Below are 71,563 nucleotides of genomic sequence, written 5' to 3'. Positions count from 1 at the left end.
CATTTTCATGAAAAGATTTTGGCTTCAAAAAGGTTGAAAACTTTCATGAAATATTTCGACTTCAAAAAAGTCGAAGATTTTCATGAAAAGATTTCGGCTTTAAAAAAGTTGAAAATTTTCATGAAGTATTTCGACTACAAAAAAATGGAACATTTTCATGAAAAGATTTCGGCTTCAAAAAAGTTGAAAATTTACATGAAAAGATTTCGACTTCAAAAAAGTTGAAAATTTTCATGAAGTATTTCGGCTTCAAAAAAATGGAACATTTTCATGAAAAGATTTCGGCTTCAAAAAAGTTGAAAATTTTCATGAAAAGATTTCGACTTCAAAAAAGTTGAAGATTTTCATGAAAAGATTTCTGCTTCAAAAAAGTTGAACATTTTCATGAAAAGATTTCTGTTTCAAAAAAGTTGACCATTTTCATGAAAAGATTTCGGCTTCAAAAAAGTTGAAAATTTTCATGAAAAGATTTCGACTTCAAAAAAGTTGAAGATTTTCATGAAAAGATTTCTGCTTAAAAAAAGTTGAAAATTTTCATGAAAAGATTTCGGCTTCAAAAAGTTGAAAATTTTCATGAAAATAATTTGGCTTCAAAAAGTTGACCATTTTCATGAAAAGATTTCGGCTTCAAAAAAGTTGAACATCTTCATGAAAAGATTGCGGCTTCAAAAAAGTTGAAAATTTTCATGAAAAGAATTTGGTTTCAAAAAGTTGAAAATTTTCATGAAAAGATTTCGGCTTCAAAAAAGTTGAACATTTTCATGAAAAGATTTCGGCTTCAAAAAACTTGAACATTTTCATGAAAAGATTTTGGCTTCAAAAATCTTGAACATTTTCATGAAAAGATTTCTGCTTCAAAAAAGTTGAAAATTTACATGAAAAGATTTCGACTTCAAAAAAGTCTAAGATTTTCATGAAAAGATTTCTGCTTCAAAAAAGTTGAAAATTTTCATGAAGTATTTCGGCTTCAAAAAAATGGAACATTTTCATGAAAAGATTTCGGCTTCAAAAAAGTTGAACATTTTCATGAAAAGATTTCGGGTTCAAAAAAGTTGAAAATTTACATGAAAAGATTTCTGTTTCAAAAAAGTTGACCATTTTCATGAAAAGATTTCGGCTTCAAAAAAGTTGAAAATTTTCATGAAAAGATTTCGACTTCAAAAAATTTCAAGATTTTCATGAAAAGATTTCTGCTTAAAAAAAGTTGAAAATTTTCATGAAAAGTTTTCGGCTTCAAAAAGTTGAAAATTTTCATGAAAATAATTTGGCTTCAAAAAGTTGACCATTTTCATGAAAAGATTTCGGCTTCAAAAAAGTTGAACATCTTCATGAAAAGATTTCGGCTTCAAAAAAGTTGAAAATTTTCATGAAAAGAATTTGGTTTCAAAAAGTTGAAAATTTTCATGAAAAGATTTCGGCGTCAAAAAAGTTGAACATTTTCATGAAAAGATTTCGGCTTCAAAAAACTTGAACATTTTCATGAAAAGATTTCTGCTTCAAAAAAGATGAAAATTTACATGAAAAGATTTCGACTTCAAAAAAGTCTAAGATTTTCATGAAAAGATTTCGACTTCAAAAAAGTTGAAGATTTTCATGAAAAGATTTCTGCTTAAAAAAAGTTGAAAATTTTCATGAAAAGATTTCGGCTTCAAAAAGTTGAAAATTTTCATGAAAATAATTTGGCTTCAAAAAGTTGACCATTTTCATGAAAAGATTTCGGCTTCAAAAAAGTTGAACATCTTCATGAAAAGATTTCGGCTTCAAAAAAGTTGAAAATTTTCATGAAAAGAATTTGGATTCAAAAAGTTAAAAATTTTCATGAAAAGATTTCGGCTTCAAAAAACTTGAACATTTTCATGAAAAGATTTCGGCTTCAAAAAAGTTGAACATTTTCATGAAAAGATTTCGGCTTCAAAAAAGTTGAAAATTTTCATGAAAAGATTTCGGTTTCAAAAAGTTGAAAATTTTTATGAAAAGATCTCGGTTTCAAAAAAGTTGAACATTTTCATGAAAAGATATCTGTTTCAAAAAATTTGACCATTTTCATGAAAAGATTTCGGCTTCAAAAAAGTTGAAAATTTTCATGAAAAGATTTCGACTTCAAAAAAGTTGAAGATTTTCATGAAAAGATTTCTGCTTCAAAAAAGTTGAACATTTTCATGAAAAGATTTCTGTTTCAAAAAAGTTGACCATTTTCATGAAAAGATTTCGGCTTCAAAAAAGTTGAAAATTTTCATGAAAAGATTTCGACTTCAAAAAAGTTGAAGATTTTCATGAAAAGATTTCTGCTTAAAAAAAGTTGAAAATTTTCATGAAAAGATTTCGGCTTCAAAAAGTTGAAAATTTTCATGAAAATAATTTGGCTTCAAAAAGTTGAACATTTTCATGAAAAGATTTCGGGTTCAAAAAAGTTGAAAATTTACATGAAAAGATTTCTTTTTCAAAAAAGTTGACCATTTTCATAAAAAGATTTCGGCTTCAAAAAAGTTGAAAATTTTCATGAAAAGATTTCGACTTCAAAAAAGTTGAAGATTTTCATGAAAAGATTTCTGCTTAAAAAAAGTTGAAAATTTTCATGAAAAGATTTCGGCTTCAAAAAGTTGAAAATTTTCATGAAAATAATTTGGCTTCAAAAAGTTGACCATTTTCATGAAAAGATTTCGGCTTCAAAAAAGTTGAACATCTTCATGAAAAGATTTCGGCTTCAAAAAAGTTGAAAATTTTCATGAAAAGAATTTGGTTTCAAAAAGTTGAAAATTTTCATGAAAAGATTTCGGCTTCAAAAAAGTTGAACATTTTCATGAAAAGATTTCGGCTTCAAAAAACTTGAACATTTTCATGAAAAGATTTTGGCTTCAAAAAGGTTGAAAACTTTCATGAACTATTTCGACTTCAAAAAAGTCGAAGATTTTCATGAAAAGATTTCGGCTTTAAAAAAGTTGAAAATTTTCATGAAGTATTTCGACTACAAAAAAGTCTAATATTTTCATGAAAAGATTTATGTATCAAAAAAGATGAAAATTTTCATGAAATGAATTGGCCTTCAAAAAGTTGAAAATTTTCATGAAAAGATTTCGGCATCAAAAAAGTTGAACATTTTCATGAAAAGATTTCGGCTTCAAAAAAGTTGAAAATTTTCATGAACTGTTTCGGCTTCAAAAAAATGGAACATTTTCATGAAAAGATTTCTGCTTCAAAAAAGTTTAAAATTTTCATGAAAAGATTTCGGCTTCAAAAAGTTGAAAATTTTCATGAAAAGATTTCGGCTTCAAAAAGTTGACCAATTTCATGAAAAGATTTCGGCTTCAAAAAAGTTGAAAATTTTCATGAAAAGATTTCGGTTTCAAAAAGTTGAAAATTTCCATGAAAAGATCTCGGCTTCAAAAAAGTTGAACATTTTCATGAAAAGATTTCGGCTTCAAAAAACTTGAACATTTTCATGAACAGATTTCGGCTTCAAAAAAGTTGACCATTTTCATGAAAAGATTTCGGCTTCAAAAAAGTTGAAAATTTTCATGAAAAGATTTCGGTTTCAAAAAGTTGAAAATTTTTATGAAAAGATCTCGGTTTCAAAAAAGTTGAACATTTTCATGAAAAGATATCTGTTTCAAAAAATTTGACCATTTTCATGAAAAGATTTCGGCTTCAAAAAAGTTCAAAATTTTCATGAAAAGATTTCGACTTCAAAAAAGTTGAAGATTTTCATGAAAAGATTTCTGCTTAAAAAAAGTTGAAAATTTTCATGAAAAGATTTCGGCTTCAAAAAGTTGAAAATTTTCATGAAAATAATTTGGCTTCAAAAAGTTGACCATTTTCATGAAAAGATTTCGGCTTCAAAAAAGTTGAACATCTTCATGAAAAGATTTCGGCTTCAAAAAAGTTGAAAATTTTCATGAAAAGAATTTGGTTTCAAAAAGTTGAAAATTTTCATGAAAAGATTTCGGCTTCAAAAAAGTTGAACATTTTCATGAAAAGATTTCGGCTTCAAAAAACTTGAACATTTTCATGAAAAGATTTTGGCTTCAAAAATCTTGAACATTTTCATGAAAAGATTTCTGCTTCAAAAAAGTTGAAAATTTACATGAAAAGATTTCGACTTCAAAAAAGTCTAAGATTTTCATGAAAAGATTTCTGCTTCAAAAAAGTTGAAAATTTTCATGAAGTATTTCGGCTTCAAAAAAATGGAACATTTTCATGAAAAGATTTCGGCTTCAAAAAAGTTGAACATTTTCATGAAAAGATTTCTGTTTCAAAAAAGTTGAACGTTTTCATGAAAAGATTTCGGCTTCAAAAAAGTTGAACATTTTCATGAAAAGATTTCGGGTTCAAAAAAGTTGAACATTTTCATGAAAAGATTTCTGCTTCAAAAAAGTTGAAAATTTTCATGAAAAGATTTCGGTTTCAAAAAGTTGAAAATTTTCATGAAAAGATTTTGGTTTCAAAAAGTTGAAAATTTTCATGAAAATAATTTGGCTTCAAAAAGTTGACCATTTTCATGAAAAGATTTCGGCTTCAAAAAAGTTGAACATTTTCATGAAAAGATTTCTGCTTCAAAAAAGTTGAAAATTTACATGAAGTATTTCGGCTTCAAAAAAATGGAACATTTTCATGAAAAGATTTCGGCTTCAAAAAAGTTGAACATTTTCATGAAAAGATTTATGCTTAAAAAAAGATGAAAATTTTCATGAAAAGATTTCGGCTTTAAAAAAGTTGAACATTTTCATGAAAAGATTTCGGCTTCAAAAAAGTTGAACATTTTCATGAAAAGATTTATGTTTCAAAAAAGATGAAAATTTTCATGAAAAGATTTGGGCTTCAAAAAGTTGAAAATTTTCATGAAAAGATTTCGGCATCAAAAAAGTTGAACATTTTCATGAAAAGATTTCGGCTTAAAAAAAGTTGAAAATTTTCATGAAAATATTTTGGTTTCAAAAAGTTGAAAATTTTCATGAAGTATTTCGGCTTCAAAAAAGTCGAAAATTTTCATGAACTATTTCGGCATCAAAAAAGTTGAAAATTTTCATGAAAAGATTTAGGTTTCAAAAAAGTTGAAAATTTTCATGAAGTATTTCGGCTTCAAAAAAGTCTAAAATTTTCATGAACTACTTCGGCATCAAAAAAGTTGAAAATTTTCATGAAAAGATTTCTGTTTCAAAAAAGTTGAAAATTTTCATGAAAAGATTTCGGCTTCAAAAAAGTTGAAAATTTTCATGAAAAGATTTAGACTTCAAAAAAGTTGAATATTTTCATCAAGTATTTCGGCTTCAAAAAAGTCGAACATTTTCATGAAAAGATTTCGGCTTGAAAAAAGTTGAATATTTTCATGAACAGAATTCTGCTTCAAAAAAGTTGAATATTTATATGAAAAGATTTCTGCTTCAAAAAAGTTGAAAATTTTCATGAAAAGAATTCGGCTTCATAAAGTTGAAAATTTTCATGAACTACTTCGGCTGCAAAAAAGTTGAAAATTTTCATGAAAAGATTTCTGTTTCAAAAAAGTTGAAAATTTTCATGAAAAGATTTCGGCTTCAAAAAAGTTGAAAATTTTCATGAAAAGATTTAGACTTCAAAAAAGTTGAATATTTTCATCAAGTTTTTCGGCTGCAAAAAAGTCTAAAATTTTCATGAAAAGATTTATGCTTCAAAAAAGATGAAAATTTTCATGAAAAGATTTCGGCTTTAAAAAAGTTGAAAATTTTCATGAAAAGATTTCGGCTTTAAAAAAGTTGAAAATTTTCATGAACTATTTCGGGTTCAAAAAAGTTGAAAATTTTCATGAAAAGATTTCGGCTTCAAAAAAGTTGAACATTTTCATGAAAAGATTTCTGCTTCAAAAAAGTTTAAAATTTACATGAAAAGATTTCTGCTTCAAAAAAGTCTCAGGTTTTCATGAAAAGATTTCTGCTTCAAAAAAGTTGAAAATTTTCATGAACTATTCCGACTTCAAAAAAGTCGAAAATTTTCATGAAAAAATTTCGGCTTCAAAAAAGTTGAAAATTTTCATGAAAAGATTTCGGCTTCAAAAAGTTGAAAATTTTCATGAAAAAATTTCGGCTTCAAAAAAGTTGACCATTTTCATGAAAAGATTTCGGCTTTAAAAAAGTTGAAAATTTACATGAAAAGATTTCGACTTCAAAAAAGTCTAAGATTTTCATGAAAAGATTTCTGCTTCAAAAAAGTTGAAAATTTTCATGAAAAGATTTCGGTTTCAAAAAGTTGAAAATTTTCATGAAAAGATTTCAGCTTCAAAAAGGTTGAAAACTTTCATGAACTATTTCAACTTCATAAAAGTCGAAGATTTTCATGAAAAGATTTCGGCTTGAAAAAAGTTGAAAATTTTCATGAACTATTTCGGCTTCAAAAAAATGGAACATTTTCATGAAAAGATTTATGCTTCAAAAAAGTTGAAAATTTTCATGAAAAGATTTTGGCTTTAAAAAAGTTGAAAATTTTCATGAAAAGATTTAGGTTTCAAAAAAGTTGAAAATTTTCATGAAAAGATTTCGGCTTTAAAAAAGTTGAAAATTTTCATGAAAAGATTTAGGTTTCAAAAAAGTTGAAAATTTTCATGAAGTATTTCGGCTTCAAAAAAGTCTAAAATTTTCATGAACTATTTCTGCTTCAAAAAAGTTGAAAATTTTCATGAAAAGATTTCTGCTTCAAAAAAGTCGAAAATTTTCATGAAAAGATTTCGGCTTCAAAAAAGTTGAAAATTTTCATGAAGTATTTCGGCTTCAAAAAAATGGAACATTTTCATGAAAAGATTTCGGCTTCAAAAAAGTTGAACATTTTCATGAAAAGATTTCTGCTTCAAAAAAGTTTAAAATTTACATGAAAAGATTTCTGCTTCAAAAAAGTCTCAGGTTTTCATGAAAAGATTTCTGCTTCAAAAAAGTTGAAAATTTTCATGAACTATTCCGACTTCAAAAAAGTCGAAGATTTTCATGAAAAGATTTAGGCTTCTTTTCATGAAGATTTTCATGAAAAGATTTAGGCTTCAAAAAAGTTGAAAATTTTCATGAAAAGATTTCGGCTTCAAAAAGTTGAAAATTTTCATGAAAAAATTTCGGCTTCAAAAAAGTTGAAAATTTTCATGAAAAGATTTCTGCTTCAAAAAGTTGAAAATTTTCATGAAAAAATTTCGGCTTCAAAAAAGTTGACCATTTTCATGAAAAGATTTCGGCTTCAAAAAAGTTGAAAATTTACATGAAAAGATTTCTGCTTCAAAAAAGTTGAACATTTTCATGAAAAGATTTCGGCTTCAAAAAGTTGAAAATTTTCATGAAAAGATTTAGACTTCAAAAAAGTTGAATATTTTCATCAAGTATTTCGGCTTCAAAAAAGTTGAATATTTTCATGAAGTATTTCGGCTTCAAAAAAGTCGAAGATTTTCATGAAAAGATTTTGGCTTCAAAAAAGTTGAACATTTTCATGAAAAGATTTCGGCTTCAAAAAAGTTGAAAATTTTCATGAAAAGATTTAGACTTCAAAAAAGTTGAATATTTTCATCAAGTATTTCGGCTTCAAAAAAGTTGAACATTTTCATGAAAAGATTTCGGCTTCAAAAAAGTTGAACATTTTCATGAAAAGATTTCGGCTTCAAAAAGTTGAAAATTTTCATGAAAAGATTTCGGCTTCAAAAAGTTGAAAATTTTCATGAAAAGATTTCGGCTTCAAAAAAGTTGAACATTTTCATGAAAAGAATTCGGCTTCAAAAAAGTTGAAAATTTTCATGAAAAGATTTAGACTTCAAAAAAGTTGAATATTTTCATCAAGTATTTCGGCTTCAAAAAAGTTGAAGATTTTCATGAAAAGATTTCTGCTTCAAAAAAGTTGAAAATTTTCATGAAAAGAATTTGGTTTCAAAAAGTTGAAAATTTTCAGGAAAAGATTTCGGCTTGAAAAAACTTGAACATTTTCATGAAAAGATTTCGGCTTGAAAAAAGTTGAAGATTTTCATGAAAAGATTTCTGCTTCAAAAAAGTTGAATATTTATATGAAAAGATTTCTGCTTCAAAAAAGTCGAAGATTTTCATGAAAAGATTTCTGCTTCAAAAAAGTTGAATATTTATATGAAAAGATTTCTGCTTCAAAAAAGTTTAAGATTTTCATGAAAAGATTTCTGCTTCAAAAAAGTTGAAAGTTTTCATGAAAAGATTTCGGTTTCAAAAAGTTGAAAATTTTCATGAAAAGATTTCGGCTTCAAAAAAGTTGAAAATTTTCATGAAGTATTTCGGCTTCAAAAAAATGGAACATTTTCATGAAAAGATTTCGGCTTCAAAAAACTTGAACATTTTCATGAAAAGATTTCGGCTTCAAAAAAGTTGAACATTTTCATGAAAAGATTTCTGCTTCAAAAAAGTTGAAAATTTACATGAAAAGATTTCGACTTCAAAAAAGTCTCAGGTTTTCATGAAAAGATTTCTGCTTCAAAAAAGTTGAAAATTTTTATGAACTATTTCGATTTCAAAAAAGTCGAAGATTTTCATGAAAAGATTTAGGATTCAAAAAAGTTGAAAATTTTCATGAAGTATTTCGGTTGCAAAAAATGGAACATTTTCATGAAAAGATTTCGGCTTCAAAAAAGTTGAACATTTTCATGAAAAGATTTCTGCTTCAAAAAAGTTGAAAATTTTCATGAAAAGATTTCGGCTTCAAAAAGTTGAACATTTTCATGAAAAGATTTCTGCTTCAAAAAAGTTGAAAATTTACATGAAAAGATTTCGACTTCAAAAAAGTCTAAGATTTTCATGAAAAGATTTCTGCTTCAAAAAAGTTGAAAATTTTCATGAAAAGATTTCGGCTTCAAAAAGTTGAAAATTTTAATGAAAAGATTTCGGCTTCAAAAAAGTTGACCATTTTCATGAAAAGATTTCGGCTTCAAAAAAGTTGAAAATTTTCATGAAAAGATTTCGACTTCAAAAAAGTCTAAGATTTTCATGAAAAGATTTCTGCTTCAAAAAAGTTGAAAATTTTCATGAAAAGATTTCGGCTTCAAAAAGTTGAAAATTTTCATGAAAAGATTTCGGCTTCAAAAAAGTTGACCATTTTCATGAAAAGATTTCGGCTTCAAAAAAGTTGAAAATTTTCATGAAAAGATTTCGGTTTCAAAAAGTTGAAAATTTTCATGTAAAGATTTCAGCTTCAAAAAGGTTGAAAACTTTCATGAACTATTTCGACTTCAAAAAAGTTGAACATTTTCATGAAAAGATTTCAGCTCCAAAAAAGTTGAACATTTTCATGAAGTATTTCGGCTTCAAAAAAAATGGAACATTTTCATGAAAAGATTTCGGCTTCAAAAAAGTTAAAAATTTACATGAAAAGATTTCGACTTCAAAAAAGTCTAAGGTTTTCATGAAAAGATTTCTGCTTCAAAAAAGTTGAAAATTTTCATGAAAAGATTTCGGCTTCAAAAAGTTGAAAATTTTCATGAAAAGATTTCGGCTTCAAAAAAGTTGACCATTTTCATGAAAAGATTTCGGCTTCAAAAAAGTTGAAAATTTTCATGAAAAGATTTCGACTTCAAAAAAGTCTAAGATTTTCATGAAAAGATTTCTGCTTCAAAAAAGTTGAAAATTTTCATGAAAAGATTTCGGCTTCAAAAAGTTGAAAATTTTCATGAAAAGATTTCGGCTTCAAAAAAGTTGACCATTTTCATGAAAAGATTTCGGCTTCAAAAAAGTTGAAAACTTTCATGAACTATTTCGACTTCAAAAAAGTTGAACATTTTCATGAAAAGATTTCGGCTCCAAAAAAGTTGAAGATTTTCATGAAGTATTTCGGCTTCAAAAAAATGGAACATTTTCATGAAAAGATTTCGGCTTCAAAAAAGTTGAACATTTTCATGAAAAGATTTCAGCTTCAAAAAAGTTGAAAATTTTCATGACAGGATTTTGGCTTTACAAAAAGTAAAAGTTTTCATAAAGGATTTCAGCTTCAAAAAGGTTGAAAACTTTCATGAACTATTTCGACTTCAAAAAAGTCGAAGATTTTCATGAAAAGATTTCGGCTTCAAAAAAGTTGAAAATTTTCATGAAAAGATTTCGGCTACAAAAAATTTGAAAATTTTCATGAAAAGATTTAGACTTCAAAAAAGTTGAACATTTTCATCAAGTATTTCGGGTTCAAAAAAGTCGAAGATTTTCATGAAAAGATTTCTGCTTCAAAAAAGTTGAACATTTTCATGAAAAGATTTCTGCTTCAAAAAAGTTGAAAAATTACATGAAAAGATTTTGGTTTCAAAAAGTTGAAAATTTTCATGAAAAGATTTCGTTTTCAAAAAATTTGAAAATTTTCATGAAAAGATTTAGACTTCAAAAAAGTTGAATATTTTCATCAAGTATTTCGGCTTCAAAAAAGTCGAACATTTTCATGAAAAGATTTCGGCTTCAAAAAAGTTGAACATTTTCATGAAAAGATTTCGGGTTCAAAAAAGTTGAACATTTTCATGAATAGATTTCTGCTTCAAAAAAGTTGAAAAATTACATGAAAAGATTTTGGTTTCAAAAAGTTGAAAATTTTCTTGAAAAGATTTCGGTTTCAAAAAAGTTGAACATTTTCATGAAAAGATTTCTGCTTTAAAAAAGTTGAAAATTTTCATGAAAAGATTTTGGCTTCAAAAAAGTTGAACATTTTCATGAAGTATTTCGGCTTCAAAAAAATGGAACATTTTCATGAAAAGATTTCGGCTTCAAAAAAGTTGAACATTTTCATGAAAAGATTTCGGTTTCAAAAAAGTTGAAAATTTTCATGAAGTATTTCGGCTTCAAAAAAGTTGAAAATTTTCATGACAGGATTTCTGCTTCAAAAAAGTTGAAAATTTTCATGAAAAGATTTCGGCTACAAAAAATTTGAAAATTTTCATGAAAAGATTTAGACTTCAGAAAAGTTGAATATTTTCATCAAGTATTTCGGCTTCAAAAAAGTCGAAGATTTTCATGAATAGATTTCTGCTTCAAAAAAGTTGAACATTTTCATGAAAAGATTTCTGCTTCAAAAAAGTTGAAAAATTACATGAAAAGATTTTGGTTTCAAAAAGTTGAAAATTTTCATGAAAAGATTTCGGTTTCAAAAAAGTTGAAAATTTTCATGAAAAGATTTCTGCTTCAAAAAAGTTGAAAATTTTCATGAAAAGATTTTGGCTTCAAAAAAGTTGAACATTTTCATGAAAAGATTTCGGCTTCAAAAAAGTTGAACATTTTCATGAAAAGATTTCGGCTTCAAAAAAGTTAAAAATTTTCATGAAGTATTTCGGCTTCAAAAAAATGGAACATTTTCATGAAAAGATTTCGGCTTCAAAAAAGTTGAACATTTTCATGAAAAGATTTCGGGTTCAAAAAAGTTGAAAAGTTACATGAAAAGATTTCGACTTCAAAAAAGTTGAAAAGTTACATGAAAAGATTTCGACTTCAAAAAAGTTGAAAATTTTCATGAAGTATTTCGGCTTCAAAAAAATGGAAAATTTTCATGAAAAGATTTCTGCTTCAAAAATGTTGAACATTTTCATGAAAAGATTTTGGTTTCAAAAAGTTGAAAATTTTCATGAAGTATTTCGGCTTCAAAAAAATGGAAAATTTTCATGAAAAGATTTCGGCTTCAAAAATGTTGAACATTTTCATGAAAAGATTTTGGTTTCAAAAAGTTGAAAATTTTCATGAAGTATTTCGGCTTCAAAAAAATGGAACATTTTCATGAAAAGATTTCGGCTTCAAAAAAGTTGAAAATTTTCATGAATAGATTTCGGGTTCAAAAAAGTTGAAAATTTTCATGAAAAGATTTAGACTTCAAAAAAGTTGAATATTTTCATCAAGTATTTCGGCTTCAAAAAAGTTGAACATTTTCATGAAAAGATTTCGGGTTCAAAAAAGTTGAACATTTTCATGAAAAGATTTCTGCTTCAAAAAAGTTGAAAAATTACATGAAAAGATTTCGGCTTCAAAAAAATGGAACATTTACATGAAAAGATTTCGGCTTCAAAAAAATGGAACATTTTCATGAATAGATTTCGGGTTCAAAAAAGTTGAAAATTTTCATGAAAAGATTTAGACTTCAAAAAAGTTGAATATTTTCATGAAGTATTTCGGCTTCAAAAAAGTCGAACATTTTCATGAAAAGATTTCAGCTTCAAAAAAGTTGAACATTTTCATGAAAAGATTTCGGGTTCAAAAAAGTTGAACATTTTCATGAAAAGATTTCTGCTTCAAAAAAGTTGAAAAATTACATGAAAAGATTTTGGTTTCAAAAAGTTGAAAATTTTCATGAAAAGATTTCGGTTTCAAAAAAGTTGAACATTGTCATGAAAAGATTTCTGCTTCAAAAAAGTTGAACATTTTCATGAAAAGATTTCGGCTTCAAAAAAGTTGAAAATTTTCATGAAGTATTTCGGCTTCAAAAAAATGGAACATTTTCATGAAAAGATTTCGGCTTCAAAAAAGTTGAACATTTTCATGAAAAGATTTCGGGTTCAAAAAAGTTGAAAATTTACATGAAAAGATTTCGACTTCAAAAAAGTTGAACATTTTCATGAAAAGATTTCGGGTTCAAAAAAGTTGAAAATTTACATGAAAAGATTTCGACTTCAAAAAAGTTGAAAATTTTCATGAAGTATTTCGGCTTCAAAAAAATGGAACATTTTCATGAAAAGATTTCGGCTTCAAAAAAATTGAACATTTTCATGAAAAGATTTCTGCTTCAATAAAGTTGAAAATTTACATGAAAAGATTTCGACTTCAAAAAAGTCTAAGATTTTCATGAAAAGATTTCTGCTTCAAAAAAGTTGAAAATTTTCATGAAAAGATTTCGTCTTCAAAAAAGTTGAAAATTTTCATGAAAAGATTTCTGCTTCAAAAAAGTTGAAGATTTTCATGAAAAGATTTCGGCTACAAAAAATTTGAAAATTTTCATGAAAAGATTTAGACTTCAAAAAAGTTGAATATTTTCATCAAGTATTTCGGCTTCAAAAAAGTCGAAGATTTTCATGAATAGATTTCTGCTTCAAAAAAGTTGAACATTTTCATGAAAAGATTTCTGCTTCAAAAAAGTTGAAAAATTACATGAAAAGATTTTGGTTTCAAAAAGTTGAAAATTTTCATGAAAAGATTTCGGTTTCAAAAAAGTTGAACATTGTCATGAAAAGATTTCTGCTTCAAAAAAGTTGAACATTTTCATGAAAAGATTTCGGCTTCAAAAAAGTTGAAAATTTTCATGAAGTATTTCGGCTTCAAAAAAATGGAACATTTTCATGAAAAGATTTCGGCTTCAAAAAAGTTGAACATTTTCATGAAAAGATTTCTGGTTCAAAAAAGTTGAAAATTTACATGAAAAGATTTCGACTTCAAAAAAATGGAACATTTTCATGAAAAGATTTCGGCTTCAAAAAAGTTGAACATTTTCATGAAAAGATTTCTGCTTCAATAAAGTTGAAAATTTACATGAAAAGATTTCTGCTTCAAAAAAGTTGAAGATTTTCATGAAAAGATTTCGGCTACAAAAAATTTGAAAATTTTCATGAAAAGATTTAGACTTCAAAAAAGTTGAATATTTTCATCAAGTATTTCGGCTTCAAAAAAGTCGAAGATTTTCATGAATAGATTTCTGCTTCAAAAAAGTTGAACATTTTCATGAAAAGATTTCTGCTTCAAAAAAGTTGAAAAATTACATGAAAAGATTTTGGTTTCAAAAAGTTGAAAATTTTCATGAAAAGATTTCGGTTTCAAAAAAGTTGAAAATTTTCATGAAAAGATTTCTGCTTCAAAAAAGTTGAACATTTTCATGAAAAGATTTTGGCTTCAAAAAAGTTGAACATTTTCATGAAAAGATTTCGGCTTCAAAAAAGTTGAACATTTTCATGAAAAGATTTCGGCTTCAAAAAAGTTAAAAATTTTCATGAAGTATTTCGGCTTCAAAAAAATGGAACATTTTCATGAAAAGATTTCGGCTTCAAAAAAGTTGAACATTTTCATGAAAAGAGTTCGGGTTCAAAAAAGTTGAAAAGTTAAATGAAAAGATTTCGACTTCAAAAAAGTTGAAAATTTTCATGAAGTATTTCGGCTTCAATAAAATGGAAAATTTTCATGAAAAGATTTCTGCTTCAAAAAAGTTGAAAATTTACATGAAAGGATTTCGACTTCAAAAAAGTTGAAAATTTTCATGAAGTATTTCGGCTTCAAAAAAATGGAACATTTTCATGAAAAGATTTCTGCTTCAAAAAAGTTGAAAATTTTCATGAAAAGATTTTGGTTTCAAAAAGTTGAAAATTTTCATGAAGTATTTCGGCTTCAAAAAAATGGAACATTTTCATGAAAAGATTTCGGCTTCAAAAAAGTTGAAAATTTTCATGAATAGATTTCGGGTTCAAAAAAGTTGAAAATTTTCATGAAAAGATTTAGACTTCAAAAAAGTTGAATATTTTCATCAAGTATTTCGGCTTCAAAAAAGTCGAACATTTTCATGAAAAGATTTCGGCTTCAAAAAAGTTGAACATTTTCATGAAAAGATTTCGGGTTCAAAAAAGTTGAACATTTTCATGAAAAGATTTCTGCTTCAAAAAAGTTGAAAAATTACATGAAAAGATTTTGGTTTCAAAAAGTTGAAAATTTTCATGAAAAGATTTTGGCTTCAAAAAAGTTGAACATTTTCATGAAAAGATTTCGGCTTCAAAAAAGTTGAAAATTTTCATGAAAAGATTTTGGTTTCAAAAAGTTGAAAATTTTCATGAAGTATTTCGGCTTCAAAAAAATGGAACATTTTCATGAAAAGATTTCGGCTTCAAAAAAGTTGAAAATTTTCATGAATAGATTTCGGGTTCAAAAAATTTGAAAATTTTCATGAAAAGATTTCGGCTTCAAAAAAGTTGAACATTTTCATGAAAAGATTTCGGGTTCAAAAAAGTTGAACATTTTCATGAAAAGATTTCTGCTTCAAAAAAGTTGAAAAATTACATGAAAAGATTTTGGTTTCAAAAAGTTGAAAATTTTCATGAAAAGATTTCGGTTTCAAAAAAGTTGAACATTTTCATGAAAAGATTTCTGCTTCAAAAAAGTTGAACATTTTCATGAAAAGATTTTGGCTTCAAAAAAGTTGAACATTTTCATGAAAAGATTTCGGCTTCAAAAAAGTTGAACATTTTCATGAAGTATTTCGGCTTCAAAAAAGTCGAAGATTTTCATGAATAGATTTCTGCTTCAAAAAAGTTGAACATTTTCATGAAAAGATTTCTGCTTCAAAAAAGTTGAAAAATTACATGAAAAGATTTTGGTTTCAAAAAGTTGAAAATTTTCATGAAAAGATTTCGGTTTCAAAAAAGTTGAAAATTTTCATGAAAAGATTTCTGCTTCAAAAAAGTTGAACATTTTCATGAAAAGATTTTGGCTTCAAAAAAGTTGAACATTTTCATGAAAAGATTTCGGCTTCAAAAAAGTTGAACATTTTCATGAAAAGATTTCGGCTTCAAAAAAGTTAAAAATTTTCATGAAGTATTTCGGCTTCAAAAAAATGGAACATTTTCATGAAAAGATTTCGGCTTCAAAAAAGTTGAACATTTTCATGAAAAGAGTTCGGGTTCAAAAAAGTTGAAAAGTTACATGAAAAGATTTCGACTTCAAAAAAGTTGAAAATTTTCATGAAGTATTTCGGCTTCAATAAAATGGAAAATTTTCATGAAAAGATTTCTGCTTCAAAAAAGTTGAAAATTTACATGAAAGGATTTCGACTTCAAAAAAGTTGAAAATTTTCATGAAGTATTTCGGCTTCAAAAAAATGGAACATTTTCATGAAAAGATTTCGGCTTCAAAAAAGTTGAAAATTTTCATGAAAAGATTTTGGTTTCAAAAAGTTGAAAATTTTCATGAAGTATTTCGGCTTCAAAAAAATGGAACATTTTCATGAAAAGATTTCGGCTTCAAAAAAGTTGAAAATTTTCATGAATAGATTTCGGGTTCAAAAAAGTTGAAAATTTTCATGAAAAGATTTAGACTTCAAAAAAGTTGAATATTTTCATCAAGTATTTCGGCTTCAAAAAAGTCGAACATTTTCATGAAAAGATTTCGGCTTCAAAAAAGTTGAACATTTTCATGAAAAGATTTCGGGTTCAAAAAAGTTGAACATTTTCATGAAAAGATTTCTGCTTCAAAAAAGTTGAAAAATTACATGAAAAGATTTTGGTTTCAAAAAGTTGAAAATTTTCATGAAAAGATTTTGGCTTCAAAAAAGTTGAACATTTTCATGAAAAGATTTCGGCTTCAAAAAAGTTGAAAATTTTCATGAAAAGATTTTGGTTTCAAAAAGTTGAAAATTTTCATGAAGTATTTCGGCTTCAAAAAAATGGAACATTTTCATGAAAAGATTTCGGCTTCAAAAAAGTTGAAAATTTTCATGAATAGATTTCGGGTTCAAAAAATTTGAAAATTTTCATGAAAAGATTTCGGCTTCAAAAAAGTTGAACATTTTCATGAAAAGATTTCGGGTTCAAAAAAGTTGAACATTTTCATGAAAAGATTTCTGCTTCAAAAAAGTTGAAAAATTACATGAAAAGATTTTGGTTTCAAAAAGTTGAAAATCTTCATGAAAAGATTTCGGTTTCAAAAAAGTTGAACATTTTCATGAAAAGATTTCTGCTTCAAAAAAGTTGAACATTTTCATGAAAAGATTTTGGCTTCAAAAAAGTTGAACATTTTCATGAAAAGATTTCGGCTTCAAAAAAGTTGAACATTTTCATGAAGTATTTCGGCTTCAAAAAAATGGAAAATTTTCATGAAAAGATTTCTGCTTCAAAAATGTTGAAAATTTACATGAAAGGATTTCGACTTCAAAAAAATGGAACATTTTCATGAAAAGATTTCGGCTTCAAAAAAGTTGAACATTTTCATGAAAAGATTTTGGTTTCAAAAAGTTGAAAATTTTCATGAAGTATTTCGGCTTCAAAAAAATGGAACATTTTCATGAAAAGATTTCGGCTTCAAAAAAGTTGAAAATTTTCATGAATAGATTTCGGGTTCAAAAAAGTTGAACATTTTCATGAAAAGATTTCGGCTTCAAAAAAGTTGAACATTTTCATGAAAAGATTTCGGCTTCAAAAAAGTTAAAATTTTCATGAAGTATTTCGGCTTCAAAAAAATGGAACATTTTCATGAAAAGATTTCGGCTTCAAAAAAGTTGAACATTTTCATGAAAAGATTTCGGGTTCAAAAAAGTTGAAAAGTTACATGAAAAGATTTCGGCTTCAAAAAAGTCGAACATTTTCATGAAAAGATTTCGGCTTCAAAAAAGTTGAACATTTTCATGAAAAGATTTCGGGTTCAAAAAAGTTGAACATTTTCATGAAAAGATTTCTGCTTCAAAAAAGTTGAAAAATTACATGAAAAGATTTCGGCTTCAAAAAAGTTGAAAATTTTCATGAATAGATTTCGGGTTCAAAAAAGTTGAACATTTTCATGAAAAGATTTCGGCTTCAAAAAAGTTGAACATTTTCATGAAAAGATTTCTGCTTCAAAAAAGTTGAAAATTTTCATGAAAAGATTTCTGCTTCAAAAAAGTTGAAAAATTACATGAAAAGATTTTGGTTTCAAAAAGTTGAAAATTTTCATGAAAAGATTTCGGTTTCAAAAAAGTTGAACATTTTCATGAAAAGATTTCTGCTTCAAAAAAGTTGAACATTTTCATGAAAAGATTTTGGCTTCAAAAAAGTTGAACATTTTCATGAAAAGATTTCGGCTTCAAAAAAGTTGAACATTTTCATGAAGTATTTCGGCTTCAAAAAAATGGAAAATTTTCATGAAAAGATTTCTGCTTCAAAAAAGTTGAAAATTTACATGAAAGGATTTCGACTTCAAAAAAATGGAACATTTTCATGAAAAGATTTCGGCTTCAAAAAAGTTGAACATTTTCATGAAAAGATTTTGGTTTCAAAAAGTTGAAAATTTTCATGAAGTATTTCGGCTTCAAAAAAATGGAACATTTTCATGAAAAGATTTCGGCTTCAAAAAAGTTGAAAATTTTCATGAATAGATTTCGGGTTCAAAAAAGTTGAACATTTTCATGAAAAGATTTCGGCTTCAAAAAAGTTGAACATTTTCATGAAAAGATTTCGGCTTCAAAAAAGTTAAAAATTTTCATGAAGTATTTCGGCTTCAAAAAAATGGAACATTTTCATGAAAAGATTTCGGCTTCAAAAAAGTTGAACATTTTCATGAAAAGATTTCGGGTTCAAAAAAGTTGAAAAGTTACATGAAAAGATTTCGGCTTCAAAAAAGTCGAACATTTTCATGAAAAGATTTCGGCTTCAAAAAAGTTGAACATTTTCATGAAAAGATTTCGGGTTCAAAAAAGTTGAACATTTTCATGAAAAGATTTCTGCTTCAAAAAAGTTGAAAAATTACATGAAAAGATTTTGGTTTCAAAAAGTTGAAAATTTTCATGAAAAGATTTCGGTTTCAAAAAAGTTGAACATTTTCATGAAAAGATTTCTGCTTCAAAAAAGTTGAAAATTTTCATGAAAAGATTTTGGCTTCAAAAAAGTTGAACATTTTCATGAAAAGATTTCGGCTTCAAAAAAGTTGAACATTTTGATGAAAAGATTTCGGCTTCAAAAAAGTTAAAAATTTTCATGAAGTATTTCGGCTTCAAAAAAATGGAACATTTTCATGAAAAGATTTCGGCTTCAAAAAAGTTGAACATTTTCATGAAAAGATTTCGGGTTCAAAAAAGTTGAAAAGTTACATGAAAAGATTTCGACTTCAAAAAAGTTGAAAATTTTCATGAAGTATTTCGGCTTCAAAAAAATGGAAAATTTTCATGAAAAGATTTCTGCTTCAAAAAAGTTGAAAATTTACATGAAAGGATTTCGACTTCAAAAAAGTTGAAAATTTTCATGAAGTATTTCGGCTTCAAAAAAATGGAACATTTTCATGAAAAGATTTCGGCTTCAAAAAAGTTGAAAATTTTCATGAAAAGATTTTGGTTTCAAAAAGTTGAAAATTTTCATGAAGTATTTCGGCTTCAAAAAAATGGAACATTTTCATGAAAAGATTTCGGCTTCAAAAAAGTTGAAAATTTTCATGAATAGATTTCGGGTTCAAAAAAGTTGAAAATTTTCATGAAAAGATTTAGACTTCAAAAAAGTTGAATATTTTCATCAAGTATTTCGGCTTCAAAAAAGTTAAACATTTTCATGAAAAGATTTCGGCTTCAAAAAAGTTGAACGTTTTCATGAAAAGATTTCGGGTTCAAAAAAGTTGAACATTTTCATGAAAAGATTTCTGCTTCAAAAAAGTTGAAAATTTACATGAAAGGATTTCGACTTCAAAAAAGTTGAAAATTTTCATGAAGTATTTCGGCTTCAAAAAAGTCGAACATTTTCATGAAAAGATTTCGGCTTCAAAAAAGTTGAACATTTTCATGAAAAGATTTCGGGTTCAAAAAAGTTGAACATTTTCATGAAAAGATTTCTGCTTCAAAAAAGTTGAAAAATTACATGAAAAGATTTTGGTTTCAAAAAGTTGAAAATTTTCATGAAAAGATTTCGGTTTCAAAAAAGTTGAAAATTTTCATGAAAAGATTTCTGCTTCAAAAAAGTTGAACATTTTCATGAAAAGATTTCGGCTTCAAAAAAGTTAAAAATTTTCATGAAGTATTTCGGCTTCAAAAAAATGGAACATTTTCATGAAAAGATTTCGGCTTCAAAAAAGTTGAACATTTTCATGAAAAGATTTCGGGTTCAAAAAAGTTGAAAAGTTACATGAAAAGATTTCGACTTCAAAAAAGTTGAAAATTTTCATGAAGTATTTCGGCTTCAAAAAAATGGAAAATTTTCATGAAAAGATTTCTTCTTCAAAAAAGTTGAAAATTTACATGAAAGGATTTCGACTTCAAAAAAGTTGAAAATTTTCATGAAGTATTTCGGCTTCAAAAAAATGGAACATTTTCATGAAAAGATTTCGGCTTCAAAAAAGTTGAACATTTTCATGAAAAGATTTCGGGTTCAAAAAAGTTGAAAAGTTACATGAAAAGATTTCGACTTCAAAAAAGTTGAAAATTTTCATGAAGTATTTCGGCTTCAAAAAAATGGAAAATTTTCATGAAAAGATTTCTGCTTCAAAAAAGTTGAAAATTTACATGAAAGGATTTCGACTTCAAAAAAGTTGAAAATTTTCATGAAGTATTTCGGCTTCAAAAAAATGAAACATTTTCATGAAAAGATTTCGGCTTCAAAAAAGTTGAAAATTTTCATGAATAGATTTCGGGTTCAAAAAAGTTGAAAATTTTCATGAAAAGATTTAGACTTCAAAAAAGTTGAATATTTTCATCAAGTATTTCGGCTTCAAAAAAGTCGAACATTTTCATGAAAAGATTTCGGCTTCAAAAAAGTTGAACATTTTCATGAAAAGATTTCGGGTTCAAAAAAGTTGAACATTTTCATGAAAAGATTTCTGCTTCAAAAAAGTTGAAAAATTACATGAAAAGATTTTGGTTTCAAAAAGTTGACCATTTTCATGAAAAGATTTCGGTTTCAAAAAAGTTGAACATTTTCATGAAAAGATTTCTGCTTCAAAAAAGTTGAACATTTTCATGAAAAGATTTTGGCTTCAAAAAAGTTGAACATTTTCATGAAAAGATTTCGGCTTCAAAAAAGTTGAACATTTTCATGAAAAGATTTCGGCTTCAAAAAAGTTAAAAATTTTCATGAAGTATTTCGGCTTCAAAAAAATGGAACATTTTCATGAAAAGATTTCTGCTTCAAAAAAGTTGAACATTTTCATGAAAAGATTTCGGGTTCAAAAAAGTTGAAAAGTTACATGAAAAGATTTCGACTTCAAAAAAGTTGAAAATTTTCATGAAAGGATTTCGACTTCAAAAAAGTTGAAAATTTTCATGAAGTATTTCGGCTTCAAAAAAATTGAACATTTTCATGAAAAGATTTCGGCTTCAAAAAAGTTGAAAATTTTCATGAAAAGATTTTGGTTTCAAAAACTTGAAAATTTTCATGAAGTATTTCGGCTTCAAAAAAATGGAACATTTTCACGAAAAGATTTCGGCTTCAAAAAAGTTGAAAATTTTCATGAATAGATTTCGGGTTCAAAAAAGTTGAAAATTTTCATGAAAAGATTTAGACTTCAAAAAAGTTGAATATTTTCATCAAGTATTTCGGCTTCAAAAAAGTCGAACATTTTCATGAAAAGATTTCTGCTTCAAAAAAGTTGAACGTTTTCATGAAAAGATTTCGGGTTCAAAAAAGTTGAACATTTTCATGAAAAGATTTCTGCTTCAAAAAAGTTGAAAAATTACATGAAAAGATTTTGGTTTCAAAAAGTTGAAAATTTTCATGAAAAGATTTTGGCTTCAAAAAAGTTGAACATTTTCATGAAAAGATTTCGGCTTCAAAAAAGTTGAAAATTTTCATGAAAAGATTTTGGTTTCAAAAAGTTGAAAATTTTCATGAATAGATTTCGGGTTCAAAAAAGTTGAAAATTTTCATGAAAAGATTTAGACTTCAAAAAAGTTGAATATTTTCATCAAGTATTTCGGCTTCAAAAAAGTCGAACATTTTCATGAAAAGATTTCGGCTTCAAAAAAGTTGAACATTTTCATGAAAAGATTTCGGGTTCAAAAAAGTTGAACATTTTCATGAAAAGATTTCTGCTTCAAAAAAGTTGAAAAATTACATGAAAAGATTTTGGTTTCAAAAAGTTGAAAATTTTCATGAAAAGATTTCGGTTTCAAAAAAGTTGAAAATTTTCATGAAAAGATTTCTGCTTCAAAAAAGTTGAACATTTTCATGAAAAGATTTCGGCTTCAAAAAAGTTGAAAATTTTCATGAAGTATTTCGGCTTCAAAAAAATGGAACATTTTCATGAAAAGATTTCGGCTTCAAAAAAGTTGAACATTTTCATGAAAAGATTTCGGGTTCAAAAAAGTTGAAAAGTTACATGAAAAGATTTCGGCTTCAAAAAAGTTGAAAATTTTCATGAAAAGATTTTGGTTTCAAAAAGTTGAAAATTTTCATGAAGTATTTCGGCTTCAAAAAAATGGAACATTTTCATGAAAAGATTTCGGCTTCAAAAAAGTTGAAAATTTTCATGAATAGATTTCGGGTTCAAAAAAGTTGAAAATTTTCATGAAAAGATTTAGACTTCAAAAAAGTTGAATATTTTCATGAAAAGATTTCGGCTTCAAAAAAGTTGAAAAATTACATGAAAAGATTTTGGTTTCAAAAAGTTGAAAATTTTCATGAAAAGATTTCGGTTTCAAAAAAGTTGAACATTTTCATGAAAAGATTTCTGCTTCAAAAAAGTTGAAAATTTTCATGAAAAGATTTCTGCTTCAAAAAAGTTGAAAAATTACATGAAAAGATTTTGGTTTCAAAAAGTTGAAAATTTTCATGAAAAGATTTCGGTTTCAAAAAAGTTGAACATTTTCATGAAAAGATTTCTGCTTCAAAAAAGTTGAACATTTTCATGAAAAGATTTTGGCTTCAAAAAAGTTGAACATTTTCATGAAAAGATTTCGGCTTCAAAAAAGTTGAACATTTTCATGAAGTATTTCGGCTTCAAAAAAATGGAAAATTTTCATGAAAAGATTTCTGCTTCAAAAAAGTTGAAAATTTACATGAAAGGATTTCGACTTCAAAAAAATGGAACATTTTCATGAAAAGATTTCGGCTTCAAAAAAGTTGAACATTTTCATGAAAAGATTTTGGTTTCAAAAAGTTGAAAATTTTCATGAAGTATTTCGGCTTCAAAAAAATTGAACATTTTCATGAAAAGATTTCGGCTTCAAAAAAGTTGAAAATTTTCATGAATAGATTTCGGGTTCAAAAAAGTTGAACATTTTCATGAAAAGATTTCGGCTTCAAAAAAGTTGAACATTTTCATGAAAAGATTTCGGCTTCAAAAAAGTTAAAAATTTTCATGAAGTATTTCGGCTTCAAAAAAATGGAACATTTTCATGAAAAGATTTCGGCTTCAAAAAAGTTGAACATTTTCATGAAAAGATTTCTGCTTCAAAAAAGTTGAAAAATTACATGAAAAGATTTTGGTTTCAAAAAGTTGAAAATTTTCATGAAAAGATTTCGGTTTCAAAAAAGTTGAACATTTTCATGAAAAGATTTCTGCTTCAAAAAAGTTGAAAATTTTCATGAAAAGATTTTGGCTTCAAAAAAGTTGAACATTTTCATGAAAAGATTTCGGCTTCAAAAAAGTTGAACATTTTGATGAAAAGATTTCGGCTTCAAAAAAGTTAAAAATTTTCATGAAGTATTTCGGCTTCAAAAAAATGGAACATTTTCATGAAAAGATTTCGGCTTCAAAAAAGTTGAACATTTTCATGAAAAGATTTCGGGTTCAAAAAAGTTGAAAAGTTACATGAAAAGATTTCGACTTCAAAAAAGTTGAAAATTTTCATGAAGTATTTCGGCTTCAAAAAAATGGAAAATTTTCATGAAAAGATTTCTGCTTCAAAAAAGTTGAAAATTTACATGAAAGGATTTCGACTTCAAAAAAGTTGAAAATTTTCATGAAGTATTTCGGCTTCAAAAAAATGGAACATTTTCATGAAAAGATTTCGGCTTCAAAAAAGTTGAAAATTTTCATGAAAAGATTTTGGTTTCAAAAAGTTGAAAATTTTCATGAAGTATTTCGGCTTCAAAAAAATGGAACATTTTCATGAAAAGATTTCGGCTTCAAAAAAGTTGAAAATTTTCATGAATAGATTTCGGGTTCAAAAAAGTTGAAAATTTTCATGAAAAGATTTAGACTTCAAAAAAGTTGAATATTTTCATCAAGTATTTCGGCTTCAAAAAAGTTAAACATTTTCATGAAAAGATTTCGGCTTCAAAAAAGTTGAACGTTTTCATGAAAAGATTTCGGGTTCAAAAAAGTTGAACATTTTCATGAAAAGATTTCTGCTTCAAAAAAGTTTAAAAATTACATGAAAAGATTTTGGTTTCAAAAAGTTGAAAATTTTCATGAAAAGATTTTGGCTTCAAAAAAGTTGAACATTTTCATGAAAAGATTTCGGCTTCAAAAAAGTTGAAAATTTTCATGAAAAGATTTTGGTTTCAAAAAGTTGAAAATTTTCATGAAGTATTTCGGCTTCAAAAAAATGGAACATTTTCATGAAAAGATTTCGGCTTCAAAAAAGTTGAAAATTTTCATGAATAGATTTCGGGTTCAAAAAAGTTGAAAATTTTCATGAAAAGATTTAGACTTCAAAAAAGTTGAATATTTTCATCAAGTATTTCGGCTTCAAAAAAGTCGAACATTTTCATGAAAAGATTTCGGCTTCAAAAAAGTTGAACATTTTCATGAAAAGATTTCGGGTTCAAAAAAGTTGAACATTTTCATGAAAAGATTTCTGCTTCAAAAAAGTTGAAAAATTACATGAAAAGATTTTGGTTTCAAAAAGTTGAAAATTTTCATGAAAAGATTTCGGTTTCAAAAAAGTTGAAAATTTTCATGAAAAGATTTCTGCTTCAAAAAAGTTGAACATTTTCATGAAAAGATTTCGGCTTCAAAAAAGTTAAAAATTTTCATGAAGTATTTCGGCTTCAAAAAAATGGAACATTTTCATGAAAAGATTTCGGCTTCAAAAAAGTTGAACATTTTCATGAAAAGATTTCGGGTTCAACAAAGTTGAAAAGTTACATGAAAAGATTTCGACTTCAAAAAAGTTGAAAATTTTCATGAAGTATTTCGGCTTCAAAAAAATGGAAAATTTTCATGAAAAGATTTCTTCTTCAAAAAAGTTGAAAATTTACATGAAAGGATTTCGACTTCAAAAAAGTTGAAAATTTTCATGAAGTATTTCGGCTTCAAAAAAATGGAACATTTTCATGAAAAGATTTCGGCTTCAAAAAAGTTAAAAATTTTCATGAAGTATTTCGGCTTCAAAAAAATGGAACATTTTCATGAAAAGATTTCTGCTTCAAAAAAGTTGAACATTTTCATGAAAAGATTTCGGGTTCAAAAAAGTTGAAAAGTTACATGAAAAGATTTCGGCTTCAAAAAAGTTGACCATTTTCATGAAAAGATTTCGACTTCAAAAAAGTTGAAAATTTTCATGAAGTATTTCGGCTTCAAAAAAATGGAACATTTTCATGAAAAGATTTCGGCTTCAAAAAAGTTGAAAATTTTCATGAAAAGATTTTGGTTTCAAAAACTTGAAAATTTTCATGAAGTATTTCGGCTTCAAAAAAATGGAACATTTTCACGAAAAGATTTCGGCTTCAAAAAAGTTGAAAATTTTCATGAATAGATTTCGGGTTCAAAAAAGTTGAAAATTTTCATGAAAAGATTTAGACTTCAAAAAAGTTGAATATTTTCATCAAGTATTTCGGCTTCAAAAAAGTCGAACATTTTCATGAAAAGATTTCGGCTTCAAAAAAGTTGAACGTTTTCATGAAAAGATTTCGGGTTCAAAAAAGTTGAACATTTTCATGAAAAGATTTCTGCTTCAAAAAAGTTGAAAAATTACATGAAAAGATTTTGGTTTCAAAAAGTTGAAAATTTTCATGAAAAGATTTTGGCTTCAAAAAAGTTGAACATTTTCATGAAAAGATTTCGGCTTCAAAAAAGTTGAAAATTTTCATGAAAAGATTTTGGTTTCAAAAAGTTGAAAATTTTCATGAATAGATTTCGGGTTCAAAAAAGTTGAAAATTTTCATGAAAAGATTTAGACTTCAAAAAAGTTGAATATTTTCATCAAGTATTTCGGCTTCAAAAAAGTCGAACATTTTCATGAAAAGATTTCGGCTTCAAAAAAGTTGAACATTTTCATGAAAAGATTTCGGGTTCAAAAAAGTTGAACATTTTCATGAAAAGATTTCTGCTTCAAAAAAGTTGAAAAATTACATGAAAAGATTTTGGTTTCAAAAAGTTGAAAATTTTCATGAAAAGATTTCGGTTTCAAAAAAGTTGAAAATTTTCATGAAAAGATTTCTGCTTCAAAAAAGTTGAACATTTTCATGAAAAGATTTCGGCTTCAAAAAAGTTGAAAATTTTCATGAAGTATTTCGGCTTCAAAAAAATGGAACATTTTCATGAAAAGATTTCGGCTTCAAAAAAGTTGAACATTTTCATGAAAAGATTTCGGGTTCAAAAAAGTTGAAAAGTTACATGAAAAGATTTCGGCTTCAAAAAAGTTGAAAATTTTCATGAAAAGATTTTGGTTTCAAAAAGTTGAAAATTTTCATGAAGTATTTCGGCTTCAAAAAAATGGAACATTTTCATGAAAAGATTTCGGCTTCAAAAAAGTTGAAAATTTTCATGAATAGATTTCGGGTTCAAAAAAGTTGAAAATTTTCATGAAAAGATTTAGACTTCAAAAAAGTTGAATATTTTCATCAAGTATTTCGGCTTCAAAAAAGTCGAACATTTTCATGAAAAGATTTCGGCTTCAAAAAAGTTGTATATTTTCATGAAAAGATTTCGGGTTCAAAAAAGTTGAACATTTTCATGAAAAGATTTCTGCTTCAAAAAAGTTGAAAAATTACATGAAAAGATTTTGGTTTCAAAAAGTTGAAAATTTTCATGAAAAGATTTCGGTTTCAAAAAAGTTGAACATTTTCATGAAAAGATTTCTGCTTCAAAAAAGTTGAAAATTTTCATGAAAAGATTTTGGCTTCAAAAAAGTTGAACATTTTCATGAAAAGATTTCGGCTTCAAAAAAGTTGAACATTTTCATGAAAAGATTTCGGCTTCAAAAAAGTTAAAAATTTTCATGAAGTATTTCGGCTTCAAAAAAATGGAACATTTTCATGAAAAGATTTCGGCTTCAAAAAAGTTGAACATTTTCATGAAAAGATTTCGGCTTCAAAAAAGTTGAAAAGTTACATGAAAAGATTTCGACTTCAAAAAAGTTGAAAATTTTCATGAAGTATTTCGGCTTCAAAAAAATGGAAAATTTTCATGAAAAGATTTCTGCTTCAAAAAAGTTGAACATTTTCATGAAAAGATTTCGGCTTCAAAAAAGTCGAACATTTTCATGAAAAGATTTCGGCTTCAAAAAAGTTGAACATTTTCATGAAAAGATTTTGGGTTCAAAAAAGTTGAACATTTTCATGAAAAGATTTCGGCTTCAAAAAAGTTGAAAAATTACATGAAAAGATTTTGGTTTCAAAAAGTTGAAAATTTTCATGAAAAGATTTCGGCTTCAAAAAATTTGAACATTTTCATGAAAAGATTTCGACTTCAAAAAAGTCTAAGATTTTCATGAAAGGATTTCTGCTTCAAAAAAGTTGAAAATTTTCATGAAAAGATCTCGGCTTCAAAAAAGTTGAACATTTTCATGAAAAGATTTCTGCTTCAAAAAAGTTGAAGATTTTCATGAAAAGATTTCGGCTACAAAAAATTTGAAAATTTTCATGAAAAGATTTAGACTTCAAAAAAGTTGAATATTTTCATCAAGTATTTCGGCTTCAAAAAAGTCGAACATTTTCATGAAAAGATTTCGGCTTCAAAAAAGTTGAAAAATTACATGAAAAGATTTTGGTTTCAAAAAGTTTAAAATTTTCATGAAAAGATTTCGGTTTGAAAAAAGTTGAACATTTTCATGAAAAGATTTCTGCTTCAAAAAAGTTGAAAATTTTCATGAAAAGATTTTGGCTTCAAAAAAGTTGAACATTTTCATGAAAAGATTTCTGCTTCAAAAAAGTTGAACATTTTCATGAAAAGATTTCGGCTTCAAAAAAGTTGAAAATTTTCATGAAGTATTTCGGCTTCAAAAAAATGGAACATTTTCATGAAAAGATTTCAGCTTCAAAAAAGTTGAACATTTTCATGAAAAGATTTCGGGTTCAAAAAAGTTGAAAATTTACATGAAAAGATTTCGACTTCAAAAAAGTTGAAAATTTTCATGAAGTATTTCGGCTTCAAAAAAATGGAACATTTTCATGAAAAGATTTCTGCTTCAATAAAGTTGAAAATTTTCATGAAAAGATTTTGGCTTCAAAAAAGTTAAACATTTTCATGAAAAGATTTCGGCTTCAAAAAAGTTGAACATTTTCATGAAAAGATTTCGGCTTCAAAAAAGTTGAAAATTTTCATGAAGTATTTCGGCTTCAAAAAAATGGAACATTTTCATGAAAAGATTTCGGCTTCAAAAAAGTTGAAAAGTTTCATGAAAAGATTTAGGCTTCAAAAAAGATGAAAATTTTCATGAAAAGATTTCGGCTTCAAAAAAGTTGAACATTTTCATGAAAAGATTTCGGGTTCAAAAAAGTTGAAAATTTACATGAAAAGATTTCGACTTCAAAAAAGTCTAAGATTTTCATGAAAGGATTTCTGCTTCAAAAAAGTTGAAAATTTTCATGAAAAGATCTCGGCTTCAAAAAAGTTGAACATTTTCATGAAAAGATTTCTGCTTCAAAAAAGTTGAAGATTTTCATGAAAAGATTTCGGCTACAAAAAATTTGAAAATTTTCATGAAAAGATTTAGACTTCAAAAAAGTTGAATATTTTCATCAAGTATTTCGGCTTCAAAAAAGTCGAACATTTTCATGAAAAGATTTCGGCTTCAAAAAAGTTGAACATTTTCATGAAAAGATTTCGGGTTCAAAAAAGTTGAACATTTTCATGAAAAGATTTCGACTTCAAAAAAGTTGAAAAATTACATGAAAAGATTTTGGTTTCAAAAAGTTTAAAATTTTCATGAAAAGATTTCGGTTTCAAAAAAGTTGAACATTTTCATGAAAAGATTTCTGCTTCAAAAAAGTTGAAAATTTTCATGAAAAGATTTTGGCTTCAAAAAAGTTGAACATTTTCATGAAAAGATTTCTGCTTCAAAAAAGTTGAACATTTTCATGAAAAGATTTCGGCTTCAAAAAAGTTGAAAATTTTCATGAAGTATTTCGGCTTCAAAAAAATGGAACATTTTCATGAAAAGATTTCGGCTTCAAAAAAATTGAACATTTTCATGAAAAGATTTCGGGTTCAAAAAAGTTGAAAATTTACATGAAAAGATTTCGACTTCAAAAAAGTTGAAAATTTTCATGAAGTATTTCGGCTTCAAAAAAATGGAACATTTTCATGAAAAGATTTCTGCTTCAATAAAGTTGAAAATTTTCATGAAAAGATTTTGGCTTCAAAAAAGTTGAACATTTTCATGAAAAGATTTCGGCTTCAAAAAAGTTGAACATTTTCATGAAAAGATTTCGGCTTCAAAAAAGTTGAACATTTTCATGAAAAGATTTCGGCTTCAAAAAAGTTGAAAATTTTCATGAAAAGATTTTGGCTTCAAAAAAGTTGAAACATTTTCATGAAAAGATTTCTGCTTCAATAAAGTTGAAAATTTTCATGAAAAGATTTTGGCTTCAAAAAAGTTGAACATTTTCATGAAAAGATTTCTGCTTCAAAAAAGTTGAACATTTTCATGAAAAGATTTTGGCTTCAAAAAAGTTGAACATTTTCATGAAAAGATTTCGGCTTCAAAAAAGTTGAACATTTTCATGAAAAGATTTCGGCTTCAAAAAAGTTGAACATTTTCATGAAAAGATTTCTGCTTCAAAAAAGTTGAACATTTTCATGAAAAGATTTCGGCTTCAAAAAAGTTGAAAATTTTCATGAAGTATTTCGGCTTCAAAAAAATGGAACATTTTCATGAAAAGATTTCGGCTTCAAAAAAGTTGAACATTTTCATGAAAAGATTTCGGGTTCAAAAAAGTCGAAGATTTTCATGAAAAGATTTCTGCTTCAAAAAAGTTGAAAATTTTCATGAAAAGATTTCGGCTTGAAAAAAGTTGAACATTTTCATGAAAAGATTTCGGCTTCAAAAAAGTTGAAAATTTTCATGAAAAGATATAGGTTTCAAAAAAGTTGAAAATTTTCATGAAGTATTTCGGCTTCAAAAAAGTCTAAAATTTTCATGAACTATTTCGGCTTCAAAAAAGTCGAAGATTTTCATGAAAAGATTTCTGCTTCAAAAAAGTTTAAAATTTTCATGAAAAGATTTCGGCTTCAAAAAAGTTGAACATTTTCATGAAGTATTTCGGCTTGAAAAAAGTTGAACATTTTCATGAAAAGATTTCGGCTTCAAAAAAGTTGAAAATTTTCATGAAAAGATTTCGACTTCAAAAAAGTTGAAAATTTTCATGAAGTATTTCGGCTTCAAAAAAATGGAAAATTTTCATGAAAAGATTTCTGCTTCAAAAAAGTTGAAAATTTACATGAAAAGATTTCGAATTCAAAAAAGTTGAAAATTTTCATGAAGTATTTCGGCTTCAAAAAAATGGAACATTTTCATGAAAAGATTTCGGCTTCAAAAAAGTTGAAAAATTACATGAAAAGATTTTGGTTTCAAAAAGTTGAAAATTTTCATGAAAAGATTTCGGTTTCAAAAAAGTTGAACATTTTCATGAAAAGATTTCTGCTTCAAAAAAGTTGAAAATTTTCATGAAAAGATTTTGGCTTCAAAAAAGTTGAACATTTTCATGAAAAGATTTCGGCTTCAAAAAAGTTGAACATTTTCATGAAAAGATTTCGGCTTCAAAAAGTTGAACATTTTCATGAAAAGATTTCGGGTTCAAAAAAGTTGAAAATTTACATGAAAAGATTTCGACTTCAAAAAAGTTGAAAATTTTCATGAAGTATTTCGGCTTCAAAAAAATTGAAAATTTTCATGAAAAGATTTCGGCTTCAAAAAAGTTGAACATTTTCATGAAAAGATTTCTGCTTCAATAAAGTTGAAAATTTACATGAAAAGATTTCGACTTCAAAAAAGTCTAAGATTTTCATGAAAAGATTTCTGCTTCAAAAAAGTTGAAAATTTTCATGAAAAGATTTCTGCTTCAAAAAGATGAAAATTTTCATAAAAAGATTTCGGCTTCAAAAAAGTCAAAAACTTTCATGAAGTATTTCGGCTTCAAAACAGTTGAAAATTTACATTAAAAGATTTCTGCTTCAAAAAAGTTGAACATTTTCATGAAAAGATTTCTGCTTCAAAAAAGTTGAAAAATTACATGAAAAGATTTTGGTTTCAAAAAGTTGAACATTTTCATAAAAAGATTTCGGGTTCAAAAAAGTTGAAAAGTTACATGAAAAGATTTCGACTTCAAAAAAGTTGAAAATTTTCATGAAGTATTTCGGCTTCAAAAAAATGGAAAATTTTCATGAAAAGATTTCTGCTTCAAAAAAGTTGAAAATTTACATGAAAAGATTTCGACTTCAAAAAAGTTCAAAATTTTCATGAAGTATTTCGGCTTCAAAAAAATGGAACATTTTCATGAAAAGATTTCGGCTTCAAAAAAGTTGAACATTTTCATAAAAAGATTTCGGGTTCAAAAAAGTTGAAAAGTTACATGAAAAGATTTCGACTTCAAAAAAGTTGAAAATTTTCATGAAGTATTTCGGCTTCAAAAAAATGGAAAATTTTCATGAAAAGATTTCGGCTTCAAAAAAGTTGAACATTTTCATGAAAAGATTTCTGCTTCAATAAAGTTGAAAATTTACATGAAAAGATTTCGACTTCAAAAAAGTCTAAGATTTTCATGAAAAGATTTCTGCTTCAAAAAAGTTGAAAATTTTCATGAAAAGATTTCTGCTTCAAAAAGTTGAAAATTTTCATAAAAAGATTTCGGCTTCAAAAAAGTCAAAAACTTTTATGAAGTATTTCGGCTTCAGAACAGTTGAAAATTTACATTAAAAGATTTCTGCTTCAAAAAAGTTGAAAAATTACATGAAAAGATTTTGGTTTCAAAAAGTTGAAAATTTTCATGAAAAGATTTCGGTTTCAAAAAAGTTGAAAATTTTCATGAAAAGATTTCGGTTTCAAAAAAGTTGAAAATTTTCATGAAAAGATTTCGGTTTCAAAAAAGTTGAACATTTTCATGAAAAGATTTCGGCTTCGAAAAAGTTAAAAATTTTCATGAAGTATTTCGGCTTCAAAAAAATGGAACATTTTCATGAAAAGATTTCGGCTTCAAAAAAGTTGAACATTTTCATGAAAAGATTTCTGCTTCAATAAAGTTGAACATTTACATGAAAAGATTTCGACTTCAAAAAAGTCTAAGATTTTCATGAAAAGATTTCTGCTTCAAAAAAGTTGAAAATTTTCATGAAAAGATTTCTGCTTCAAAAAGATGAAAATTTTCTTAAAAAGATTTCGGCTTCAAAAAAGTCAAAAACTTTCATGAAGTATTTCGGCTTCAAAACAGTTGAAAATTTACATTAAAAGATTTCTGCTTCAAAAAAGTTGAACATTTTCATGAAAAGATTTCTGCTTCAAAAAAGTTGAAAAATTACATGAAAAGATTTTGGTTTCAAAAAGTTGAAAATTTTCATGAAAAGATTTCGGTTTCAAAAAAGTTGAAAATTTTCATGAAAAGATTTCGGTTTCAAAAAAGTTGAAAATTTTCATGAAAAGATTTCGGTTTCAAAAAAGTTGAACATTTTCATGAAAAGATTTCGGCTTCAAAAAAGTTGAAAATTTTCATGAAGTATTTCGGCTTCAAAAAAATGGAAAATTTTCATGAAAAGATTTCGGCTTCAAAAAAGTTGAACATTTTCATGAAAAGATTTCTGCTTCAATAAAGTTGAAAATTTACATGAAAAGATTTCGACTTCAAAAAAGTCTAAGATTTTCATGAAAAGATTTCTGCTTCAAAAAAGTTGAAAATTTTCATGAAAAGATTTCTGCTTCAAAAAGTTGAAAATTTTCATAAAAAGATTTCGGCTTCAAAAAAGTCAAAAACTTTTATGAAGTATTTCGGCTTCAGAACAGTTGAAAATTTACATTAAAAGATTTCTGCTTCAAAAAAGTTGAAAAATTACATGAAAAGATTTTGGTTTCAAAAAGTTGAAAATTTTCATGAAAAGATTTCGGTTTCAAAAAAGTTGAAAATTTTCATGAAAAGATTTCGGTTTCAAAAAAGTTGAAAATTTTCATGAAAAGATTTCGGTTTCAAAAAAGTTGAACATTTTCATGAAAAGATTTCGGCTTCGAAAAAGTTAAAAATTTTCATGAAGTATTTCGGCTTCAAAAAAATGGAACATTTTCATGAAAAGATTTCGGCTTCAAAAAAGTTGAACATTTTCATAAAAAGATTTCGGGTTCAAAAAAGTTGAAAAGTTACATGAAGTATTTCGGCTTCAAAAAAGTTGAAAATTTTCATGAAGTATTTCGGCTTCAAAAAAATGGAAAATTTTCATGAAAAGATTTCTGCTTCAAAAAAGTTGAAAATTTACATGAAAAGATTTCGACTTCAAAAAAGTTGAAAATTTTCATGAAGTATTTCGGCTTCAAAAAAATGGAACATTTTCATGAAAAGATTTCGGCTTCAAAAAAGTTGAAAATTTTCATGAAAAGATTTTGGTTTCAAAAAGTTGAACATTTTCATGAAAAGATTTCGGCTTCAAAAAAGTTGAACATTTTCATGAAAAGATTTCAGGTTCAAAAAAGTTGAAAATTTACATGAAAAGATTTCGACTTCAAAAAAGTTGAAAATTTTCATGAAGTATTTCGGCTTCAAAAAAATGGAAAATTTTCATGAAAAGATTTCGGCTTCAAAAAAGTTGAACATTTTCATGAAAAGATTTCTGCTTCAATAAAGTTGAAAATTTACATGAAAAGATTTCGACTTCAAAAAAGTCAAAAACTTTCATGAACTATTTCGGCTTCAAAAAAGTCGAAGATTTTCATGAAAAGATTTCTGCTTCAAAAAAGTTTAAAATTTTCATGAAAAGATTTCGGCTTCAAAAAAGTCAAAAACTTTCATGAAGTATTTCGGCTTGAAAAAAGTTGAAAATTTACATTAAAAGATTTCGGCTTCAAAAAAGTCAAAAACTTTCATGAAGTATTTCGGCTTCAAAAAAGTTGCAAATTTTCATGAAAAGATTTCTACTTCAAAAAGTTGAAAATTTTCATGAAAAGATTTCGGCTTCAAAAAAGTCAAAAACTTTCATGAAGTATTTCGGCTTCAAAACAGTTGAAAATTTACATTAAAAGATTTCGGCTTCAAAAAAGTCAAAAACTTTCATAAAGTATTTCGGCCTCAAAAAGGTTGAAAACTTTCATGAAGTATTTCGGCTTCAAAAAAGTCGAAGATTTTCATGAAAAGATTTCTGCTTCAAAAAAGTTGAACATTTTCATGAAAAGATTTCTGCTTCAAAAAAGTTGAAAATTTTCATGAAAAGATTTCGGCTTCAAAAAAGTTGAACATTTTCATGAAAAGATTTCGGCTTCAAAAAAGTTGAAAATTTTCATGAAGTATTTCGGCTTCAAAAAAATGGGACATTTTCATGAAAAGATTTCTGCTTCAAAAAAGTTTAAAATTTACATGAAAAGATTTCGGCTTCAAAAAAGTTGAAAATTTTCATGAAGTATTTCGGCTTCAAAAAAATGGAATATTTTCATGAAAAGATTTCTGCTTCAAAAAAGTTTAAAATTTTCATGAAAAGATTTCTGCTTCAAAAAAATTGGAAATTTTCATGAAAAGATTTCGGCTTCAAAAAAGTTGACCATTTTCATGTAAAGATTTCGGCTTCAAAAAAGTTGAAAATTTTCATGAAAAGATTTCGGTTTCAAAAAGTTGAAAATTTTCATGAAAAGATCTCGGCTTCAAGAAAGTTGAACATTTTCATGAAAAGATTTCGCCTTCAAAAAAGTTGAAAATTTTCATGAAGTATTTCGGCTTCAAAAAAGTTGAACATTTTCATGAAAAGATTTCGGCTTCAAAAAAAGTTGAAAATTTTCATGACAGGATTTTGGCTTCAAAAAAGTTGAAAATTTTCATGAAAAGATTTCGGCTTCAAAAAAGTTGAAAATTTTCATGAAGTATTTCGGCTTCAAAAAAATGGAACATTTTCATGAAAAGATTTCGGCTTCAAAAAACTTGAACATTTTCATGAAAAGATTTCGGCTTCAAAAAAGTTGAACATTTTCATGAAAAGATTTCTGCTTCAAAAAAGTTGAAAATTTACATGAAAAGATTTCGACTTCAAAAAAGTCTAAGATTTTCATGAAAAGATTTCTGCTTCAAAAAAGTTGAAAATTTTCATGAAAAGATTTCGGCTTCAAAAAAGTTGAAAATTTTCATAAAAAGATTTCGGCTGCAAAAAAGTCTAAAATTTTCATGAAAAGATTTATGCTTCAAAAAAGATGAAAATTTTCATGAAAAGATTTCAGCTTCAAAAAAGTTGAACATTTTCATGAAAAGATTTCGGCTTCAAAAAAGTTTAAAATTTTCATGAAAAGATTTCTGCTTCAAAAAAGTCTAAGATTTTCATGAAAAGATTTCTGCTTCAAAAAAGTTGAAAATTTTCATGAAAAGATTTCGGCTTCAAAAAAGTTTAAAATTTTCATGAAAAGATTTCGGCTTCAAAAAAGTTGACCATTTTCATGAAAAGATTTCGGCTTCAAAAAAGTTGAAAATTTTCATGAAAAGATTTAGGTTTCAAAAAGTTGAAAATTTTCATGAAAAGATTTCTGCTTCAAAAAAGTTGAACATTTTCATGACAAGATTTCTGCTTCAAAAAAGGTAAAAATTTTCATGAAGTATTTCGGCTTCAAAAAGGTTGAAAACTTTCATGAAGTATTTCAGCTTCAAAAAAATCGAAGATTTTCTTGAAAAGATTTCGGCTTCAAAAAAGTTGAAAATTTTCATGAAGTATTTCGGCTTCAAAAAAGTCTAAAATTTTCATGAACTATTTCGGCTTCAAAAAAGTTGAAAACTTTCATGAAAAGATTTCTGCTTCAAAAAAGCTGAAAATTTTCATGAAAAGATTTAGACTTCAAAAAAGTTGAATATTTTCATGACAGGATTTTGGCTTCAAAAAAGTTGAAAATTTTCATGAAAAGATTTCGGCTTCAAAAAAGTTGAACATTTTCATGAAAAGATTTCTGCTTCAAAAAAGTTGAAAAATTACATGAAAAGATTTTGGTTTCAAAAAGTTGAAAATTTTCATGAAAAGATTTCGGCTTCAAAAAAGTTGAACATTTTCATGAAAAGATTTCTGCTTCAAAAAAGTTGAAAAATTACATGAAAAGATTTTGGTTTCAAAAAGTTGAAAATTTTCATGAAAAGATTTCTGCTTCAAAAAAGTTGACCATTTTCATGAAAAGATTTCGGCTTCAAAAAAGTTGAAAATTTTCATGAAAAGATTTCGGTTTCAAAAAGTTGAAAATTTTCATGAAAAGATCTCGGGTTCAAAAAAGTTGAACATTTTCATGAAAAGATTTCGGCTTCAAAAAAGTTGAACATTTTCATGAAAAGATTTCGGCTTCAAAAAACTTGAACATTTTCATGAAAAGATTTCGGCTTCAAAAAAGTTGAACATTTTCATGAAAAGATTTCTGCTTCAAAAAAGTTGAAAATTTACATGAAAAGATTTCGACTTCAAAAAAGTTGAAAATTTTCATGAAGTATTTCGGCTTCAAAAAAATGGAATATTTTCATGAAAAGATTTCTGCTTCAAAAAAGTTTAAAATTTTCATGAAAAGATTTCTGCTTCAAAAAAATTGGAAATTTTCATGAAAAGATTTCGGCTTCAAAAAAGTTGACCATTTTCATGAAAAGATTTCGGCTTCAAAAAAGTTGAAAATTTTCATGAAAAGATTTCGGTTTCAAAAAGTTGAAAATTTTCATGAAAAGATCTCGGCTTCAAGAAAGTTGAACATTTTCATGAAAAGATTTCGGCTTCAAAAAAGTTGAAAATTTTCATGAAGTATTTCGGCTTCAAAAAAGTTGAACATTTTCATGAAAAGATTTCGGCTTCAAAAAAAGTTGAAAGTTTTCATGACAGGATTTTGGCTTCAAAAAAGTTGAAAATTTTCATGAAAAGATTTCGGCTTCAAAAAAGTTGAAAATTTTCATGAAGTATTTCGGCTTCAAAAAAATGGAACATTTTCATGAAAAGATTTCGGCTTCAAAAAACTTGAACATTTTCATGAAAAGATTTCGGCTTCAAAAAAGTCTAAGATTTTCATGAAAAGATTTCTGCTTCAAAAAAGTTGAAAATTTTCATGAAAAGATTTCGGCTTCAAAAAAGTTGACAATTTTCATGAAAAGATTTCGGCTTCAAAAAAGTTGAAAATTTTCATGAAAAGATTTCGGTTTCAAAAAGTTGAAAATTTTCATTGAAAGATTTCGGCTGCAAAAAAGTCTAAAATTTTTATGAAAAGATTTATGCTTCAAAAAAGATGAAAATTTTCATGAAAAGATTTCAGCTTCAAAAAAGTTGAACATTTTCATGAAAAGATTTCGGCTTCAAAAAAGTTTAAAATTTTCATGAAAAGATTTCGGCTTCAAAAAAGTTGACCATTTTCATGAAAAGATTTCGGCTTCAAAAAAGATGAAAATTTTCATGAAAAGATTTAGGTTTCAAAAAGTTGAAAATTTTCATGAAAAGATTTCTGCTTCAAAAAAGTTGAAAATTTTCATGAAAAGATTTCTGCTTCAAAAAAGTTGAAAATTTTCATGAAAAGATTTCTGCTTCAAAAAAGTTGAAAATTTTCATGACAGGATTTTAGCTTTAAAAAAGGTAAAAATTTTCATGAAGTATTTCGGCTTCAAAAAGGTTGAAAACTTTCATGAAGTATTTCAGCTTCAAAAAAGTCGAAGATTTTCATGAAAAGATTTCGGCTTCAAAAAAGTCTAAAATTTTCATGAACTATTTCGGCTTCAAAAAAGTCTAAAATTTTCATGAACTATTTCGGCTTCAAAAAAGTTGAAAATTTTCATGACAGGATTTTAGCTTTAAAAAAGGTAAAAATTTTCATGAAGTATTTCGGCTTCAAAAAGGTTGAAAACTTTCATGAAGTATTTCAGCTTCAAAAAAGTCGAAGATTTTCATGAAAAGATTTCGGCTTCAAAAAAGTCTAAAATTTTCATGAAAAGATTTAGACTTCAAAAAAGGTTGAAAATTTTCATGAACTATTTCGGCTTCAAAAAAGGTTGAAAATTTTCATGAACTATTTCGGCTTCAAAAAAGTTGAAAATTTTCATGAAAAGATTTAGACTTCAAAAAAGGTTGAAAATTTTCATGAACTATTTCGGCTTCAAAAAAGTCGAAGATTTTCATGAAAAGATTTCTGCTTCAAAAAAGTTTAAAATTTTCATGAAAAGATTTCCGCTTCAAAAAAGTCAAAAACTTTCATGAAGTATTTCGGCTTCAAAAAAGTTGAAAATTTTCATGAAAAGATTTCTACTTCAAAAAGTTTAAAATTTTCATGAAAAGATTTCGGCTTCAAAAAAGTCAAAAACTTTCATGAAGTAATTCGGCTTCAAAACAGTTGAAAATTTACATTAAAAGATTTCGGCTTCAAAAAAGTCAAAAACTTTCATGAACTATTTCGGCTTCAAAAAAGTCGAAGATTTTCATGAAAAGATTTCTGCTTCAAAAAAGTTTAAAATTTTCATAAAAAGATTTCGGCTTCAAAAAAGTCAAAAACTTTCATGAAGTATTTCGGCTTGAAAGAAGTTGAAAATTTACATTAAAAGATTTCGGCTTCAAAAAAGTCAAAAACTTTCATGAAGTATTTCGGCTTCAAAAAAGTTGCAAATTTTCATGAAAAGATTTCTACTTCAAAAAGTTGAAAATTTTCATGAAAAGATTTCGGCTTCAAAAAAGTCAAAAACTTTCATGAAGTATTTCGGCTTCAAAACAGTTGAAAATTTACATTAAAAGATTTCGGCTTCAAAAAAGTCAAAAACTTTCATAAAGTATTTCGGCCTCAAAAAGGTTGAAAACTTTCATGAAGTATTTCGGCTTCAAAAAAGTCGAAGATTTTCATGAAAAGATTTCGGCTTCAAAAAAGTAGAAATTTTCATAAAGTATTTCGGCTTCAAAAAGGTTGAAAATTTTCATGACAGGATTTTAGCTTTAAAAAAGGTAAAAATTTTCATGAAGTATTTCGGCTTCAAAAAGGTTTAAAACTTTCATGAAGTATTTCAGCTTCAAAAAAGTCGAAGATTTTCATGAAAAGATTTCTGCTTCAAAAAAGTTGAACATTTTCATGAAAAGATTTCGGCTTCAAAAAAGTTTAAAATTTTCATGAAAAGATTTCGGCTTCAAAAAAGTTGAACATTTTCATGAAGTATTTCGGCGTGAAAAAAGTTGAAAATTTACATTAAAAGATTTCGGCTTCAAAAAAGTCAAAAACTTTCATGAAGTATTTCGGCTTCAAAAAAGTTGAAAATTTTCATGAAAAGATTTTGGTTTTAAAAAGTTGAAAATTTTCATGAAAAGATTTCAGCTTCAAAAAGGTTGAAAACTTTCATGAAAAGATTTCTGCTTCAAAAAGTTGAAAATTTTCATGAAAAGATTTCGGCTTCAAAAAAGTTGACCATTTTCATGAAAAGATTTCGGCTTCAAAAAAGTTGAAAATTTTCATGAAAAGATTTCTACTTCAAAAAGTTGAAAATTATCATGAAAAGATTTCGGCTTCAAAAAAGTTGAAGATTTTCATGAAAAGATTTCTGCTTCAAAAAAGTTGAAAATTTTCATGACAGGATTTTAGCTTTAAAAAAGGTAAAAATTTTCATGAAGTATTTCGGCTTCAAAATGGTTTAAAACTTTCATGAAGTATTTCAGCTTCAAAAAAGTCGAAGATTTTCATGAAAAGATTTCTGCTTCAAAAAAGTTGAACATTTTCATGACAGGATTTCGGCTTCAAAAAAGTTGAAATTTTCATAAAGTTTTTTCGGCTTCAAAAAGGTTGAAAACTTTCATGAACTATTTCGGCTTCAAAAAAGTCTTAGATTTTCATGAAAAGATTTCGGCTTCAAAAAATTTGAAAATTTACATGAAAAGATTTTGGTTTTAAAAAGTTGAAAATTTTCATGAAAAGATTTCGGCTTCAAAAAAGTTGACCATTTTCATGAAAAGATTTCGGCTTCAAAAAAGTTGAAAATTTTCATGAAAAGATTTCGGTTTCAAAAAGTTGAAAATTTTCATGAAAAGATTTCGGCTTCAAAAAAGTTGAAAATTTTCATGAAAAGATTTCGGTTTCAAAAAGTTGAACATTTTCATGAAAAGATTTCGGCTTCAAAAAAGTTGACCATTTTCATGAAAAGATTTCGGCTTCAAAAAAGTTGAAAATTTTCATGAAAAGATTTCGGCTTCAAAAAAGTTGAACATTTTCATGAAGTATTTCGGCTTGAAAAAAGTTGAAAATTTACCCTAAAAGATTTCGGCTTCAAAAAAGTCAAAAACTTTCATGAAGTATTTCGGCCTCAAAAAAGTTGAAAATTTTCATGAAAAGATTTCGGTTTCAAAAAGTTGAAAATCTTCATGAAAAGATTTCGGCTTCAAAAAAGTTGAACATTTTCATGAAAAGATTTCTGCTTCAAAAAAGTCTAAGATTATCATGAAAAGATTTCTGCTTCAAAAAAGTTGAAAATTTTCATGAAAAGATTTCGGCTTCAAAAAAGTTGAACATTTTCATGAAAAGATTTCTGTTTCAAAAAGTTGAAAATTTTCATGAAAAGATTTCAGCTTCAAAAAGGTTGAAAACTTTCATGAACTATTTCGACTTCAAAAAAGTCGAAGATTTTCATGAATAGTTTTCGGCTTCAAAAAAGTTGAACATTTTCATGAAGTATTTTGGCTGCAAAAAAGTTGAAAATTTTCATGAAAAGATTTCTGCTTCAAAAAAGTTGAACATTTTCATGAAAAGATTTCGGCTTCAAAAAAGTTGAACATTTTCATGAAAAGATTTCTGCTTCAAAAAAGTTGAAAATTTTCATGAAAAGATTTCGGCTTCAAAAAGTTGAAAATTTTCATGAAAAGATTTCGGCTTCAAAAAAGTTGACCATTTTCATGAAAAGATTTCGGTTTCAAAAAGTTGAAAATTTTCATGAATAGATTTCGGCTTCAAAAATGTTGAAAATTTTCATGAAAAGATTTTGGTTTCAAAAAGTTGAAAATTTTCATGAAAAGATTTCAGCTTCAAAAAAGTTGAAAACTTTCATGAACTATTTCGACTTCAAAAAAGTCGAAGATTTTCATGAAAAGATTTCTGCTTCAAAAAAGTTGAACATTTTCATGAAAAGATTTCGGCTTCAAAAAAGTTGAAAATTTTCATGAAAAGATTTCTGCTTCAAAAAAGTTGAAAATTTTCATGAAAAGATTTCGGCTTCAAAAAAGTTGAAAATTTTCATGAAAAGATTTCGGCTTCAAAAAGTTGAAAATTTTCATGAAGTATTTCGGCTTCAAAAAAATGGAACATTTTCATGAAAAGAATTCGGATTCAAAAAAGTTGAACATTTTCATGAAAAGATTTCGGCTTCAAAAAAGTTGAAGATTTTCATGAAAAGATTTCTGCTTCAAAAAGTTGAAAATTTTCATGAAAAGATCTCGGCTTCAAAAAAGTTGAAGATTTTCATGAAAAGATTTCTGCTTCAAAAAAGTTGAAAATTTTCATGACAGGATTTTGGCTTTAAAAAAAGTAGAAATTTTCATAAAGTATTTCGGCTTCAAAAAGGTTGAAAACTTTCATGAACTATTTCGGCTTCAAAAAAGTTGAACATTTTCATGAAAAGATTTTGGCTTCAAAAAAGTTGAAAATTTTCATGAAAAGATTTCGGTTTCAAAAAGTTGAAAATTTTCATGAAAAGATTTCGGCTTCAAAAAAGTTGAAAATTTTCATGAAAAGATTTTGGTTTCAAAAAGTTGAAAATTTTCATGAAAAGATTTCAGCTTAAAAAAAGTTGAAAACTTTCATGAACTATTTCGACTTCAAAAAAGTCGAAGATTTTCATGAAAAGTTTTCGGCTTCAAAAAAGTTGAACATTTTCATGAAGTATTTCGGCTGCAAAAAAGTCGAAGATTTTCATGAAAAGATTTCTGCGTCAGAAAAATTTGAACATTTTCATGAAAAGATTTCGGCTTCAAAAAAGTCTAAGATTTTCATGAAAAGATTTCTGCTTCAAAAAAGTTGAAAATTTTCATGAAAAGATGTCGGCTTCAAAAAAGTTGACCATTTTCATGAAAAGATTTCGGCTTCAAAAAAGTTGAAAATTTTCATGAAAAGATTTCGGTTTCAAAAAGTTGAAAATCTTCATGAAAAGATTTCGGCTTCAAAAAAGTTGAACATTTTCATGAAAAGATTTTGGTTTCAAAAAGTTGAAAATTTTCATGAAAAGATTTCAGCTTCAAAAAGGTTGAATACTTTCATGAACTATTTCGACTTCAAAAAAGTCGAAGATTTTCATGAAAAGTTTTCGGCTTCAAAAAAGTTGAACATTTTCATGAAGTATTTTGGCTGCAAAAAAGTCGAAGATTTTCATGAAAAGATTTCTGCTTCAAAAAAGTTGAACATTTTCATGAAAAGATTTCGGCTTCAAAAAAGTCTAAGATTTTCATGAAAAGATTTCTGCTTCAAAAAAGTCTAAGATTTTCATGAAAAGATTTTTGCTTCAAAAAAGTTGAAAATTTTCATGAAAAGATTTCGGCTTCAAAAAGTTGAAAATTTTCATGAAAAGATTTCGGCTTCAAAAAAGTTTAAAATTTTCATGAAAAGATTTCTGCTTCAAAAAAGTCGAAAATTTTCATGAAAAGATTTCTGCTTCAAAAAAGTTTAAAATTTTCATGAAAAGATTTTGGTTTCAAAAAGTTGAAAATTTTCATGAAAAGATTTCAGCTTCAAAAAAGTTGACCATTTTCATGAAAAGATTTCGGCTTCAAAAAAGTTGAAAATTTTCATGAAAAGATTTCGGCTTCAAAAAAGTTGAAAATTTTCATGAAAAGATTTCTGCTTCAAAAAAGTCTAAGATTTTCATGAAAAGATTTCTGCTTCAAAAAAGTTTAAAATTTTCATGAAAAGATTTTGGTTTCAAAAAGTTGAAAATTTTCATGAAAAGATTGCGGCTTCAAAAAAGTTGAAAATTTTCATGAAAAGATTTCTGCTTCAAAAAAGTCTAAGATTTTCATGAAAAGATTTCTGCTACAAAAAAGTTGACCATTTTCATGAAAAGATTTCGGCTTCAAAAAAGTTGACCATTTTCATGAAAAGATTTCGGCTTCAAAAAAGTTGAAAATTTTCATGAAAAGATTTCGGCTTCAAAAAAGTTGAAAATTTTCATGAAAAGATTTTGGTTTCAAAAAGTTGAAAATTTTCATGAAAAGATTTCAGCTTCAAAAAGGTTGAAAACTTTCATGAACTATTTCGGCATCAAAAAAGTCGAAGATTTTCATGAAAAGATTTCGGCTTCAAAAAAGTTGAACATTTTCATGAAGTATTTCGGCTGCAAAAAAGTCGAAGAATTTCATGAAAAGATTTCTGCTTCAAAAAAGTTGAACATTTTCATGAAAAGATTTCTGCTTCAAAAAAGTTGAAAAATTGCATGAAAAGATTTTGGTTTCAAAAAGTTGAAAATTTTCATGAAAAGATTTCGGCTTCAAAAAGGTTGAAAACTTTCATGAAAAGATTTCAGCTTCAAAAAGGTTGAAAACTTTCATGAACTATTTCGACTTCAAAAAAGTCTAAGATTTTCATGAATAGTTTTCGGCTTCAAAAAAGTTGAACATTTTCATGAAGTATTTTGGCTGCAAAAAAGTCGAAGATTTTCATGAAAAGATTTCTGCTTCAAAAAAGTTGAACATTTTCATGAAAAGATTTCGGCTTCAAAAAAGTTGAAAATTTTCATGAAAAGATTTCTGCTTCAAAAAAGTTGAAAATTTTCATGAAAAGATTTCGGCTTCAAAAAGTTGAAAATTTTCATGAAAAGATTTCGGCTTCAAAAAAGTTGACCATTTTCATGAAAAGATTTCGGTTTCAAAAAGTTGAAAATTTTCATGAATAGATTTCGGCTTCAAAAATGTTGAAAATTTTCATGAAAAGATTTTGGTTTCAAAAAGTTGAAAATTTTCATGAAAAGATTTCAGCTTCAAAAAAGTTGAAAACTTTCATGAACTATTTCGACTTCAAAAAAGTCGAAGATTTTCATGAAAAGATTTCTGCTTCAAAAAAGTTGAACATTTTCATGAAAAGATTTCGGCTTCAAAAAAGTTGAAAATTTTCATGAAAAGATTTCTGCTTCAAAAAAGTTGAAAATTTTCATGAAAAGATTTCGGCTTCAAAAAAGTTTAAAATTTTCATGAAAAGATTTCGGCTTCAAAAAAATTCAAAATTTTCATGAAAAGATTTTGGTTTCAAAAAGTTGAAAATTTTCATGAAAAGATTTCGGCTTCAAAAAGGTTGAAAACTTTCATGAACTATTTCGACTTCAAAAAAGTCGAAGATTTTCATGAAAAGATTTCGGCTTCAAAAAAGTTGAAGATTTTCATGAAAAGATTTCAGCTTCAAAAAAGTTGAAAATTTTCATGAAGTATTTCGGCTGCAAAAAAGTCTAAAATTTTCATGAAAAGATTTATGCTTCAAAAAAGTTGAACATTTTCATGAATAGATTTCGGCTTTAAAAAAGTTGAAAATTTTCATGAAGTATTTAGACTACAAAAAAGTCTAAAATTTTCATGAAAAGATTTATGTTTCAGAAAAGATGAAAATTTTCATGACAGGATTTTGGCTTCAAAAAAGTTGAAAATTTTCATGAAAAGATTTCGGCTTCAAAAAAGTTGAACATTTTCATGAAAAGATTTCGGCTTCAAAAAGTTGAAAATTTTCATGAAGTATTTCGGCTTCAAAAAAATGGAACATTTTCATGAAAAGAATTCGGATTCAAAAAAGTTGAACATTTTCATGAAAAGATTTCTGCTTCAAAAAAGTTGAAGATTTTCATGAAAAGATTTCTGCTTCAAAAAGTTGAAAATTTTCATGAAAAGATCTCGGCTTCAAAAAAGTTGAAGATTTTCATGAAAAGATTTCTGCTTCAAAAAAGTCTAAGATTTTCATGAAAAGATTTCGGCTTCAAAAAAGTTGAAAATTTTCATGAAAAGATTTCGGTTTCAAAAAGTTGAAAATCTTCATGAAAAGATTTCAGCTTCAAAAAGGTTGAATACTTTCATGAACTATTTCGTTTTCAAAAAAGTCGAAGATTTTCATGAAAAGTTTTCGGCTTCAAAAAAGTTGTACATTTTCATGACGTATTTTGGCTGCAAAAAAGTCGAAGATTTTCATGAAAAGATTTCTGCTTCAAAAAAGTTGAACATTTTCATGAAAAGATTTCGGCTTCAAAAAAATGGAAGATTTTCATGAAAAGATTTCTGCTTCAAAAAAGTCTAAGATTTTCATGAAAAGATTTTTGCTTCAAAAAAGTTGAAAATTTTCATGAAAAGATTTCGGCTTCAAAAAGTTGAAAATTTTCATGAAAAGATTTCGGCTTCAAAAAAGTTTAAAATTTTCATGAAAAGATTTCTGCTTCAAAAAAGTCTAAGATTTTCATGAAAAGATTTCTGCTTCAAAAAAGTTGAAAATTTTCATGAAAAGATTTCGGCATCAAAAAGTTGAAAATTTTCATGAAAAGATTTCGGCTTCAAAAAAGTTGACCATTTTCATGAAAAGATTTCGGCTTCAAATAAGTTGAAAATTTTCATGAAAAGATTTCGGCTTCAAAAAAATTGACCATTTTCATGAAAAGATTTCGGTTTCAAAAAGTTGAAAATTTTCATGAAAAGATTTCGGCTTCAAAAATGTTGAAAATTTTCATGAAAAGATTTTGGTTTCAAAAAGTTGAAAATTTTCATGAAAAGATTTCAGCTTCAAAAAGGTTGAAAACTTTCATGAACTATTTCGATTTCAAAAAAGTCGAAGATTTTCATGAAAAGATTTCTGCTTCAAAAAAGTTGAAAATTTTCATGAAAAGATTTCGGCTTCAAAAAGTTGAAAATTTTCATGAAAAGATTTCGGCTTCAAAAAAGTTGACCATTTTCATGAAAAGATTTCTGCTTCAAAAAAGTCTAAGATTTTCATGAAAAGATTTCTGCTTCAAAAAAGTTTAAAATTTTCATGAAAAGATTTTGGTTTCAAAAAGTTGAAAATTTTCATGAAAAGATTGCGGCTTCAAAAAAGTTGAAAATTTTCATGAAAAGATTTCTGCTTCAAAAAAGTCTAAGATTTTCATGAAAAGATTTCTGCTTCAAAAAAGTTGAAAATTTTCATGAAAAGATTTCGGCTTCAAAAAAGTTGAAAATTTTCATGAAAAGATTTTGGTTTCAAAAAGTTGAAAATTTTCATGAAAAGATTTCAGCTTCAAAAAGGTTGAAAACTTTCATGAACTATTTCGGCATCAAAAAAGTCGAAGATTTTCATGAAAAGATTTCGGCTTCAAAAAAGTTGAACATTTTCATGAAGTATTTCGGCTGCAAAAAAGTCGAAGATTTTCATGAAAAGATTTCTGCTTCAAAAAAGTTGAACATTTTCATGAAAAGATTTCTGCTTCAAAAAAGTTGAAAAATTGCATGAAAAGATTTTGGTTTCAAAAAGTTGAAAATTTTCATGAAAAGATTTCGGCTTCAAAAAAGTTGAACATTTTCATGAAAAGATTTCGGCTTCAAAAAAGTTGAAAATTTTCATGAAGTATTTCGGCTTCAAAAAAATGGAACATTTTCATGAAAAGATTTCGGCTTCAAAAAAGTTGAAAATTTACATGAAAAGATTTCAGCTTCAAAAAAGTCTAAGATTTTCATGAAAAGATTTCTGCTTCAAAAAAGTTGAAAATTTTCATGAAAAGATTTCGGCTTCAAAAAGTTGAAAATTTTCATGAAAAGATTTCGGCTTCAAAAAAGTTGACCATTTTCATGAAAAGATTTCGTCTTCAAAAAAGTTGAAAATTTTCATGAAAAGATTTCGGTTTCAAAAAGTTGAAAATTTTCATGAAAAGATCTCTGCTTCAAAAAAGTTGAACATTTTCATGAAAAGATTTCGGCTTCAAAAAAGTTGAACATTTTCATGAAAAGATTTCGGGTTTAAAAAAGTTGAAAATTAACATGAAAAGATTTCGACTTCAAAAAAGTTGAAAATTTTCATGAAGTATTTCGGCTGCAAAAAAGTCTAAAATTTTCATGAAAAGATTTCTGCTTCAAAAAAGTTGAAAAATTGCATGAAAAGATTTTGGTTTCAAAAAGTTGAAAATTTTCATGAAAAGATTTCGGCTTCAAAAAAGTTGAACATTTTCATGAAAAGATTTCGGCTTCAAAAAAGTTGAAAATTTTCATGAAGTATTTCGGCTTCAAAAAAATGGAACATTTTCATGAAAAGATTTCGGCTTCAAAAAAGTTGAAAATTTACATGAAAAGATTTCAGCTTCAAAAAAGTCTAAGATTTTCATGAAAAGATTTCTGCTTCAAAAAAGTTGAAAATTTTCATGAAAAGATTTCGGCTTCAAAAAGTTGAAAATTTTCATGAAAAGATTTCGGCTTCAAAAAAGTTGACCATTTTTATGAAAAGATTTCGTCTTCAAAAAAGTTGAAAATTTTCATGAAAAGATTTCGGTTTCAAAAAGTTGAAAATTTTCATGAAAAGATCTCTGCTTCAAAAAAGTTGAACATTTTCATGAAAAGATTTCGGCTTCAAAAAAGTTGAACATTTTCATGAAAAGATTTCGGGTTTAAAAAAGTTGAAAATTAACATGAAAAGATTTCGACTTCAAAAAAGTTGAAAATTTTCATGAAGTATTTCGGCTGCAAAAAAGTCTAAAATTTTCATGAAAAGATTTATGCTTCAAAAAAGTTGAAAATTTTCATGAAGTATTTCGGCTTCAAAAAAATGAAACATTTTCATGAAAAGATTTCGGCTTCAAAAAAGTTGAAAATTTTCATGAAAAGATTTCTGTTTCATAAAAGTTGAAAATTTTCATGAAAAGATTTCGGCTTCAAAAAAGTTGTCCTTTTTCATGAAAAGATTTCGGCTTCAAAAAAGTTGAAAATTTTCATGAATAGATTTCGGTTTCAAAAAGTTGAAAATTTTCATGAAAAGATCTCGGCTTCAAAAAAGTTGAACATTTTCATGAAAAGATTTCGGTTTCAAAAAGTTGAAAATTTTCATGAAAAGATCTCGGCTTCAAAAAAGTTGAACATTTTCATGAAAAGATTTCGGCTTCAAAAAAGTTGACCATTTTCATGAAAAGATTTCAGCTTCAAAAAAGTTGAAAATTTTCATGAAGTATTTCGGCTGCAAAAAAGTCTAAAATTTTCATGAAAAGATTTCTGCTTCAAAAAAGATGAAAATTTTCATGAAAAGATTTCGGCTTCAAAAAGTTGAAAATTTTCATGAAAAGATTTCAGCTTCAAAAAAGTTGACCATTTTCATGAAAAGATTTCGGCTTCAAAAAAGTTGAAAATTTTCATGAAAAGATTTCGGCTTCAAAAAGTTGAAAATTTTCATGAAAAGATCTCGGCTTCAAAAAAGTTGAACATTTTCATGAAAAGATTTCAGCTTCAAAAAGGTTGAAAACTTTCATGAACTATTTCGAATTCAAAAAAGTCGAAGATTTTCATGAAAAGATTTCCGCTTCAAAAAAGTTGAAAATTTTCATGAATTATTTCGGCTGCAAAAAAGTCTAAAATTTTCATGAAAAGATTTCAGCTTCAAAAAAGTTGAAAATTTTCATGAAAAGATTTCGGTTTCAAAAAGTTGAAAATTTTCATGAAAAGATCTCGGCTTCAAAAAAGTTGAACATTTTCATGAAAAGATTTCAGCTTCAAAAAAGTTGAAAATTTTCATGAAAAGATTTCAGCTTCAAAAAGGTTGAAAAATTTCATGAACTATTTCGGCTTCAAAAAAGTTGAAAATTTTCATGAAAAGATTTCGGCTTCAAAAAAGTTGAACATTTTCATGAAAAGATTTCTGCTTCAAAAAAGTTGAAAATTTACATGAAAAGATTTCGACTTCAAAAAAGTCGAAGATTTTCATGAAAAGATTTCTGCTTCAAAAAAGTTGAAAATTTTCATGAAAAGATTTCGGCTTCAAAAAGATGAAAATTTTCATGAAAAGATTTCGGCTTCAAAAAAGTTGACCTTTTTCATGAAAAGATTTCGGCTTCAAAAAAGTTTAAAATTTTCATGAAAAGATTTCGGTTTCAAAAAGTTGAAAATATTCATGAAAAGATTTCAGCTTCAAAAAGGTTGAAAACTTTCATGAACTATTTCGAATTCAAAAAAGTCGAAGATTTTCATGAAAAGATTTCGGCTTCAAAAAAGTTGAAAATTTTCATGAATTATTTCGGCTGCAAAAAAGTCTAAAATTTTCATGAAAAGATTTCAGCTTCAAAAAGGTTGAAAACTTTCATGAACTATTTCGGCTTCAAAAAAGTTGAACATTTTCATGAAAAGATTTCGGCTTCAAAAAAGTTGAAAATTTACATGAAAAGATTTCTGCTTCAAAAAGTTGAAAATTTTCATGAAAAGATTTCGGTTTCAAAAAGTTGAAAATTTTCATGAAAAGATCTCGGCTTCAAAAAAGTTGAACATTGTCATGAAAAGATTTCAGCTTCAAAAAAGTTGAAAATTTTCATGAAAAGATTTCAGCTTCAAAAAGGTTGAAAACTTTCATGAACTATTTCGGCTTCAAAAAAGTTGAAAATTTTCATGAAAAGATTTCGGCTTCAAAAAGATGAAAATTTTCATGAAAAGATTTCTGCTTCAAAAAAGTTGACCTTTTTCATGAAAAGATTTCGGCTTCAAAAAAGTTTAAAATTTTCATGAAAAGATTTCGGTTTCAAAAAGTTGAAAATATTCATGAAAAGATTTCAGCTTCAAAAAGGTTGAAAACTTTCATGAACTATTTCGAATTAAAAAAAGTCGAAGATTTTCATGAAAAGATTTCGGCTTCAAAAAAGTTGAAAATTTTCATGAATTATTTCGGCTGCAAAAAAGTCTAAAATTTTCATGAAAAGATTTCAGCTTCAAAAAGGTTGAAAACTTTCATGAACTATTTCGGCTTCAAAAAAGTTGAACATTTTCATGAAAAGATTTCGGCTTCAAAAAAGTTGAAAATTTTCATGAACTATTTCGGCTTCAAAAAAATGGAACATTTTCATGAAATGATTTCGGCTTCAAAAAAGTTGAAAATTTACATGAAAAGATTTCGACTTCAAAAAAGTCTATGATTTTCATGAAAAGATTTCTGCTTCAAAAAAGTTCAAAATTTTCATGAAAAGATTTCTGCTTCAAAAAGTTGAAAATTTTCATGAAAAGATTTCGGCTGCAAAAAAGTTGACCATTTTCATGAAAAGATTTCGTCTTCAAAAAAGTTGAAAATTTTCATGAAAAGATTTCAGTTTCAAAAAGTTGAAAATTTTCATGAAAAGATCTCGGCTTCAAAAAAGTTGAACATTTTCATGAAAAGATTTCGGCTTCAAAAAAGTTGACCATTTTCATGAAAAGATTTCAGCTTCAAAAAAGTTGAAAATTTTCATGAAAAGATTTCAGCTTCAAAAATGTCGAAGATTTTCATGAAAAGATTTCGGCTTCAAAAAAGTTGACCATTTTCATGAAAAGATTTCGGCTTCAAAAAAGTTGAAAATTTTCATGAAAAGATTTCAGCTTCAAAAAAGTTGACCATTTTCATGAAAAGATTTCGGCTTCAAAAAAGTTGAAAATTTTCATGAAGTATTTCGGCTGCAAAAAAGTCTAAAATTTTCATGAAAAGATTTCGGCTTCAAAAAAGTTGAACATTTTCATGAAAAGATTTCGGCTTCAAAAAAGTTCAAAATTTTCATGAAAAGATTTCTGCTTCAAAAAGTTGAAAATTTTCATGAAAAGATTTCGGCTGCAAAAAAGTTGACCATTTTCATGAAAAGATTTCGTCTTCAAAAAAGTTGAAAATTTTCATGAAAAGATTTCAGTTTCAAAAAGTTGAAAATTTTCATGAAAAGATTTCGGCTTCAAAAAAGTTGAACATTTTCATGAAAAGATTTCGGCTTCAAAAAAGTTGACCATTTTCATGAAAAGATTTCAGCTTCAAAAAAGTTGAAAATTTTCATGAAAAGATTTCAGCTTCAAAAATGTCGAAGATTTTCATGAAAAGATTTCGGCTTCAAAAAAGTTGAAAATTTTCATGAAGTATTTCGGCTGCAAAAAAGTCTAAAATTTTCATGAAAAGATTTCAGCTTCAAAAAAGTTGACCATTTTCATGAAAAGATTTCGGCTTCAAAAAAGTTGAAAATTTTCATGAAGTATTTCGGCTGCAAAAAAGTCTAAAATTTTCATGAAAAGATTTCGGCTTCAAAAAAGTTGAACATTTTCATGAAAAGATTTCGGCTTCAAAAAAGTTTAAAATTTTCATGAAAAGATTTCGGCTTCAAAAAAGTTGAACATTTTCATGAAGTATTTCGGCTTGAAAAAAGTTGAAATTTTACATTAAAAGATTTCTACTTCAAAAAGTTGAAAATTTTCATGAAAAGATTTCGGCTTCAAAAAAGTTAAAAATTTTCATGACAGGATTTTGGCTTTAAAAAAAGTAGAAATTTTCATAAAGTATTTCGGCTTCAAAAAGGTTGAAAACTTTCATGAACTATTTCGGCTTCAAAAAAGTCGAACATTTTCATGAAAAAATTTCGGCTTCAAAAAAGTTTAAAATTTACATGAAAAGATTTCGACTTCAAAAAAGTTGAATATTTTCATGAAAAAATTTCTGCTTCAAAAAAGTTGAAAATTTTCATGAAAAGATTTTGGTTTCAAAAAGTTGAAAATTTTCATGAAAAGATTTCTGCTTCAAAAAAGTTAAAAATTTTCATGACAGGATTTTGGCTTTAAAAAAAGTAGAAATTTTCATAAAGTATTTCGGCTTCAAAAAGGTTGAAAACTTTCATGAACTATTTCGGCTTCAAAAAAGTCGAACATTTTCATGAAAAAATTTCGGCTTCAAAAAAGTTTAAAATTTACATGAAAAGATTTCGACTTCAAAAAAGTTGAATATTTTCATGAAAAAATTTCTGCTTCAAAAAAGTTGAAAATTTTCATGAAAAGATTTCGGCTTCAAAAAAGTTGACCATTTTCATGAAAAGATTTCGGCTTAAAAAGTTGAAAATTTTCATGAAAAGATTTCGGCTTCAAAAAAGTTGACCATTTTCATGAAAAGATTTCGGTTTCAAAAAGTTGAAAATTTTCATGAAAAGATTTCGGCTTCAAAAAAGTTGAAAATTTACATGAAAAGATTTCGACTTCAAAAAAGTCTAAGCTTTTCATGAAAAGATTTCTGCTTCAAAAAAGTTGAAAATTTTCATGAAAAGATTTCGGCTTCAAAAAGTTGAAAATTTTCATGAAAAGATTTCGGCTTCAAAAAAGTTGACCATTTTCATGAAAAGATTTCGGCTTCAAAAAAGTTGAAAATTTTCATGAAAAGATTTCGGTTTCAAAAAGTTGAAAATTTTCATGAAAAGATCTCGGCTTCAAAAAAGTTGAACATTTTCATGAAAAGATTTCAGCTTCAAAAAAGTTGAAAATTTTCATGAAAAGATTTCAGCTTCAAAAAGGTTGAAAACTTTCATGAACTATTTCGGCTTCAAAAAAGTTGAACATTTTCATGAAAAGATTTCGGCTTCAAAAAAGTTGAAAATTTTCATGAAGTATTTCGGAATCAAAAAAATGGAACATTTTCATGAAAAGATTTCGGCTTCAAAAAAGTTGAACATTTTCATGAAAAGATTTCGGCTTCAAAAAAGTTGAACATTTTCATGAAAAGATTTCGGTTTCATAAAAGTTGAAAATTTTCATGAAAAGATTTCGGCTTCAAAAAAGTTGAAAATTTTCATGAAAAGATTTAGACTTCAAAAAAGTTGAAAATTTTCATGACAGGATTTTGGCTTTAAAAAAAGTAGAAATTTTCATAAAGTATTTCGGCTTCAAAAAGGTTGAAAACTTTCATGAACTTTTTCGGCTTCAAAAAAGTCGAAGATTTTCATGAAAAGATTTCTGCTTCAAAAAAGTTGAACATTTTCATGAAAAGATTTCGGCTTCAAAAAAGTTGAAAATTTTCATGAACTATTTCGGCTTCAAAAAAATGGAACATTTTCATGAAAAGATTTCGGCTTCAAAAAAGTTGAAAATTTACATGAAAAGATTTCTGCTTCAAAAAGTTGAAAATTTTCATGAAAAGATTTCGGCTGCAAAAAAGTTGAAAATTTTCATGAAAAGATTTCGTATTCAAAAAAGTTGAAAATTTTCATGAAAAGATTTCGGTTTCAAAAAGTTGAAAATTTTCATGAAAAGATCTTGGCTTCAAAAAAGTTGAACATTTTCATGAAAAGATTTCGGCTTCAAAAAAGTTGACCATTTTCATGAAAAGATTTCAGCTTCAAAAAAGTTGAAAATTTTCATGAAAAGATTTCAGCTTCAAAAATGTCGAAGATTTTCATGAAAAGATTTCGGCTTCAAAAAAGTTGAACATTTTCATGAAGTATTTCGGCTGCAAAAAAGTCTAAAATTTTCATGAAAAGATTTCTGCTTCAAAAAAGATGAGAATTTTCATGAAAAGATTTCGGCTTCAAAAAGTTGAAAATTTTCATGAAAAGATTTCAGCTTCAAAAAAGTTGACCATTTTCATGAAAAGATTTCGGCTTCAAAAAAGTTGAAAATTTTCATGAAGTATTTCGGCTGCAAAAAAGTCTAAAATTTTCATGAAAAGATTTCGGCTTCAAAAAAGTTGAACATTTTCATGAAAAGATTTCGGCTTCAAAAAAGTTTAAAATTTTCATGAAAAGATTTCGGCTTCAAAAAAGTTGAACATTTTCATGAAGTATTTCGGCTTGAAAAAAGTTGAAATTTTACATTAAAAGATTTCTACTTCAAAAAGTTGAAAATTTTCATGAAAAGATTTCGGCTTCAAAAAAGTTGAAGATTTTCATGACAGGATTTTGGCTTTAAAAAAAGTAGAAATTTTCATAAAGTATTTCGGCTTCAAAAAGGTTGAAAACTTTCATGAACTATTTCGGCTTCAAAAAAGTCGAACATTTTCATGAAAAAATTTCTGCTTCAAAAAAGTTGAAAATTTTCATGAAAAGATTTTGGTTTCAAAAAGTTGAAAATTTTCATGAAAAGATTTCGGCTTCAAAAAAGTTGACCATTTTCATGAAAAGATTTCGGCTTAAAAAGTTGAAAATTTTCATGAAAAGATTTCGGCTTCAAAAAAGTTGACCATTTTCATGAAAAGATTTCGGTTTCAAAAAGTTGAAAATTTTCATGAAAAGATTTCGGCTTCAAAAAAGTTGAAAATTTACATGAAAAGATTTCGACTTCAAAAAAGTCTAAGATTTTCATGAAAAGATTTCTGCTTCAAAAAAGTTGAAAATTTTCATGAAAAGATTTCGGCTGCAAAAAAGTCTAAAATTTTCATGAAAAGATTTCTGCTTCAAAAAAGATGAGAATTTTCATGAAAAGATTTCGGCTTCAAAAAGTTGAAAATTTTCATGAAAAGATTTCAGCTTCAAAAAAGTTGACCATTTTCATGAAAAGATTTCGGCTTCAAAAAAGTTGAAAATTTTCATGAAGTATTTCGGCTGCAAAAAAGTCTAAAATTTTCATGAAAAGATTTCGGCTTCAAAAAAGTTGAACATTTTCATGAAAAGATTTCGGCTTCAAAAAAGTTTAAAATTTTCATGAAAAGATTTCGGCTTCAAAAAAGTTGAACATTTTCATGAAGTATTTCGGCTTGAAAAAAGTTGAAATTTTACATTAAAAGATTTCTACTTCAAAAAGTTGAAAATTTTCATGAAAAGATTTCGGCTTCAAAAAAGTTGAAGATTTTCATGACAGGATTTTGGCTTTAAAAAAAGTAGAAATTTTCATAAAGTATTTCGGCTTCAAAAAGGTTGAAAACTTTCATGAACTATTTCGGCTTCAAAAAAGTCGAACATTTTCATGAAAAAATTTCTGCTTCAAAAAAGTTGAAAATTTTCATGAAAAGATTTTGGTTTCAAAAAGTTGAAAATTTTCATGAAAAGATTTCGGCTTCAAAAAAGTTGACCATTTTCATGAAAAGATTTCGGCTTAAAAAGTTGAAAATTTTCATGAAAAGATTTCGGCTTCAAAAAAGTTGACCATTTTCATGAAAAGATTTCGGTTTCAAAAAGTTGAAAATTTTCATGAAAAGATTTCGGCTTCAAAAAAGTTGAAAATTTACATGAAAAGATTTCGACTTCAAAAAAGTCTAAGATTTTCATGAAAAGATTTCTGCTTCAAAAAAGTTGAAAATTTTCATGAAAAGATTTCGGCTTCAAAAAGTTGAAAATTTTCATGAAAAGATTTCGGCTTCAAAAAAGTTGACCATTTTCATGAAAAGATTTCGGCTTCAAAAAAGTTGAAAATTTTCATGAAAAGATTTCGGTTTCAAAAAGTTGAAAATTTTCATGAAAAGATCTCGGCTTCAAAAAAGTTGAACATTTTCATGAAAAGATTTCAGCTTCAAAAAAGTTGAAAATTTTCATGAAAAGATTTCAGCTTCAAAAAGGTTGAAAACTTTCATGAACTATTTCGGCTTCAAAAAAGTTGAACATTTTCATGAAAAGATTTCGGCTTCAAAAAAGTTGAAAATTTTCATGAAGTATTTCGGAATCAAAAAAATGGAACATTTTCATGAAAAGATTTCGGCTTCAAAAAAGTTGAACATTTTCATGAAAAGATTTCGGCTTCAAAAAAGTTGAACATTTTCATGAAAAGATTTCGGTTTCATAAAAGTTGACCATTTTCATGAAAAGATTTCGGCTTCAAAAAAGTTGAAAATTTTCATGAAAAGATTTAGACTTCAAAAAAGTTGAAAATTTTCATGACAGGATTTTGGCTTTAAAAAAAGTAGAAATTTTCATAAAGTATTTCGGCTTCAAAAAGGTTGAAAATTTTCATGAACTTTTTCGGCTTCAAAAAAGTCGAAGATTTTCATGAAAAGATTTCTGCTTCAAAAAAGTTGAACATTTTCATGAAAAGATTTCTGCTTCAAAAAAGTTGAACATTTTCATGAAAAGATTTCGGCTTCAAAAAAGTTGACCATTTTCATGAAAAGATTTCAGCTTCAAAAAAGTTGAACATTTTCATGAAAAGATTTCAGCTTCAAAAATGTCGAAGATTTTCATGAAAAGATTTCGGCTTCAAAAAAGTTGAACATTTTCATGAAGTATTTCGGCTGCAAAAAAGTCTAAAATTTTCATGAAAAGATTTCTGCTTCAAAAAAGATGAGAATTTTCATGAAAAGATTTCGGCTTCAAAAAGTTGAAAATTTTCATGAAAAGATTTCGGCTTCAAAAAAGTTGAAAATTTTCATGAAGTATTTCGGAATCAAAAAAATGGAACATTTTCATGAAAAGATTTCGGCTTCAAAAAAGTTGAACATTTTCATGAAAAGATTTCGGCTTCAAAAAAGTTGAACATTTTCATGAAAAGATTTCGGTTTCATAAAAGTTGAAAATTTTCATGAAAAGATTTCGGCTTCAAAAAAGTTGAAAATTTTCATGACAGGATTTTGGCTTTAAAAAAAGTAGAAATTTTCATAAAGTATTTCGGCTTCAAAAAGGTTGAAAACTTTCATGAACTATTTCGGCTTCAAAAAAGTTGAACATTTTCATGAAAAGATTTCGGCTTCAAAAAAGTTGAAAATTTTCATGAAGTATTTCGGAATCAAAAAAATGGAACATTTTCATGAAAAGATTTCGGCTTCAAAAAAGTTGAACATTTTCATGAAAAGATTTCGGCTTCAAAAAAGTTGAACATTTTCATGAAAAGATTTCGGTTTCATAAAAGTTGAAAATTTTCATGAAAAGATTTCGGCTTCAAAAAAGTTGAAAATTTTCATGAAAAGATTTAGACTTCAAAAAAGTTGAAAATTTTCATGACAGGATTTTGGCTTTAAAAAAAGTAGAAATTTTCATAAAGTATTTCGGCTTCAAAAAGGTTGAAAATTTTCATGAACTTTTTCGGCTTCAAAAAAGTCGAAGATTTTCATGAAAAGATTTCTGCTTCAAAAAAGTTGAACATTTTCATGAAAAGATTTCTGCTTCAAAAAAGTTGAACATTTTCATGAAAAGATTTCGGCTTCAAAAAAGTTGACCATTTTCATGAAAAGATTTCAGCTTCAAAAAAGTTGAAAATTTTCATGAAAAGATTTCAGCTTCAAAAATGTCGAAGATTTTCATGAAAAGATTTCGGCTTCAAAAAAGTTGAACATTTTCATGAAGTATTTCGGCTGCAAAAAAGTCTAAAATTTTCATGAAAAGATTTCTGCTTCAAAAAAGATGAGAATTTTCATGAAAAGATTTCGGCTTCAAAAAGTTGAAAATTTTCATGAAAAGATTTCGGCTTCAAAAAAGTTGAAAATTTTCATGAAGTATTTCGGAATCAAAAAAATGGAACATTTTCATGAAAAGATTTCGGCTTCAAAAAAGTTGAACATTTTCATGAAAAGATTTCGGCTTCAAAAAAGTTGAACATTTTCATGAAAAGATTTCGGTTTCATAAAAGTTGAAAATTTTCATGAAAAGATTTCGGCTTCAAAAAAGTTGAAAATTTTCATGACAGGATTTTGGCTTTAAAAAAAGTAGAAATTTTCATAAAGTATTTCGGCTTCAAAAAGGTTGAAAACTTTCATGAACTTTTTCGGCTTCAAAAAAGTCGAAGATTTTCATGAAAAGATTTCTGCTTCAAAAAAGTTTAAAATTTTCATGAAAAGATTTCGGCTTCAAAAAAGTTGAAAATTTTCATGAAAATATTTCTGCTTCAAAAAAGTCTAATATTTTCATGAAAAGATTTCTGCTTCAAAAAAGTTTAAAATTTTCATGAAAAGATTTTGGTTTCAAAAAGTTGAAAATTTTCATGAAAAGATTTCGGCTTCAAAAAAGTTGACCATTTTCATGAAAAGATTTCGGCTTCAAAAAAGTTGAAAATTTTCATGAAAAGATTTCGGCTTCAAAAAAGTTGAAAATTTTCATGAAAAGATTTTGGTTTCAAAAAGTTGAAAATTTTCATGAAAAGATTTCAGCTTCAAAAAGGTTGAAAACTTTCATGAACTATTTCGGGATCAAAAAAGTCGAAGATTTTCATGAAAAGATTTCGGCTTCAAAAAAGTTGAACATTTTCATGAAGTATTTCGGCTGCAAAAAAGTCGAAGAATTTCATGAAAAGATTTCTGCTTCAAAAAAGTTGAACATTTTCATGAAAAGATTTCGGTTTCAAAAAAGTTTAAAATTTTTATGAAAAGATTTCTGCTTCAAAAAAGTCTAAGATTTTCATGAAAAGATTTCTGCTTCAAAAAAGTTTAAAATTTTCATGAAAAGATTTTGGTTTCAAAAAGTTGAAAATTTTCATGAAAAGATTTTGGTTTCAAAAAGGTTGAAAACTTTCATGAACTATTTCGGCATCAAAAAAGTCGAAGATTTTCATGAAAAGATTTCGGCTTCAAAAAAGTTGAACATTTTCATGAAGTATTTCGGCTGCAAAAAAGTCGAAGAATTTCATGAAAAGATTTCTGCTTCAAAAAAGTTGAACATTTTCATGAAAAGATTTCTGCTTCAAAAAAGTCTAAGATTTTCATGAAAAGATTTCTGCTTCAAAAAAGTTTAAAATTTTCATGAAAAGATTTTGGTTTCAAAAAGTTGAAAATTTTCATGAAAATATTTCAGCTTCAAAAAGGTTGAAAACTTTCATGAAAAGATTTCTGCTTCAAAAAAGTTTAAAATTTTCATGAAAAGATTTTGGTTTCAAAAAGTTGAAAATTTTCATGAAAAGATTTCAGCTTCAAAAAGGTTGAAAACTTTCATGAAAAGATTTCTGCTTCAAAAAAGTTTAAAATTTTCATGAAAAGATTTTGGTTTCAAAAAGTTGAAAACTTTCATGAAAAGATTTCGGCTTCAAAAAAGTTGAAAATTTTCATGAAAAGATTTCTGCTTCAAAAAAGTCTAAGATTTTCATGAAAAGATTTCTGCTTCAAAAACGTTTAAAATTTTCATGAAAAGATTTCAGCTTCAAAAAGGTTGAAAACTTTCATGAACTATTTCGACTTCAAAAAAGTCGAAGATTTTCATGAAAAGATTTCAGCTTCAAAAAAGTTGAAAATTTTCATGAACTATTTCGGCATCAAAAAAGTTGAAAATTTTCATGAAAAGATTTAGACTTCAAAAAAGTTGAATATTTTCATCAAGTATTTCGGCTTCAAAAAAGTCGAAGATTTTCATGAAAAGATTTCGGCTTCAAAAAAGTTGAAAATTTTCATGACAGGATTTTGGCTTCAAAAAAGTTGAACATTTTCATGAAAAGATTTCGGCTTCAAAAAAGTTGAACATTTTCATGAAAAGATTTCTGCTTCAAAAAAGTTGAAAAATTGCATGAAAAGATTTTGGTTTCAAAAAGTTGAAAATTTTCATGAAAAGATTTCGGCTTCAAAAATGTTGAACCTTTTCATGAAAAGATTTCGGTTTCAAAAAGTTGAAAATTTTCATGAAGTATTTCGGCTTCAAAAAAATGGAACATTTTCATGAAAAGATTTCGGCTTTAAAAAAGTTGACCATTTTCATGAAAAGATTTCGGCTTCAAAAAAGTTGAAAATTTTCATGAAAAGATTTCGGCTTCAAAAAAGTTGAAAATTTTCATGAAAAGATTTTGGTTTCAAAAGTTGAAAATTTTCATGAAAAGATTTCAGCTTCAAAAAGGTTGAAAACTTTCATGAACTATTTCGGCATCAAAAAAGTCGAAGATTTTCATGAAAAGATTTCGGCTTCAAAAAAGTTGAACATTTTCATGAAGTATTTCGGCTGCAAAAAAGTCGAAGAATTTCATGAAAAGATTTCTGCTTCAAAAAAGTTGAACATTTTCATGAAAAGATTTTGGTTTCAAAAAAGTTTAAAATTTTTATGAAAAGATTTCTGCTTCAAAAAAGTCTAAGATTTTCATGAAAAGATTTCTGCTTCAAAAAAGTTTAAAATTTTCATGAAAAGATTTTGGTTTCAAAAAGTTGAAAATTTTCATGAAAAGATTTCAGCTTCAAAAAGGTTGAAAACTTTCATGAACTATTTCGGCATCAAAAAAGTAGAAGATTTTCATGAAAAGATTTCGGCTTCAAAAAAGTTGAACATTTTCATGAAGTATTTCGGCTGCAAAAAAGTCGAAGAATTTCATGAAAAGATTTCTGCTTCAAAAAAGTTGAACATTTTCATGAAAAGATTTCGGCTTCAAAAAAGTTTAAAATTTTCATGAAAAGATTTCTGCTTCAAAAAAGTCTAAGATTTTCATGAAAAGATTTCTGCTTCAAAAAAGTTGAAAACTTTCATGAACTATTTCGACTTCAAAAAAGTCGAAGATTTTCATGAAAAGATTTCGGCTTCAAAAAAGCAAAAATTTTCATGAAGTATTTCGGCTGCAAAAAAGTCGAAGATTTTCATGAAAAGATTTCTGCTTCAAAAAAGTTGAAAATTTTCATGAACTATTTCGGCATCAAAAAAGTTGAAAATTTTCATGAAAAGATTTCTGCTTCAAAAAAGTTGAACATTTTCATGAAGTATTTCGGCTGCAAAAAAGTCGAAGAATTTCATGAAAAGATTTCTGCTTCAAAAAAGTTGAACATTTTCATGAAAAGATTTCGGTTTCAAAAAAGTTTAAAATTTTTATGAAAAGATTTCTGCTTCAAAAAAGTCTAAGATTTTCATGAAAAGATTTCTGCTTCAAAAAAGTTGAAAATTTTCATGAAAAGATTTCGGCTTCAAAAAGGTTGAAAACTTTCATGAACTATTTCGGCATCAAAAAAGTCGAAGATTTTCATGAAAAGATTTCGGTTTCAAAAAAGTTGAACATTTTCATGAAGTATTTCGGCTGCAAAAAAGTCGAAGAATTTCATGGAAAGATTTCTGCTTCAAAAAAGTTGAACATTTTCATGAAAAGATTTCGGCTTCAAAAAAGTTTAAAATTTTCATGAAAAGATTTCTGCTTCAAAAAAGTCTAATATTTTCATGAAAAGATTTCTGCTTCAAAAAAGATTAAAATTTTCATGAAAAGATTTTGGTTTCAAAAAGTTGAAAATTTTCATGAAAAGATTTCAGCTTCAAAAAGGTTGAAAACTTTCATGAAAAGATTTCTGCTTCAAAAAAGATGAAAATTTTCATGAAAAGATTTCGGCTTCAAAAAGTTTAAAATTTTCATGAAAAGATTTCTGCTTCAAAAAAGTTTAAAATTTTCATGAAAAGATTTTGGTTTCAAAAAGTTGAAAATTTTCATGAAAAGATTTCAGCTTCAAAAAGGTTGAAAACTTTCATGAAAAGATTTCTGCTTCAAAAAAGTTTAAAATTTTCATGAAAAGATTTTGGTTTCAAAAAGTTGAATATTTTCATGAAAAGATTTCGGCTTCAAAAAAGTTGAAAATTTTCATGAAAAGATTTCTGCTTCAAAAAAGTCTAAGATTTTCATGAAAAGATTTCTGCTTCAAAAAAGTTTAAAATTTTCATGAAAAGATTTTGGTTTCAAAAAGTTTAAAATTTTCATGAAAAGATTTCGGCTTCAAAAAAGTTGACCATTTTCATGAAAAGATTTCGGCTTCAAAAAAGTTGAAAATTTTCATGAAAAGATTTCGGCTTCAAAAAAGTTGAAAATTTTCATGAAAAGATTTTGGTTTCAAAAAGTTGAAAATTTTCATGAAAAGATTTCAGCTTCAAAAAGGTTGAAAACTTTCATGAACTATTTCGGGATCAAAAAAGTCGAAGATTTTCATGAAAAGATTTCTGCTTCAAAAAAGTTGAACATTTTCATGAAAAGATTTCGGTTTCAAAAAAGTTTAAAATTTTTATGAAAAGATTTCTGCTTCAAAAAAGTCTAAGATTTTCATGAAAAGATTTCTGCTTCAAAAAAGTTTAAAATTTTCATGAAAAGATTTTGGTTTCAAAAAGTTGAAAATTTTCATGAAAAGATTTCGGTTTCAAAAAGTTGAAAATTTTCATGAAAAGATCTCGGCTTTAAAAAAGTTGAACATTTTCATGAAAAGATTTCGGCTTCAAAAAAGTTGACCATTTTCATGAAAAGATTTCAGCTTCAAAAAAGTTGAAAATTTTCATGAAAAGATTTCAGCTTCAAAAATGTCGAAGATTTTCATGAAAAGATTTCGGCTTCAAAAAAGTTGAAAATTTTCATGAAGTATTTCGTCTGCAAAAAAGTCTAAAATTTTCATGAAAAGATTTCTGCTTCAAAAAAGATGAAAATTTTCATGAAAAGATTTCGGCTTCAAAAAGTTGAAAATTTTCATGAAAAGATTTCAGCTTCAAAAAGTTGACCATTTTCATGAAAAGATTTCGGCTTCAAAAAAGTTGACCTTTTTCATGAAAAGATTTCGGCTTCAAAAAAGTTGACCTTTTTCATGAAAAGATTTCGGCTTCAAAAAAGTTTAAAATTTTCATGAAAAGATTTCGGTTTCAAAAAGTTGAAAATATTCATGAAAAGATTTCAGCTTCAAAAAGGTTGAAAACTTTCATGAACTATTTCGAATTCAAAAAAGTCGAAGATTTTCATGAAAAGATTTCGGCTTCAAAAAAGTTGAAAATTTTCATGAATTATTTCGGCTGCAAAAAAGTCTAAAATTTTCATGAAAAGATTTCAGCTTCAAAAAGGTTGAAAACTTTCATGAACTATTTCGGCTTCAAAAAAGTTGAACATTTTCATGAAAAGATTTCGGCTTCAAAAAAGTTGAAAATTTTCATGAACTATTTCGGCTTCAAAAAAATGGAACATTTTCATGAAAAGATTTCGGCTTCAAAAAAGTTGAAAATTTACATGAAAAGATTTCTGCTTCAAAAAGTTGAAAATTTTCATGAAAAGATTTCGGCTGCAAAAAAGTTGACCATTTTCATGAAAAGATTTCGTATTCAAAAAAGTTGAAAATTTTCATGAAAAGATTTCGGTTTCAAAAGTTGAAAATTTTCATGAAAAGATTTCAGCTTCAAAAAAGTTGACCATTTTCATGAAAAGATTTCGTATTCAAAAAAGTTGAAAATTTTCATGAAAAGATTTCGGTTTCAAAAGTTGAAAATTTTCATGAAAAGATTTCAGCTTCAAAAAAGTTGACCATTTTCATGAAAAGATTTCGGCTTCAAAAAAGTTGAAAATTTTCATGAAAAGATTTCGGCTTCAAAAAGTTGAAAATTTTCATGAAAAGATTTCGGCTTCAAAAAAGTTGAAAATTTTCATGAAAAGATTTCGGTTTCAAAAAGTTGAAAATTTTCATGAAAAGATCTCGGCTTCAAAAAAGTTGAACATTTTCATGAAAAGATTTCAGCTTCAAAAAAGTTGAAAATTTTCATGAAAAGATTTCAGCTTCAAAAAGGTTGAAAACTTTCATGAACTATTTCGGCTTCAAAAAAGTTGAAAATTTTCATGAAAAGATTTCGGCTTCAAAAAAGTTGAACATTTTCATGAAAAGATTTCTGCTTCAAAAAAGTTGAAAATTTACATGAAAAGATTTCGACTTCAAAAAAGTCGAAGATTTTCATGAAAAGATTTCTGCTTCAAAAAAGTTGAAAATTTTCATGAAAAGATTTCGGCTGCAAAAAAGTTGACCATTTTCATGAAAAGATTTCGTATTCAAAAAAGTTGAAAATTTTCATGAAAAGATTTCGGTTTCAAAAGTTGAAAATTTTCATGTAAAGATTTCAGCTTCAAAAAAGTTGAACATTTTCATGAAAAGATTTCGGCTTCAAAAAAGTTGACCATTTTCATGAAGTATTTCGGCTGCAAAAAAGTCTAAAATTTTCATGAAAAGATTTCTGCTTCAAAAAAGATGAGAATTTTCATGAAAAGATTTCGGCTTCAAAAAGTTGAAAATTTTCATGAAAAGATTTCAGCTTCAAAAAAGTTGACCATTTTCATGAAAAGATTTCGGCTTCAAAAAAGTTGAAAATTTTCATGAAAAGATTTCGGTTTCAAAAAGTTGAAAATTTTCATGAAAAGATCTCGGCTTCAAAAAAGTTGAACATTTTCATGAAAAGATTTCAGCTTCAAAAAAGTTGAAAATTTTCATGAAAAGATTTCAGCTTCAAAAAGGTTGAAAACTTTCATGAACTATTTCGGCTTCAAAAAAGTTGAAAATTTTCATGAAAAGATTTCGGCTTCAAAAAAGTCGAAGATTTTCATGAAAAGATTTCTGCTTCAAAAAAGTTGAAAATTTTCATGAAATGATTTCGGCTTCAAAAAAGTTGAAAATTTACATGAAAAGATTTCGACTTCAAAAAAGTCTATGATTTTCATGAAAAGATTTCTGCTTCAAAAAAGTTCAAAATTTTCATGAAAAGATTTCTGCTTCAAAAAGTTGAAAATTTTCATGAAAAGATTTCGGCTGCAAAAAAGTTGACCATTTTCATGAAAAGATTTCATCTTCAAAAAAGTTGAAAATTTTCATGAAAAGATTTCAGTTTCAAAAAGTTGAAAATTTTCATGAAAAGATCTCGGCTTCAAAAAAGTTGAACATTTTCATGAAAAGATTTCGGCTTCAAAAAAGTTGACCATTTTCATGAAAAGATTTCAGCTTCAAAAAAGTTGAAAATTTTCATGAAAAGATTTCAGCTTCAAAAATGTCGAAGATTTTCATGAAAAGATTTCGGCTTCAAAAAAGTTGAAAATTTTCATGAAGTATTTCGGCTGCAAAAAAGTCTAAAATTTTCATGAAAAGATTTCAGCTTCAAAAAAGTTGACCATTTTCATGAAAAGATTTCGGCTTCAAAAAAGTTGAAAATTTTCATGAAGTATTTCGGCTGCAAAAAAGTCTAAAATTTTCATGAAAAGATTTCGGCTTCAAAAAAGTTGAACATTTTCATGAAAAGATTTCGGCTTCAAAAAAGTTCAAAATTTTCATGAAAAGATTTCTGCTTCAAAAAGTTGAAAATTTTCATGAAAAGATTTCGGCTGCAAAAAAGTTGACCATTTTCATGAAAAGATTTCGTCTTCAAAAAAGTTGAAAATTTTCATGAAAAGATTTCAGTTTCAAAAAGTTGAAAATTTTCATGAAAAGATCTCGGCTTCAAAAAAGTTGAACATTTTCATGAAAAGATTTCGGCTTCAAAAAAGTTGACCATTTTCATGAAAAGATTTCAGCTTCAAAAAAGTTGAAAATTTTCATGAAAAGATTTCAGCTTCAAAAATGTCGAAGATTTTCATGAAAAGATTTCGGCTTCAAAAAAGTTGAAAATTTTCATGAATTATTTCGGCTGCAAAAAAGTCTAAAATTTTCATGAAAAGATTTCAGCTTCAAAAAAGTTGACCATTTTCATGAAAAGATTTCGGCTTCAAAAAAGTTGAAAATTTTCATGAAGTATTTCGGCTGCAAAAAAGTCTAAAATTTTCATGAAAAGATTTCGGCTTCAAAAAAGTTGAACATTTTCATGAAAAGATTTCGGCTTCAAAAAAGTTTAAAATTTTCATGAAAAGATTTCGGCTTCAAAAAAGTTGAACATTTTCATGAAGTATTTCGGCTTGAAAAAAGTTGAAATTTTACATTAAAAGATTTCTACTTCAAAAAGTTGAAAATTTTCATGAAAAGATTTCGGCTTCAAAAAAGTTGAAGATTTTCATGAAAAGATTTCTGCTTCAAAAAAGTTAAAAATTTTCATGACAGGATTTTGGCTTTAAAAAAAGTAGAAATTTTCATAAAGTATTTCGGCTTCAAAAAGGTTGAAAACTTTCATGAACTATTTCGGCTTCAAAAAAGTCGAACATTTTCATGAAAAGATTTCGGCTTCAAAAAAGTTTAAAATTTACATGAAAAGATTTCGACTTCAAAAAAGTTGAACATTTTCATGAAAAAATTTCTGCTTCAAAAAAGTTGAAAATTTTCATGAAAAGATTTTGGTTTCAAAAAGTTGAAAATTTTCATGAAAAGATTTCGGCTTCAAAAAAGTTGACCATTTTCATGAAAAGATTTCGGCTTAAAAAGTTGAAAATTTTCATGAAAAGATTTCGGCTTCAAAAAAGTTGAAAATTTTCATGAAGTATTTCGGCTGCAAAAAAGTCTAAAATTTTCATGAAAAGATTTCGGCTTCAAAAAAGTTGAACATTTTCATGAAAAGATTTCGGCTTCAAAAAAGTTTAAAATTTTCATGAAAAGATTTCGGCTTCAAAAAAGTTGAACATTTTCATGAAGTATTTCGGCTTGAAAAAAGTTGAAATTTTACATTAAAAGATTTCTACTTCAAAAAGTTGAAAATTTTCATGAAAAGATTTCGGCTTCAAAAAAGTTGAAGATTTTCATGAAAAGATTTCTGCTTCAAAAAAGTTAAAAATTTTCATGACAGGATTTTGGCTTTAAAAAAAGTAGAAATTTTCATAAAGTATTTCGGCTTCAAAAAGGTTGAAAACTTTCATGAACTATTTCGGCTTCAAAAAAGTTGAACATTTTCATGAAAAAATTTCTGCTTCAAAAAAGTTGAAAATTTTCATGAAAAGATTTTGGTTTCAAAAAGTTGAAAATTTTCATGAAAAGATTTCGGCTTCAAAAGAGTTGACCATTTTCATGAAAAGATTTCGGCTTAAAAAGTTGAAAATTTTCATGAAAAGATTTCTTCTTCAAAAAAGTTGACCATTTTCATGAAAAGATTTCGGTTTCAAAAAGTTGAAAATTTTCATGAAAAGATTTCGACTTCAAAAAAGTCTAAGATTTTCATGAAAAGATTTCTGCTTCAAAAAAGTTGAAAATTTTCATGAAAAGATTTCGGCTTCAAAAAGTTGAAAATTTTCATGAAAAGATTTCGGCTTCAAAAAAGTTGACCATTTTCATGAAAAGATTTCGGCTTCAAAAAAGTTGAAAATTTTCATGAAAAGATTTCGGTTTCAAAAAGTTGAAAATTTTCATGAAAAGATCTCGGCTTCAAAAAAGTTGAACATTTTCATGAAAAGATTTCAGCTTCAAAAAAGTTGAAAATTTTCATGAAAAGATTTCAGCTTCAAAAAGGTTGAAAACTTTCATGAACTATTTCGGCTTCAAAAAAGTTGAACATTTTCATGAAAAGATTTCGGCTTCAAAAAAGTTGAAAATTTTCATGAAGTATTTCGGAATCAAAAAAATGGAACATTTTCATGAAAAGATTTCGGCTTCAAAAAAGTTGAACATTTTCATGAAAAGATTTCGGCTTCAAAAAAGTTGAACATTTTCATGAAAAGATTTCGGTTTCATAAAAGTTGAAAATTTTCATGAAAAGATTTCGGCTTCAAAAAAGTTGAAAATTTTCATGAAAAGATTTAGACTTCAAAAAAGTTGAAAATTTTCATGACAGGATTTTGGCTTTAAGAAAAGTAGAAATTTTCATAAAGTATTTCGGCTTCAAAAAGGTTGAAAACTTTCATGAACTTTTTCGGCTTCAAAAAAGTCGAAGATTTTCATGAAAAGATTTCTGCTTCAAAAAAGTTGAACATTTTCATGAAAAGATTTCTGCTTCAAAAAAGTTTAAAATTTTCATGAAAAGATTTTGGTTTCAAAAAGTTGAAAATTTTCATGAAAAGATTTCGGCTTCAAAAAAGTTGAAAATTTTCATGAACAGATTTCTGCTTCAAAAAAGATGAAAATTTTCATGAAAAGATTTCGGCTTCAAAAAGTTGAAAATTTTCATGAAAAGATTTCGGCTTCAAAAAAGTTGAACATTTTCATGAAAAGATTTTGGCTTCAAAAAAGTTGACCTTTTTCATGAAAAGATTTCGGCTTCAAAAAAGTTGACCTTTTTCATGAAAAGATTTCGGCTTCAAAAAAGTTGAAAATTTTCATGAAAAGATTTAGACTTCAAAAAAGTTGAAAATTTTCATGACAGGATTTTGGCTTTAAAAAAAGTAGAAATTTTCATAAAGTATTTCGGCTTCAAAAAGGTTGAAAACTTTCATGAACTTTTTCGGCTTCAAAAAAGTCGAAGATTTTCATGAAAAGATTTCTGCTTCAAAAAAGTTGAACATTTTCATGAAAAGATTTCTGCTTCAAAAAAGTTTAAAATTTTCATGAAAAGATTTTGGTTTCAAAAAGTTGAAAATTTTCATGAAAAGATTTCGGCTTCAAAAAAGTTGAAAATTTTCATGAAAAGATTTCTGCTTCAAAAAAGTTAAAAATTTTCATGACAGGATTTTGGCTTTAAAAAAAGTAGAAATTTTCATAAAGTATTTCGGCTTCAAAAAGGTTGAAAACTTTCATGAACTATTTCGGCTTCAAAAAAGTCGAACATTTTCATGAAAAGATTTCGGCTTCAAAAAAGTTTAAAATTTACATGAAAAGATTTCGACTTCAAAAAAGTTGAACATTTTCATGAAAAAATTTCTGCTTCAAAAAAGTTGAAAATTTTCATGAAAAGATTTTGGTTTCAAAAAGTTGAAAATTTTCATGAAAAGATTTCGGCTTCAAAAAAGTTGACCATTTTCATGAAAAGATTTCGGCTTAAAAAGTTGAAAATTTTCATGAAAAGATTTCGGCTTCAAAAAAGTTGACCATTTTCATGAAAAGATTTCGGTTTCAAAAAGTTGAAAATTTTCATGAAAAGATTTCGGCTTCAAAAAAGTTGAAAATTTACATGAAAAGATTTCGACTTCAAAAAAGTCTAAGATTTTCATGAAAAGATTTCTGCTTCAAAAAAGTTGAAAATTTTCATGAAAAGATTTCGGCTTCAAAAAGTTGAAAATTTTCATGAAAAGATTTCGGCTTCAAAAAAGTTGACCATTTTCATGAAAAGATTTCGGCTTCAAAAAAGTTGAAAATTTTCATGAAAAGATTTCGGTTTCAAAAAGTTGAAAATTTTCATGAAAAGATCTCGGCTTCAAAAAAGTTGAACATTTTCATGAAAAGATTTCAGCTTCAAAAAAGTTGAAAATTTTCATGAAAAGATTTCAGCTTCAAAAAGGTTGAAAACTTTCATGAACTATTTCGGCTTCAAAAAAGTTGAACATTTTCATGAAAAGATTTCGGCTTCAAAAAAGTTGAAAATTTTCATGAAGTATTTCGGAATCAAAAAAATGGAACATTTTCATGAAAAGATTTCGGCTTCAAAAAAGTTGAACATTTTCATGAAAAGATTTCGGCTTCAAAAAAGTTGAAAATTTTCATGAAAAGATTTCGGCTTCAAAAAAGTTGACCATTTTCATGAAAAGATTTCGGTTTCAAAAAGTTGAAAATTTTCATGAAAAGATTTCGACTTCAAAAAAGTCTAAGATTTTCATGAAAAGATTTCTGCTTCAAAAAAGTTGAAAATTTTCATGAAAAGATTTCGGCTTCAAAAAGTTGAAAATTTTCATGAAAAGATTTCGGCTTCAAAAAAGTTGACCATTTTCATGAAAAGATTTCGGCTTCAAAAAAGTTGAAAATTTTCATGAAAAGATTTCGGTTTCAAAAAGTTGAAAATTTTCATGAAAAGATCTCGGCTTCAAAAAAGTTGAACATTTTCATGAAAAGATTTCAGCTTCAAAAAAGTTGAAAATTTTCATGAAAAGATTTCAGCTTCAAAAAGGTTGAAAACTTTCATGAACTATTTCGGCTTCAAAAAAGTTGAACATTTTCATGAAAAGATTTCGGCTTCAAAAAAGTTGAAAATTTTCATGAAAAGATTTAGGCTTCAAAAAAGTTGAACATTTTCATGAAAAGATTTCGGTTTCATAAAAGTTGAAAATTTTCATGAAAAGATTTCGGCTTCAAAAAAGTTGAAAATTTTCATGAAAAGATTTAGACTTCAAAAAAGTTGAAAATTTTCATGACAGGATTTTGGCTTTAAGAAAAGTAGAAATTTTCATAAAGTATTTCGGCTTCAAAAAGGTTGAAAACTTTCATGAACTTTTTCGGCTTCAAAAAAGTCGAAGATTTTCATGAAAAGATTTCTGCTTCAAAAAAGTTGAACATTTTCATGAAAAGATTTCTGCTTCAAAAAAGTTTAAAATTTTCATGAAAAGATTTTGGTTTCAAAAAGTTGAAAATTTTCATGAAAAGATTTCGGCTTAAAAAGTTGAAAATTTTCATGAAAAGATTTCTTCTTCAAAAAAGTTGACCATTTTCATGAAAAGATTTCGGTTTCAAAAAGTTGAAAATTTTCATGAAAAGATTTCGACTTCAAAAAAGTCTAAGATTTTCATGAAAAGATTTCTGCTTCAAAAAAGTTGAAAATTTTCATGAAAAGATTTCGGCTTCAAAAAGTTGAAAATTTTCATGAAAAGATTTCGGCTTCAAAAAAGTTGACCATTTTCATGAAAAGATTTCGGCTTCAAAAAAGTTGAAAATTTTCATGAAAAGATTTCGGTTTCAAAAAGTTGAAAATTTTCATGAAAAGATCTCGGCTTCAAAAAAGTTGAACATTTTCATGAAAAGATTTCAGCTTCAAAAAAGTTGAAAATTTTCATGAAAAGATTTCAGCTTCAAAAAGGTTGAAAACTTTCATGAACTATTTCGGCTTCAAAAAAGTTGAACATTTTCATGAAAAGATTTCGGCTTCAAAAAAGTTGAAAATTTTCATGAAGTATTTCGGAATCAAAAAAATGGAACATTTTCATGAAAAGATTTCGGCTTCAAAAAAGTTGAACATTTTCATGAAAAGATTTCGGCTTCAAAAAAGTTGAAAATTTTCATGAAAAGATTTCGGCTTCAAAAAAGTTGACCATTTTCATGAAAAGATTTCGGTTTCAAAAAGTTGAAAATTTTCATGAAAAGATTTCGACTTCAAAAAAGTCTAAGATTTTCATGAAAAGATTTCTGCTTCAAAAAAGTTGAAAATTTTCATGAAAAGATTTCGGCTTCAAAAAGTTGAAAATTTTCATGAAAAGATTTCGGCTTCAAAAAAGTTGACCATTTTCATGAAAAGATTTCGGCTTCAAAAAAGTTGAAAATTTTCATGAAAAGATTTCGGTTTCAAAAAGTTGAAAATTTTCATGAAAAGATCTCGGCTTCAAAAAAGTTGAACATTTTCATGAAAAGATTTCAGCTTCAAAAAAGTTGAAAATTTTCATGAAAAGATTTCAGCTTCAAAAAGGTTGAAAACTTTCATGAACTATTTCGGCTTCAAAAAAGTTGAACATTTTCATGAAAAGATTTCGGCTTCAAAAAAGTTGAAAATTTTCATGAAAAGATTTAGGCTTCAAAAAAGTTGAACATTTTCATGAAAAGATTTCGGTTTCATAAAAGTTGAAAATTTTCATGAAAAGATTTCGGCTTCAAAAAAGTTGAAAATTTTCATGAAAAGATTTAGACTTCAAAAAAGTTGAAAATTTTCATGACAGGATTTTGGCTTTAAGAAAAGTAGAAATTTTCATAAAGTATTTCGGCTTCAAAAAGGTTGAAAACTTTCATGAACTTTTTCGGCTTCAAAAAAGTCGAAGATTTTCATGAAAAGATTTCTGCTTCAAAAAAGTTGAACATTTTCATGAAAAGATTTCTGCTTCAAAAAAGTTTAAAATTTTCATGAAAAGATTTTGGTTTCAAAAAGTTGAAAATTTTCATGAAAAGATTTCGGCTTCAAAAAAGTTGAAAATTTTCATGAACAGATTTCTGCTTCAAAAAAGATGAAAATTTTCATGAAAAGATTTCGGCTTCAAAAAGTTGAAAATTTTCATGAAAAGATTTCGGCTTCAAAAAAGTTGAACATTTTCATGAAAAGATTTTGGCTTCAAAAAAGTTGACCTTTTTCATGAAAAGATTTCGGCTTCAAAAAAGTTGACCTTTTTCATGAAAAGATTTCGGCTTCAAAAAAGTTGAAAATTTTCATGAAAAGATTTAGACTTCAAAAAAGTTGAAAATTTTCATGACAGGATTTTGGCTTTAAAAAAAGTAGAAATTTTCATAAAGTATTTCGGCT

The sequence above is a fragment of the Labrus bergylta genome, chromosome 20 (genome assembly GCF_963930695.1).
Source record: "Labrus bergylta chromosome 20, fLabBer1.1, whole genome shotgun sequence".
NCBI lineage: Eukaryota > Metazoa > Chordata > Actinopteri > Labriformes > Labridae > Labrus > Labrus bergylta.
This window is presented reverse-complemented; position numbering follows the sequence as displayed.